Source organism: Pinus tabuliformis, chromosome 4_1 (assembly GCF_031772625.1).
Source record: "Pinus tabuliformis cultivar Carrire ecotype Pingquan chromosome 4_1, CPIR1, whole genome shotgun sequence".
Taxonomy (NCBI): Eukaryota; Viridiplantae; Streptophyta; class Pinopsida; order Pinales; family Pinaceae; genus Pinus; species Pinus tabuliformis.
This window is the reverse complement of record NC_142303.1, coordinates 808654681-808726769: the sequence shown is the minus strand read 5'-3', so window position 1 is coordinate 808726769 and position 72089 is coordinate 808654681. Positions and strand designations below refer to the sequence as shown.

The 72089-nt window shown below is 37.9% G+C and overlaps 1 pseudogene; it reads right to left on the bottom strand.

The window, feature by feature from the left end:
- Positions 1-24733: 24733 nt before the first annotated feature.
- Positions 24734-68512, bottom strand: LOC149178693 (non-structural maintenance of chromosomes element 4 homolog A pseudogene; annotated as a pseudogene).
- Between the last annotated feature and the right edge of the window lie 3577 nt (positions 68513-72089).

Sequence of the window (72089 nt, the reverse complement as noted above, 5' to 3'; positions counted from 1 at the left end):
TGTACAACTTATTTCCCAATGTAATAATAACAGCACGGGGCCTTGATTCATACACAGCATGTCGCTTCCACAAGTATGGTTGTCCTAGTAATACATCACAAACTTCAAGGGGAGCAATGTCACATAATACCTCATCCGTGAAGGGCTTGATGTTGTATGGAAGGCGACACTGCTGGCTCACGCGAAGATCTCGTCCTTGGTGAAGCCACCCAATGGTGTATGGTTGTGGATGTGCTGTGGTCGGTAAGCCCAACCGCTTCACGACCTCTGCCGAAATGAGGTTCTTTTGACTCCCGCTATCAACAATGAACTGTATCGGGGAGCCCTTTACCCACATCTGGGAGTGGAAGAGACGCTCCTCCTCCTCTGGATCTTCGGGTTCATTTTTCTGGATCTTTGCAGTAACGACAGTGGCGCTGGGATCCGCATCAATGATCTGCTTCCCTTTTTCATTCCCCTTATCGGGTTCTGACTCAGAGTCGGAACATGCATCTGATTCTGAAACCTTTAGCTCAGCCACCAGTGACAGCTTGGCCCGAAACTCACTTGTGTTGTGAGTGGAGCTCTTATGGAACTCGCACCATTTTCCAGTGTCCTTTCTCGGCTTCGCGGCGTTGTTCTTTGCTTGCAGCTTCGGCTGGTTGTCTTGGGCTGTCCCGCCTTGGCTTTGTACTTTGTTCTGTGGTTTAGGGGCACCTTTCCCCTGCTTTGGATTTGCAGATCCAAAGTCTCGCTTCTTTTATTTAAACTTCTGCTCGACCTTGACGGCATATCGGTATGCTGCGCCGAGCGAGGAGATGTTTAGGAATTGTATTTCTTCCTGGATGTACTTGTGCAGGCAGCGACGGTATTTGAGTATCAAATGTTGCTCCGAATCCTTGACACCCAACTTTGTGCGAAGGGTATGGAAAAGATTGGTGAACTCCGGCACGTCTTGGTCCCTTCCCTGCCGCAGCGTGGTCCACTTTATGTATTCATCCTCATAGCTTCCAACAGGGTAGTACTGCTCCTTGATGGCATCCCGGAACGAATCCCAGGTGGGTGCGGCTGAAAATAGTGAGCCAGTACTTTCATCCTTCTGCTCGCAGTAGGTTTCCCACCAGTCCTTGACGTGGGGGGCTGCTTTGAGAAGAGCAAAAACAATCTTTTCCCGACTCGAAAATTCATGAACAGAAAAATAACCCTCTAGCAGATTTAACCATTTATCTATGGCATCTGCGTCTATCTGACCCTCGAATATGGGGATTTCAAAATTAACTTGTACCTTAAAGGGCGTGGCGTTTCCAGAGTAGCTGCTGGAAGCCGATGCGTTGCTTCTGGGTAGCCGCTGAAGGATCTGGGCAAAGCTGTCCATCATCGCGTTCCGTTGTCGCTCGAGGGCTTCTTCGAGCAAGATTTTGATGGGATCTCCTACCCCCTCGTCTTTCTTCTCATCCGCCATGGGAGGCCATCGGGATTTGCGAGGCTGGTCTTGCAAAGGTTCAACCAGTTCAAGCCCTAACTCCTTATATCCTGACCTTGTTGGGGACATGCAAAGAAAAACAGAGAAAAAGCAGACCGCTCTGATACCACTGATCCAGATTTAAACAGGAACGCAACAAATTACAGAGATAACCATATACACAAAGATGCAGCGGAAATAATACTTCATTTCATTAATGGAAAATATTGAAATATGCTTACAACCAGAAATGGAAATAAACCAGCTAGGGCGATGGTAGCTTATCTCTGAGAAGAGATGTGATGGCTACATGCCTCTGAACTGTCTTACAATGAGGCTCGAAGGCCTATTTATTGTTGAGAAACAGTGGAAAAACCCTTAACATTCCAAAACCTAACCCTAGAAGATGAAACGCCAAAACTATGGGCCCCGTTTGGGGTAAGTTGGTACATCAACTTCCCGGGGTCGTAACTTTGGCATACGATCTCCGTTTGACGCATACAATAGCTCGTTAGAAAGATCTATCCGAGCACTATCATTGTTGGAACGGGCAACATCGGTCCATTCCATGGACCGATGTTGCCCCCGGATTCCCCAAAAAACGTCGTTTAGGGCCTCAAAACGGCTCCGGAAGTTCAGGACCCGAAAAAATGCTAAAAATAGTAAGTTGTGCTACAATTAAGGAAACTGAAAATGCTAAGAAGAACAATGGTGGGGGTCCAGGTGGACTTGGCAGGTGGCCACCAATATCCATAAGTTGTGCTACAATTAAGGAAACTGAAAATGCTGAGAAGAACAATGGTGGGGGTCCAGGTGGACTTGGTTGTAGCGATGTTGTTCCTTTCTTTTGTACCTCTTATGTTTGTGCTTTCTTCTAAAATCTTTTGATGGATATTGATGTTCTTTTGTAGTGCTTATGCTTGGAATTAAACTTTCATTTGGAAAATATTTTATGAGAAACAATATCAATATAAGCTAATCTACAATTGACAAGAATAAGAATTTGAAGAAGAATTAAGAAGATAATTTATGTATGACTATTATTTTCTTGAAAGTATATTTTAATTATTCAATAGTAAAATGTCTCATTTTTTCAACAAGTTGAATAATTTTACTCTGACATAAATAAAGAGGGATCAACACCACCAAAAATAAGTATTAAATTAATACATTAGCTAGTCCTTGCCTTATAGGTAGATATAATAGGTTGATAGCTGGTCGTTTCCTTACAAGTAGTTATGATAGATTGATGGCTAGCCCTTGACTTATAAGTAGATATAACATATTGAAGTAGGATGTTTCCTAAAAAACATTTTCTTCTTTATGTAGTACATTTTTATTAAGTATTAATAATTCGAAAATATAATGGAAACTTCTAAACAAAAAATTATAATATTAAATCCTTCTTAAAACCATAATAGAGAATTTTATATTAAGAAAAAAATGCATTTGGGGTGTAGCAAATATCCAAAATTACATTGAGAGTTACATGTTGGTTACGATCATTTGATAGGACAAAAGGTCAATCATTTGCACATTAAAAGGATGAAATTACTACAAGTACTAATATCCTACTGGTGAATATTCTATAATATACACCCAAAATATAATAAATATTTACATGCATGACTATAAAAGAGAAGTAGGGATGTTGTCTAGACCCAAAGGTGGAGAAAAATTTGATGGAGAATGTTCTTCATTTAAGTCAGGGAGAGTAAAAAGGGGAGAGAATATATAATTTTCAATAGAGGAATGAGCTTAAGTGCCATGTTAAAGAAATTTGGTTCTTTGATTTTGCTCCTAAGTGAGTTGATTTCATCTTCCATCCTATAGAGTTACTTTCCTTGACTTATAAATATATCCATTTTGGAGGACCATTGAGCTTCTAATTAAGAGTGTTAAAATTGAATATTATCCATATTGTCGTATAGATAGAAGATCTCATAAGAGGGGTGATACAAGGTTTTATTTTTTCTTCCTATACATGCATCACAATTCCCAGTTGCATTTCAATGTAACACCTCATGGACCAAGAAGACCCTGAGACTAATGTGGTAGTTCATGTGTCCACTTGTGATTGTTTGGAGGACCAAAATGAGTAGTAACTTGATCCAATCGAGAGAAGAGTGACTTGGCTCCCTCAAATTCACAAAGCATAACTGAAAGGGTGGAATCAATTTAACCTACATAGAATTCAACATAATGGAATACTCACTTATAGTGACTAGATTAATAGGGTACAATTTCCATATCCATAGAGTGAGGGAGGACTAAATATGGTAGATTCATGATTATTTTAGTGAGTGGGAGTGGTGTTCCTTCTATCCATACAAACCTTGGCACCGTCAAGTGACAAGAGCTTATGATGATTAAATGCACCATATTAAAAGGATCGGGATGTGAATCTCCCTCACATTGATTTGTATTATGTCTTCCTCATTCCATGTTGACAATTTTGCTAAAGCATATGCCCTTTTATTATTTTTTCTTAGGACATGAAGGGCTTGAAATTTCGACATGGAAATTAGAGCTAGAAAAATCCCTTTAGAAATCAAATTGAGTTTGGAAACTGAAGGAAATATGCCTACGTGCTGAAGATATATGATAAAAGGATTGAGTCTTCAACAATGATTAATTCATTGATAATTAAAGAGATTTCTTAGAGTCCTTGCAGCAATGCATATGCCTCAACTTGATTGTTTGTGGTTATTCCTGGGCTCTAGGAGAAGGATAATTCTTCATGTTCTCTAGGATGCACTAACACCCCCCACCCCATGCCACCCCTACCCTACCATGCTTCATAATATTGAACTTATGTAACTTGGTTCATAATAATATTGAAAAAATGAGATGAGAAACAAAAAAACACTTAAATTGAGGATAGGCACAAGACACAAAAGTCATTTTCACATTTGTAAAACCCACATTCTTTTGTCATCACTTAAACCATAATCATGAAATTCCTTTGGATCTCTTACATTTATGTATATCATGAATATCTTACATTTATATGTAAATCATGAAGCTATGAATTATATTAATATAATATGAATGTCTTAATAGTTATAGGAAGATTTTTTCTCTATTTATATAATGTATTTAATGAAATTTCAAAATTTATTATAATTTTATTATATATATAAATTATTAATATTGTATCTTATAAATTGAAGTATTCAAATATATTTCTAAAATATATTTAAAAATACATTTATATTAAGAATATTGAAATTCATAAAAAAATAGCACAAAATTGATAAGATAATTTCTATTACAATATTAGCAATTAAAGGAATAAAATGCCTAATAATATATGTAAATATTTCAAAATATATTCATAAACCCCCAATGGGGGTGCGGTCCGAGGAGAATGATGATCTAGAACAGAGTGCCCACCACCCCGTGGATTCAAGAGCATTAAATGGAGGGTTGGTGTGGCCACCCCCATTCATCCAAGAGCATGTGATAAAAATTTCCCTTGTTACAGATGATGCATGACATTTATAGGAGAAGAGGGGCACGTTAGGTCCACCTATTTAGCGTACCTGCAAAGAATCAATTTATTGCCTTTCTAAGAGAAAATTGTCCTAACCTTTTGGTGGGATTTGGGTTAGGGTGAGGTGATGACCTAAGATTAATTTGGATTTCTAAAAGCCTGGTAGATATAAGAGTGTTTCTAGTGGAACCAAAAAATAGAGGTAAATTCTTTGCTAGTCGTGCTAAGGAAATATGTGCTCTAGTTCTCCCAGGTTCTAAGCTAAGAGTGAGTGTTGGGAATTTAAGTTGGTGGCAAATAGGATAATCTAGTGGCCCAGTTGCTTTCAGATATTATGGCGCACATAGATCTGTATTGGCCTCCTGCTTACAACACTTGAAGGTCTCTTCTATTTGGGTAACTCTGCAAACCTTTAATATTTACAATTTAAATGCCAACTCTTTTTTTAGCTACATGATTATAAGTCTAAGCATGGGTTATGGTCTCAGCACTGTGGGGTGTGTTTATGAGTGGATGAAATTTTTGTCTAGTATAAATCACTATATTATTGGGTCCTTTAATCTACGCTGGTTTTGGGCCTCACCCTCTTTTTCCAGCTCTCACCTATCTCATTGTATCCCTACCCTGGGGGTTTGGCTTCTGCTTTGTTTGAGTAGTTTCAAGCCTCATATGGGCCTTATGATTCTACTTTAGTTATGGCATATCCATTTGTTTTTCTCTTGTCCCCAATTCTCCTCTCTTGGCCACAGTTTTGGTGTCCTTAGACAGAGTTGCATGTTTTTCCAATATATAAACAACGTATGAGAAGTAGAATGGAGGAGGGGGAGATTGAGGCCCCCTAGGGCCGTAATCAAGCCTAACAATAGGCCTTGGAGGTTGTTGAGACATTTTGATTTGGCTTCCCTCCAAGAAACCCACAGTGGAAGTCAACACCTGGAGACTATGATAGTTGAGATAGACAAGATTTCTCTGATTCAGAGCTCATGGAGGATGTAGGACAGTGGGTTCATGAGGAAAATGAATTTTCTAAATCTTCATCTCTATATTGGTAGATGAAAAAACTATTGGGCAGGGTCCTTAATGGGAGGTAGGTTGAAAGTTACAATGTCTTGCAAGTCTCAAGGATCTAAAGCATAAACAGAGAAACTGAGGTTTCCCATTGGGCAGATTCAGACCATCTACCATAAAGTATGTTGACAATGAATAAATGACTCATGTGCTGGAATATTTAATTATGTGAAATAATACAATCAAATATTACAAAAAAAAAAATATTTCAAAGGATATTTATAACATAAAAAATTCCCTCTCTCTCTCTCTCTATGTGTGTGTGTATATATATATATATATATATATATACCTTTAATTATATAATAAATTTCTCTCTCTCTCTCTCTCTCTATATATATATATATAATAAATTTATTTATTATAAATAATTTCACTTACATAAAATATATTTTGTATAGAAAGAGATATCGATAGATATAATATATATTTAAACTTATATAAGGCTTTTCATATTATTTATGTATATTATCTATTAGTTATCCATCAATTTGGTTCCTTTTTAGAATTAGGGAATCCTTAAATTTTGTTTTTGTTGTTGATTTTAGCCACTAATGTGAATCATCTTAAGCTCGGGATATATAGGTGTGGTGAAGTAAAATTATAAGTGCGGACACGAACGAATTCCTCTAGCCCAATAAAGGGTCTAGCCACAACAGATACATTCTATGGAAGATTTCCTTATGTTAGAATCAATCAAGAGGGCCTACCTCTTGGTCACTTATCTTTCTTGATGATGTCCTTGCTTGCTCACTCTAGCAATCTCTCACTTCCTTCTTTAGATTCCTGAAACAAGTAAACAACAACAAAAAACAAACATAATAATAGACAAATTGCAGTTCAACCTACTTAACAAGTCAAGAAGCATTAAGACACAAATATGTAATATTACAAAACATGTATGATATCAATCGATAGTTGCATATATTAATATCAAAGAGAGATTATAACCATTAGTCTTGCCATCACAATCTTCCTCTGACAATACCAGGTTCGTACACACTTCTGCTAGCAGTCCATGATGGCTTCAAACAACAATAGTTTAAAGGCTCTTCCCTTTAGACTTCACTCCAAACCAAACACACTTCTCCCTCACACAAGTAAATGGCTACAACTAGTAATAGCTTGCTTGTCTAATCAAAAGAGTATAATCACACTCAGCCAACACTCTAACTAGCTTGTGGTTGGGAAGAAGGGAGGTTTATATAGGAAATATGGATGGGAGATGGATCCTCTTCTCATGGGAGAAGGAATTATCTCTTGAGGTAGTTCCATCATTATAGGGGAAAGGAGCCCAAACTGTCATCCTCGACCCCATCCGGCCAAACAATTTACCAGACTTCCGTTACAGAGCTTATAGAGTTGGAAGCTTCAGCTCTAATTAAAAATTAAATCCATAACAAGACCGACGTAATTGGAACACAACTCAGTCGCACCAATTAGCGTGGGGAATAGTGCTAATCTCTGCACATTGGTGTAGGGGAGACAAAAGCCATTAGCGTCGGTCTTGTGAACTGGGAAAAACAGAAGTTTCATTGTAAATGGTGCAAAAGGGAAATGATTTTCTCATGAAGAGGGACACAATGGGAGTTTCTTCATGAAGGCAAAACATGCGGGATTCACTGTAGAGGTCCTCTAGGATCAAGGAACGGGGAGTATAAGGACGGTGACAAAATGATGTGTAACAGATGCCCCCTAAAGCGTGAAGGCCAAGCTGGAGTGAGGGATGAAATGATTTATAAATCAGTTTGGGGAACCAGTCTGTCATCGGAAAACCTGCAAGAAAGTATAGATACATATACATAAACTGAGATCTCTGTCAAACGATACATGAATCATGGCATGGATGCAGCCATATAGAGAATGATCATGTAAATGGATCTAGGTATGGGCATAGCCATTCGATAATGAGAAGGATCTCATATGATAACTCATGGTATGGTCACAGCCAGCCATATAAAAGAGACATGTATATCATCATAACCATATCACATCGCTTTGCAACCTGGACTTTTGTGGTCTGAGTCTAGGGTCTCGCGCTCCAACACAACCCGATCAAAGTATAGATCCTAGCATGCGAATAGATGTGTTGAAATCGAACATGGTATAAAGTCGCTTGATTACCAGTCAATGATGTAAACTGTTAACAAGAGCGAGAGAAACCACCAATAATGACAATGGCTCTCAAGGTACTATCAGCATAATTCACAGAATTTGAATACAGGAATTGGAGTTGAACACCAGTGAAATCACTCGATCGAAAGTAAATGATGTGAACTTGTTGTCGAGTGCGAAGAAATTGCCATTAGGGCATGCAAGCTCTAAGGTACTAGAAGGGAGTCTCTTGATCAACTTCCCGGATAATGAGTTGATGCCGACGGAAAGTGACCGTGTCGAAGGAGGGCCATAATGAATCCCACATCATCAACAAAAGACGAGAGGATGAAAAATGATTTTGGATGATACAGAGAATTAGAGGTAAGTGCAACTGCAGAAGGACAACTCTTGAACGTATCAATGACACGACTGGAAATTTGACAGCTTTGGATCCATGGGATCGGTGGTCATGATGACGTGGAAGAGATCAAATGGAAAGTAAAAATGAATGGCCCAAACCTAGGAAAGTCAATGATACAGAGGAGGATGTCCCAACCCAACACGAAGCAAAGAGTGTCATGTTCAAGAGTGAGCTATCGACACGACTAACAGATTTCCAAATTTTCCCCCACAATTTCTGGTGAGTACCCCAATTATTTTTTAATCGTAAGCTTGAAGGGGATAACATATGCTTGTACTGTAAGTTCATCCTTAGGACGAATCCAACCTAGCAAGTTTAACAAGCCCTAGGAAGGAGAAGCTCATGTTCGTCATGGTGACGAATCCGATGTCATTTAATAGTTTAACAAGTCTGACAAAGGTGTAACTCGGTATCTTTTTCATGTTTAGAGAGTTTGAAAAAGACACGTGATCCGTTTTCGTACGTTTGTGTCTCTCGAGCCCGGAAAGGTAGAAAAAAAATACTTGAGAGAACCGCTTGACCATTTCATCCAAGGAGTACCTTTTTCATAAATAGTGCTTCCTAGCCCGAAAAAGGGGTAAACTTATACTGGGCACACGATGTTTCGCATCCATTAACGAGTTTGAAACGACAAGGGCGCGACTATCTTTTCGCTTTTAAAGGGTCGGAAAAGAGATGAAAGCAGATCCCCCATTTTTATTCTCTTTAACGAGTAAAAAAGGGAAAACATACTCGGCAATATTTTCATGAGTTTAATGAGTCAAGAAAAGCGTTGAAATGTGACTCATTGTCATTGTCGAACATCCATCACCTGTTGCTGCACAAGTAAGGCAAAGTGTATTATCGAGTCCTTGAGGTAAAATAGGTCAAAAATATTCACAAAACCTGATATTTTCATGAAAAAATGAATTAAAAGGGGAAAACTAAATATATTTTTACCATTTACCATTTTACCTTTGCAGTGAAGACTTTTTACCCACTTTTGCCCTAGTTTTTCTGGAGAATATTGCGGGAGATCTGTTGGCTTATATGGGCCTGACCCAAGTTTGGAAAAATTATTTAGCCAAAAAAATCCCACAGTTACCAGCGCTTTCAGCAACAGCCCACGGAGTGCGGACTGAGGTCTCACCTGAGGTAGCAGGGGAGGGTGCTGGAACCATGTTTCCACACCCTTGGGATGTCTAGATGTGGTCTGGAGGGTTCGCGCGCCGTCCTGCAGCTTCGCGCAGATCTGACTCGAAATAATCCTTGTTACTTATTATTGCATTGTTTATGTATTCAATCTAATTATTGTGGTCTTTAAGCAAACATTTATCAGATTTAACCAGTTCGCGCACTTAGAATGGACTCAGATTCACATACATTCATAACATAAGCATATGCGCATAGATTAAATAGTTATTTTAACCATACAAAAAGCCAGATCCGTGATAATTCAGATTCAACACAAAATTACAGAAGCAACTTATCTTTATTTCCACTTTATCACCAATACATCCAGATCCGCCCTACGCACTCAGCTGCAGGGGTCTGCGCACATAGCTGCGGACTCTTCCAAGCCTCTGTGCACATAGTTGCAGAGCCTCTATCCCTTCCCCACTACCCTTGACTCAGACTTACAGACACTTTCAGACTTTTCTCCTCAAAAACCCATTACACATCAGATCCAAGATTACATACCAAAACCTAAGCTACCTCTACCCATAGAGCCTCTCTCTATTTATACATTTCCTTGGACAGCAATCCATGGGCAGGCCGGCTTATTTACATTTATTTACATTATTTTTGGGTAGACTACCCCTTTGACTCCACTTATTACAAATCACGCTCTACGCATCTCGCGAAGTATCTACCTTATCTTTACCCAAAATTTCAAGCTTTGTGCCCCATGACCGTTGTGCAGGTTTCTGCTACCCAACAGTCCCCCAACACAATCATCGTGACTGATCCCGAGTCACTTAGCTGGTGCGGCAATCTTTGCGCAAAGGTTGGTTAGCAGTCTCTGTGCTTCGCTTGTACTGGCAGCAAATTCTTCTGTCATTCGCTGTATCCATTCCACACATGACACCGACACATCAATCTCGGCTGACTCTGTGGTGGCATATTCTGTCTACATATGTGCTACCTTGCACTCTATGGTGGGCGAGACCACAAATGCCTCATCCAGCCATGGCTAGAGATGGGCCTTGATCACCACTTCCTTCTGTCTTGTGGCGTCGTCTTGAACTTTTAGGTCCTGGGCCTCCCTTATCTTAGCCAAGTGCTACGTAAAAGCCACGGTCTGCACGGTTCCTTTGATTGCATTGTAGGCTTGCTGGAGTCCCTTGGCTTCGGATTCCAGTCGTTGAAGTGTGGGATCCTCCTGGAGGGAGGTGAGTGTAACAATTGAATCTGTTAATAGGTTGGTACATTCTTGCAGTGACCATGTGAGCATCGCATGCCCCATAGTAATGATATTCTAACGCTGCTCGGTGATCTCTAGGGGTGTCAACGACAGAACCTACAGTTTTAAGTCCTCGATCTGCAAATTGAGCTCCAGCTGAACCTGCGCGGCGTCGTCCTTGGCTTGACGGAACCTGGTATCGAATTTGCATATTCGTCTCTCAATGGGTAGCTCAACCCCAATCTCTAGCTTGGGGGCACTTGCGCAGGCTTCCGCTACTAACTGCTCCACCTGTTGCTTCTGTGTGACCGCTTCATCTCGCTGGAGGCGCGGTTGTTCTATATTAATTTTCCGTTCCCGAAGCATTTGTTCAGCACGACCTTCTCTGGTGCGGAGCTCCATTGTGGCGCTGTCCTGGAGATGTTGCAAACATTCTCGTGGTAGGGTAGCCACATTTCTGTAAGGCGTCCTAGCACAACCCGCTCCTCCACATTTGCGGTGATCAATGATACTGTCGGAATCACAATGGAATGAGCCATTTGGGCCTTCAACAATGGTTCAGTGGATGTCATACCAGGAACCCCCATAGTAGCACTGGTGCCAATTGGCGCAATCCTTATCCCAAGTTCCTGTAGCTGCGTATGGAGTTCCCCCAACATAATCTGTTTCCCTGACATGGCCTCGTCGACTGCATCCCAAGTAGTGTCCCGAACAGTGTTTTCTATGTCATTTAGGTCACCCTCGATTAAGGTGGTCACTTCGCTGTCATTTTAGATGCCTTCACCTTCTTTTGTGTCTTTGGCCATTCTGGTGGCACTGACCGCTTCAAAGGCGCACCTGTGGTAGTTGATGGTGGTTCTTTCGCGACCATCTTAGCCGGTGCCTTCTGACTGTTTTTTTCCGCTGTTGATGCAACCCCTCCTGGTGGTGTCTTTCCTGCTGCTACCTGTGTCGCCTCTCGTGTTGCCTGAACCTCCGCGACAAGCTGTTCATTTCGCTTTTGTTGTGCGGCACGCTTAGCTTCCTCCTTTTGTTTCCGAATAGCGGCCTTGTTACACTCTACTGCCTCTGGTCCGCACCATGCCGGTGGCTAGGTATCCACAACCGTGTTGATCGCGTCATCAATGGAAATAAAGGGGAGTGAGGTCCATGCGCGGGCCGGGTCCTTGCGCACCCTGATGTAGACACAATGCATGTCCGCTTTAAACTCGGCAATATGCTTCATGCTTTCATAAATCTTGTTGGACAGGCAAGGTTGCATGTTAATCCATTGGCAAACATTCGCGTCCATCAGTATCCAAAATATTTTGATGTTCCAGATTTGTCCAGTGTCCCTTGTTGCCCAAAGGGAAGCATATCTGGTGATTTCAGGCCAATCCTAGTCCAAGATAGGAAACTAGCTGTCTTTGGGTAAGTCATTGGCGACCAACATGATGGACAGGAGCAACCACGCATAATGGAAGGTCTTGCCCTCCTCCTAGACCTTGGAAGTTGGTTAGAAATTCTTCGCAAAGGAACTGTGACCAATTGAACCATTCACCAATGGCGCATTCGTCAGCGAGTGCAATAACTAGTGCCGGAACCTCAGTGCCCTGCCATTTCTACATCACTTTCCCTACCAAAAACTAGGTGGCAACACAGACTGCATTATCTGAAATGATATCAATGATGTATCCTCGCTGCCCCTTCTCGAGCTTATACTTCTTCTTCAGGTTGTCTATCATCGTGACATCGCCACTTCTATCAAAAATTTCCCAGGGGTCTCTTCCTTCACAAGGAAGCTGCGAAACCCGATGAACAAGTTCAGCTGTGATGCGGACGGGTTTGCCAACCCATAATATTTCCTCATGGAGCAAACAGAGCAACTGTCTTATGACCAACATTGTAATAGGGGGCCGGAGAAAGTGAGGAATAGATAAGAGACAGAGCAACTTGACTTTTTCCACCTTTCGCAGCCACTCCTTTGGCTATAGTGTTGTCACCGTCCCTTCTGCACTCTGCTCCATCAGTGCGTCAGTCACCAAGTGGGGAAATTTTACTGTATCTGCCAGGTCCCAGTCTTCGAATTTCATTGTCACAATCCGGCCAACCACTGAGCTTTCCACTGGGACTGCTTTTGGAAGAGATGGGGTAATGAGTATAGTATCAACTTCATCTAGATTTGTAGGTACCTTCGCCTTCCCCTTGCTTGGAGACACATACTTGGGTCATCGTACCGGCTAGATGGGATCCTCTTTAGGGTTTACTTCTTCAACATATGTGGGAGAACCTTCTTCTTCCTCATCGCTTTCAATTGTGACAGTTTTACCCTTTTCCTCCATTGTGAACTTGCTAAAGGGCAAGTGTCGTGGTGACCTCCTTACTGGTTCTGGAATTTGAGGATCCTTCTTGGTTCACGGTGTCCGGGGTGATTTAGGGAGCTCAGCTGCTTGCGGCGTGGCTTTCGGCGAATTATCTGTGGTAGGGTTTGTCGCCTTGAGGATTGCGTCCCGATAATGTTTTGGTAATGCCTGAAACCATAGACTTTCTTCTAGTTTCTTGTCACTCATCTTGCGCTTGTCTTGGACCCAGGGCGTCTTTCTTGTGGAACGGTAAATCGTAGTGGTGTGACCCTTACTATGATTATATATGATTTCAAATTTCACATCGGCTATTCGCCTTTATTGCAGTTCATAAATGTGAATTTGGCGGTCACTCTTCTGCCTTAATTTCCCGCCGCTCGCTCCACTATGCCTTAAATGGGACATCATATCATGAAAAGTACCTACAATGGTCTCTTTCCATCCTTTCCCCGTGGTAGTGGATCCCCAGGTACGCAAGTGCATTTTTCGTATGTATGCTGCGGTCATGTCAAGCAGCTTCTCAGTAGTCTGTTTTATAGTCTTGTTCCCTCTTCCAATTGCATGGGGCGTTATGACTGGGCCTCCTACGGATAGTCAGGTGGGTGAACCCCTCGTGCAGGTCTTCCATTTCCCGACTAGCCCAGGCTGTGGGCACCCTTTGTGTTCCCTCGACTTGACTAATAGATTGCGGTTTGTGTGTCCTTGTACTCTCGGGTGTAATCGCAACTAGGCTAGTGGGGTCGCTGCTTGCAGCTATGTAGGAGAGCTAGCCATGTCTAGTTCCTTCATTAGTTCCTTTGCATAGTCCGTGTAGGTGACTTCTAATTTCAGCTTCTTAATTGCTTCATCTAGTTTCGCACTTTGTGCTTGGAGTCTGGCCCCTGTTTCTTCTAACTTACCAAGTTGCAGTTTGCCACGCAAAATGACTGCCCAGAGCTGCTGAATATTTTTGTGGCTGTTGTCACTGGTAGGGTGAGATGTATTTGTGCTGATTCGTCTAGGTGTAGAGAGACTTCCCTGCCTGTCTACGCGAGCCTTCGTTCCGCGCATATCCAGTTGGATTAATGGTCGCCCGAGGTGCATCCGTACCCTTTGTTGAACGATCACTCTATACCAACATGGTTGCTGCGCACGTCCTCCAATATGTACCTAGAACCACCTTCTACATCTTAGCTTCTGCACCCCCCAGGTGCGCGCGACGCATCTTCCAATGTGCCCGACTGTTCCTATGCTACGCATAAGGTGCCAAGCGTGACAAGCTGCCCCTCATTTGTTGCGCCGTTCTTTGCTAACCACTGTCTCTCCTCTATGGTTACGTGTCACAATGATCAACATCATATTACAGTTAAGTGTCGTAACTTCCTGTAATCGGTTTTGCCATCTCTCAGTCTCCTCATTGGAATCCCCAGTGCAGGTGCTATCGTGTTCCCATGAGATTCGTCTATCGGCTGTGGAATGCACCCGATCTTGGTCTTGCAGTGTTATCTGATAGATGCAATCTAGTTCGTCGTCACCTTCATCATCACGCATAGGTTTGGTGTAGCGCTTTCCTTCCGCTGGGTCTAACGAAACTACTACCCGCAGGGAATTCTTTTCGAACATCATTTTCCGCCTCTTTAAATTAATGATCCCTTTCATGTCCGTGGCCCAATCAATTCCTAGCAATGCAAGATAAGGATTACTGTCATCAACAATCTCTATGAATTCAAAGTTGGTTTGTGTACTTATGCCTTTGATGTCCATGGTCACTCCTTGTAGTCAGCCCATTGGTAAGATCTTTTTTTGGTTGGCCATTCTTAGTTGAATCGGGGACCATTGCAGCACAAGCTTGCCCATGTGCCCCCATGTTTGCTTAGGCAACACATTCACATTCGATCCTAAGTCCAGAATGACTTGATCCATCTCATAGTCGCCGATTTGGGCTGTCAGTCTCATCTCTCGTTCGGTGCGCAAAATTTGTCTTCCTATTTTCTGGACTACGTGTGGCTCGCACAATCCGGTGCACCTAGTGATCAGCTCCTGTAGTCCTTTAACGGCTTTACGTTTGTGCAACAGCTTCATGTAGGTTTCGAGAAAAGTAGTAATCATGGAGGGGTCCAATTCCGGCTCCGGTTGGTCCCTCCCATCTGGAGTAGAGGCTTCCACGAAGCTCGTATGAGTTCCCTCAGACGTCTTCATCCCTTGTTCCAGCTCAGAGTTAGGTCCCTTTGTAGGTACGTCACGCCTCCTTCCACCTTCTGCAAACTCTTTTTGCATATCACCTCCTGTGGTCACGCTACTCCTTAAAACCATATTTACACTGGGGTCCTCTTTGCGGGGTTCTGATAGCATCATTTGGACATTCGGGGTTGGGGTGGGTTGTAACACTCCCTTCTCACACATTTGGACATTCGGGGTTGGGGTGGGTTGTAACACTCCCTTCTCACACATTTGGGCAATTAACGTTGGATAGTCTACCATTTCATGATCAAACTGCTCACAATAGGGGCACGAGATCCTGGTCGGGTTAGTGCAGTTGTGAGCGTAGTGTCCTGGCCCTGCACAGTTATAATAGATTAGCTGTCCGGGCCCCACCCGGGTCCCATTCCTCTCCCTCGGCCGTGCTCTAGAAATCCTCCTTGCCCTTCAAACTATATTCGATAAGCTGGGGTTCTTTCCATCATTAAGTCATAACTTCGACACGTTCACTCATTGTGTCCTACTGTTCGGCAGAAGTTGCAATACAGCTGCTGCAGGGTCTGGGTATACTTTTGTAACAGGTAGCAGTTATCTGTTGCATGTTTTCCTCTCAGGTGTAGTACTTGGTCCTTTTTGTACCTCCAGTTTTAACAGCATCAGGCCTCCCCCCGCCAGATAGTTTGCGAAGACAAGACAATGGTCCTTATCGTGCCATTGGCTCTTGCATTCAATATAGCCTACCTCCACACATGGTCAGGGCACCCTCTCTTGCTTCAATATTTGCATTTCTAAACTCAGGTTTTGAAGTTGAACGTGGATTTGCTAAATTCCAAACCCTAGATCCGGTATTGGGGTTTCGTGCAACCTCATTGCTGTCTCCAGTGCCTCAGCTTGGGTTGAGATCTTTTGCTGTGACAGAGCCGTCCTCAAATGTGGTGTTAATGAAACCACAAACCATGTGCAGTGCTATGCATCTGTCAAGGTTATGTTAGTTTCGCGGATAGTGCTCTTTAACCTCTGGTCCAGATCCCACAGAGTTTCACCAGGCAACATTGCGATCTCCTTGAACCTAATAACTGACTGTGTTTCTAATTTTGGTCGGCCAAACTCTTTGTTTAGTGCATCCTAGATTGCTGCTATTCCCTCATTCGGATGATCGATCGAGTATTTTATGTACCATGTCAGTGCATGGTCTTGTAGTGCACTAACTAGGGTGGCCTTCTTGATGTTCTCATCTGTTATGCCTTGGGCATCCCATATAGACCTTATCACAAACCAGAATCGTCCTGGTTCCTCATCCCCTACACCCTTAAATATTGGCAGCTTGATTGCGCTCGCCATCCCGACCTTTGGTGGGGGTGGGGTTGGAGGTGGAGTTGGTGTTGGAGTCGACATATTTGATATAGGGGAAGTGGGTGGTGGTGTGGATAGAGGTGGTATCAGTTGGAAGCGCTCCTTGATCAACCGAACTACACTTCTTGGTGAGAACCTCGCGATCTCTTCCTCACTTTCCCGTGAAAAAGAAGCCAAAGGACTTTTTTCTACCCCTCCCATTCTGTGGTAACCTCTTTCGCTCCGCGTTACTCCAGACATCAATAAACGCGCATAATCTATTTTTCACACAACAACATCTTAATCCAAGTATTCAATGATTTGATATACTTACCCCGTAGTCCTTGAAGAAATCGCCTTTCTGCTTCACTATAGCTAACAGTTGTATCTATCGCGAACTCAGTGATAAATCCTCCTATCACTCGATCCAGCCAATGATCTACGGTGCGTGTGATTTTATCTTCGATGGCTTCTAACCTGCGCACCAGTTCCAGAGTCCACACAATAGGCTGATCTAATCTGCACCTTCCCACACTGTCAGCTAGCCTCGCGATCCACTCATACAGCTCTACCGGAAATGTCACGAAGAAGACTTCATGAATATCTGTGTATATATAGCAGTCCAACCAATCTTCCTCTGATATCCGTGGATTTCTGTTTTCCTAAACTGCGAACTTGTGGAGTTTTATATCCCACCACTCTTCAATCTCTTTCTTTGTAGGGTCCCAGTGTTGCAACATTAGACACCCCTTAGGTAGATCCCGGTCCTGGCAACGGAACCATTTGTTGGCTTATATGGGCCTGACCCAGGTTTGGAAAAATTATTTAGCCAAACAAATCCCGCAGCTACTGGCCCTTTCGGCAACAACTCGCGGAGTGCAGACTAAGGTCTCACCCGAGGTAGTAGGGGAGGGTGTTGGAATCAGGTTTTCACACCCTTGGGATGTCTAGATGTGGTCTAGAGTGTTTGCGCGTCATCCTACAACTTTGCGCTGCTTTGTTTCGCATAGATCCGACTCAGAATAATCCTTGATACTTATTATTGCGATGTTTATGTATTCAATCTAATTATTGTGGTCTTTAAGAAAACATTTATCAGATTTAACCAGTTTGCGCACTTAGAATGGACTCAGATTCACATACATTCGTGACATAAGCATATGCGCATAGATTAAACAGTTATTTTAACCATACAAAAAGCCAGATTCGCGATAATTCAGATTCAACACAAAATTACAGAAGCAACTTATATTTATTTCCACTTATCACCAATACATCCAGATCCGCATTGCGCGCTCAACTGTAGGGGTCCGCGCACACAGTTGTGGACTCTTCCGGGCCTTTGCGCACACAGCTGCAGAGCCTCTATCCCTTCCCCACTACCCTTGACTCAGACTTACAGGCCCTTTTAGACTTTTCTCCTCAAAAACCCATTACACATTAGATCCAAGACTACATACCAAAACCTAAGCTACCTATAACCATAGATCCTCGCTCTATTTATACATTTCCCTGGACGACGATCCATGGGTAGGCTAACTTATTTACATTTCTTTACATTATTTTTTGGCGGACTACCCCTTTGACTCCACTTATTACAAATTGCGCTCCGCGCATCTCGCGGAGTCTCTACCTTATCTTTACCCAAAATTTCGGGCTTTGTGCCCCATGACCGTTGCACGGGCTTCTGCCACCCAACAAGATCCGAGACGACAATCGACGAGCCATCAGTTCCAGGTAATAGCCGAAGCCCTGAGCTCCATTTTTGTGTTATTAATTTCTATTTTTAGCCATTTTTTAGGATTTTTAGGGAGGGTTTTGAGAAAAAATTTCGCCCTCGGTTGGCGCAATTTTTGGGCACGTGATCGTGCCGATTGAGGGTTATTTGCATAACCATCCATGCTGACCAGTGCGATTGTTTCTAAAACAGGCGCTTCGGCACCGTGGATAGGGAAAAACCTTTTTTTCTCAGGAAATCACTACAAGAAAAAAGGACAACGATGAGGGGCGAAAAATGTCACCATAAGCTCATTGGTGATGGTCAAAAGAGCCTTCGTCACCAAAAACTGAACACCGCCAAAAGTGGCGTTGCCAAAATTATAGGTGTTGTAGTGACAGTCAAAGTCCATCATTAATAATGATTTATAATGATGGATAGTGACCGTCACCATTTCATATGAGCAATGGTGATGGACCATAGCCTCCGTCACCAAAAGCTAAACATCACCAAAGATGGTGTCACCAAAAGTATATGTATTGTAGTGAAATTCAAAGTCTGTCACCAATAATTATTTATAATGACAGATAGCAACCGTCACCATTTCATATGAGCAATGGTGACGGACCATAGCCTCTGTCACAAAAAACTGAACGTCAGCAAAGGTGGTGTCACCAAAAGTATAGGTGTTATGGTAACATTAAAGGTCCATCACGAACATTGATTATAATTATGGATAGTGACCATCACCATTTCATATGAACAACAACGATTTATTTTGATTGATCTTTCATGGCCGTCACTATTGGTGTATATATATGGTGACGTTCGTTGACCCTCACCAAAAGCTACATTTCCATAAGTATAGGTGTTGTGGTGACATTCAAGGTTCGTCACGAATAATGACTATAATGATGGACATCAACTGTCACCATTTCATATCAACAACAACGATTTATGGTTACAGACCTTTGAGTTTCATCACTATTGACGCATGTATGTGGTGGCATTCGTTGCCTATCACCATTTCATATTCTGGTGACGGTTGAAAAATGTCACTAAAGCTCATTGGTGATGGTCAAAAGATCATTCCATATGGATCATGTCAGGACATGATGGAATCGAACCACCAACCTCTTGCTTGTAAAGCAGGTGCTCTTCCATTGAGCTAGCACCCTTTAAAGAATTAGACTTTTAAAATTAGACCTTGAAACTTCATAAATTGTAAATTCTACAACTTTCAATAAATTAAAGTCTTGACAATATTTTACTAACCAAGCAAAGAAACATCGAAGCTGCGGGTCCCTACCTAATGGTTATGGAAGTTATGAAAAGTGGGTGGAGGGAAAAATAATTATGTATAAGAGAATCAATATGTTCAGTTGAATACTCAATTAGAAGTGAAAGTCTGAAGACATTTATAATCTATAAATGACCTATAACTAGAAAATGCACCAAATATTGCAAGGGAAATGTCATAAGTTGATAACATATGGAAGAAGAACATTGATGAAGACAGATGCAATTTGTTATAGGTTGAGTGAAAGAAAAATCTCAATGTTGTTGTTTTTTGGTGTTTAGATATCTGAGTGATATCTAAACTTCTGTGCAAATGTAACATGAATCTCTGGAAACCATGAACGACATATGATCATATATATATATCCCCTTCACATAAACCAACAGGAAATTTGGAATTTCACAAGTCCGCACTCAAAACATGACAACAACCAACAAATAAAAGAAATTGACTTGGACAGAAAGGAATACCTTCACCTTCATTCTTGAGCTGCTTCTGTTTATTTGAATTTGAATCATGACATTCTTTATCTGATAAGGAATCGAAATCATCACTGGTATTAAATTCATCCAACACGGACTTTGGATATCCCACTAACATCTGCGTTTTTGTTGCCATGCGTGAAAACCATGGAGTTTTGTGTTGATAGTAGAATAAGATGTGTGCCTGCTGCTCAAGAACACATTCCTTATTAACCATTGTTACCTAACAAAAACCAAAGAGACAACACAATATCAGCGTACACAAAATCCCCTACCGAAATATAATCATAACTTAGCAAATAAGTCTAAAAGATGTTCTTAATTAATAAACTTTGTATTTGGAAATACTGTTTCTTTAGATTTAAAAAAGACTATGTTGTACAACACTTATGTCTGTTTATCCAGGCAATTATATCCTAGCATATGTCACATAGTAGCAATATACAGTACCTAAAGTAAAAAGACAAATTTGCTCAAGAAAATAGATTTAGAAAAGAGATTTGAAAACTATAAGTTTGTCATCAAAGCTTTACTTAATTTAACAACAAACTAGTTGTAGTTTGAAAATCAAAATCATTCATAGGAAATGAATAGGACAATGGCCAAAGTCATTATTCATACAAATAAAGCTAGAGTCACTATTTCCATTGTAGATAACTGAAATTTGGGCAGTGGTCTAACAATTAGAGCTTATTTTCTAGGAAGACTCATTAATACCATAATTTTTTTTCCACGTCTGTTGTGTCTCTACATCCAAATCAAAGAGCTTGCCATTCTCAAGTTATAACTTTCAAGTACTGATTTTTGGCTCACCCTTTAAAACACAGTTCTACCACTCCATTTTATTTTGTTTTGTCAAGAGAATTCGCAGGACCTTCCCATCCTCTGTTTTACTTAATCAATATCCATCCATCAATGATATAAAGAATAACAGATACACAACAAAGGCCAAAGATCTTGTTGTATACCTATGTTCTAGGATTCATCTAACCTTACTGGTGCAAAAAGCTCACCCTGAAAAAATAACATCCACGTGGAATTTAGATTTTTTTTTTAAATCAAGCTCCAAGTAAACTAATCAAAATATGAACATCCTTTTAATTAATAAAATCTCTGACTTAAAATAAAAGTGGCCTAGAATTGAACGTTATATCAACCATGTCAAGTAACTAACGTCATGTGAGAAATACAATCCATGCATATTGGATTAGTGAAATAATTGATCTGGTAAAGCTAAAAAACAGATGAATTAGAGCTAAGAAATGAAAATAAATGACTTATAACTAAGACATGAGGTTGCCCTTTCAACCCTGTCGTTAAATAACTCTTCTTTATGTCACTTACCATTAAATGTTTTTTGATACCATGTGGAAGTGGTATTGTAACATTAACCTCTGATAGTCTGTTTCCACGACTACTTCTCAAGATCCGCTCCATTACCAACATCTGGGGCTAGACAAGATACATGCAAAAACCATCAACATGAAAATCAAATCTACATCCTTGTAAAAAAATGGGAGGAAAAAAAATATCCACAAATTGAAACAGAATCTAGGATACCTCATTCCTGCAACATGATTATCTTGTCATGAATAATAAAAAAATAAATTAGGAGAAATGTGATTTTTGCCACATTTGGACAATGAAATCTTTTGCATATTCTATGAACAATTGATGAAAAAAGTCAGCTAAATCTTATCAGCATCAGGATTATAGTAAAACATAAAGGAACCACTCCAACACATATATAATCCTAAACATAAGTATATATACATATAAGTATTTATTGAGGACATTGTATTTTGTGAAAATATGGAAGTCAAATCTTTGAAATAGCACAATTTATGGTACCACTGCCTTATGAAGTCCATTCATTTGAGTATTTACAAAGTCCATTTAGGAATTTATTCAAAGTTCAAAGTTCAAACAATTAACATGTAGCCTAAAAAAACTCAGATTTGAAAAGGAGATAACCCAAATATGTAGAGTATATATCTCACATTTATATATCCTAATTTCTAGACATTGAAATGACATTTTTTAGCATACTATTGTGAATTCAGCGCAAAACGCTAGAAAAAAAGATTGATGGTTATTTTGCTAATATAGAAGTTTTATACATGCATTTATTTAAACAGTTAGCTTGCAATTTCAAACATATTTAAGGATGCACACAATATGTTGCATCTTTAGCGCTGGTGTGTGAACTTGAGACAATGAAGTCTAACATTAACAATTTGCCTACAATATGCACTAGCAGAATAGGTGAACAATAGTGTTGTAGGTATGGGTTATGAATATATGTATTGCAGGCCAATAAGAGTATGGTTGGAACATTCATGTCCAAACCTTCCAATTTTGCCTATAATTTTCACTGGTCTAATAGGTGAACAATAGAACTGTAGGTGTGCATTCTATATCACTTACCTAAATCCAACACCTTAAGCATAGAAATTTCAAAGAATAAGTCCAGAACTGGTAGGTAATTTGCAAAATGAAAACGCTGGCTTGATTGCTTTTGGAGAAGACTAGATTCTTACATTGTTAAATGTAAATTCATGACACTTTTCCAAGCTTAGATGGAACAAAAAGGAACCAAGCTAGAAGGTTATTTAAATAATCCTTACTTAGCTAGGGTAAAATGTTAGACCTTTTTTGTCAAAAAGCATAAATGTAAAAACTTTAAGAAATTCAGTGAAGAGATTGTAGAAATGTTCTTTTCAAACCACTAATGTAAATAAAGCTAAGAAATATTGCTTTGTAGAAGAGATATTCATGGTCAAATTAACAAGAAAGTTACCTTTTCGCATAGTTAATGCACTAGTGCTCATGTCGTAGTGTCCCAGGGCTTGCTAGGGACTACAGGTAGTGCTCATGTACATCTAGAGAAGAGGTGGGGAGACATCGAGTTGTATCCAAGAGGACTACAACAGATGAGGGGTAGATACTTGAGGTACCCAACCTCTTGGATTATACCTTGCTATGGGAGCCCCAAAGAGAGAGTAGCAGGACTGACGGATGTGGGTAGAGACAGATGCAGATGAAGCAGCAGAGAGTGCTATAGTGAAGGAGTCCCCAGGCAGCGCGAGGCTAGCAGGTTGCAATAGTGTGAGCCCTAGTTTCGGTCACAAAGGAGCTCTAACTATAGTCATGAAGGGATACCTAGACACAGTCTTGAAGGAGCTCTAGCCACAGTAAAAAAGGAAGCCCTAGATGTAGTAAAAGGCATCCCTAACCACAGTGAAAAGGACGCTTAGCCACAACAAGAGAGAGGACTAAGATGCAGTCTAGAGAGATGCCTAAGATGCATTCAAGAGAGGCATAAAGACGTAGTCAAGAGAGGCTAGATACGTAGCAAAAGAAAGGCTCTTATCCACAGCAAAGGAGGCCTTAATTCGTAGCAAGAGGGAGGCCCTTATCAGCCATCAAGAAGAAGCATATAGCCGTAGTCAAGGAAGGTCTAAATCAGCACTCAGAGAGGCTTGAGACATAGTCAAAGGGAGGCCCTAGCCACTACAAGAAGGATCTATAAGACAACAAGAAAGAAGCCCTAGAAGCAACGTGGAAGTCTTATGTTTTGCTGTAGGTACAACATGTGAAAGAGAGGTTGTTTTGAGTGTTGTTCTTGGGTGCTCTTGTAGGGAGAAGGGCCGAAGTTTGAAGTTTAAGATCACAGTAAGAAGAGGCATTCAACTCTTATTATTGGGACTTATCCTAGTGTCCTGATAGGTGGGATATAGAGGAAAAATATGATCTCCCTTTCTCCATTGCATTCCTCCCACCTTGAAAATCAAAAGGGGACATAATGAATTTCATATACACATATTTAATAGATATATATTTCCAATCTCTTGCCATCTACTAGTTATGCCTTCTTGAGCTAGGCTCAAGCAATTAGTCAATCCAGACCATGCATATCCCTGCTTATTCTCCACATGCCTCTGGGTGGATCTCTCTATCCCTGTAGTGCCAGTAAAAGGGTTTGGGTACGGTAAGGGTTGCTAGCTATTTTTTTGAACCTTTGTATTTACATCTATTTTCGCTTGGCCTTACCCTACTCTCATCTCTATGTATTCTCAAATTAAACCAACTACATAATCGGAAACTTTGTTCTTGTGTGGTATCTCAAAATAGTTTTCAAACATAAAATTACAACATACTGTCACAAGGAGACTAATCATGGTTTAACAGATCAAACTTGACATCTTACATTAACAATTTCCTTTTACGTGATGCCAGTATTCTGCCCAGGACTTGGAACCATGCCTAAAGGGGTGTACTACATGATTGGGGATTTGAACAGCCAGTAAACTTAATTATAACTAATTATGAGAACAATATAGCATTGTTTATATACCAGATTGCTTAAATTAAATATTAACTTCCTGTATGAATTATAGTGCATTGATAGAAATAGAGGTAGTTTCCAACAAAAATCACCCAAAAAAGCAGCAAAAGTCATAGGAGACACTTATTTCACTTCTTCGGTGCTGGTCTTTGAAGACCTCCACCACCATCATCACTTCCACATTCATCCTCCTGCACCTCAAGAGTTGCAGGTACCACTCTGCCCCTGTTTCTTGAAATCTCTCTGATAGGAGTCTCTGCAGCCTTCTCAGAACAAGGAATCATAAGTGGATTGGTTCTGTGAGGCATCAACTCCTCACCACTTTCAACAACTTCCATCATCAACTTCCAGTCTTTAAAATCAAACTGAAAAACAAATTGGCTGTAAGAAGCTTCTCCAGATGCCATTTCTGTAGCTCTGGGAGCATTTTTGGGGACAACAAAATGTTTTCCATTTTCATCGACATTTATTTCAACTCTACCATCCTTTACTAGAAATGATAACGCAAAAATGTTTTCTACTATCTGGGAAGATGATATTCTATTTAGAACCAAATTCTCTAATTTAGCTTGCTTCTGTTTTCGCAAAATGTTAAATATGCTTGCCATATTCTTGTCTGTTTTTGATTTTTCATCGTCTGGGGACTCTTTCACTACTTCAGGTTGAGTACTTTCTATCGGCTTAGTCTATTTTCTCTGTACTATAGCTTTTCTTTGCTTGGGTTCATTAGCCATTGGTCCAAGCATAGTGCAAATTCCTACCACATGCTGGAAAATAGAAGCAGCTAAAAGCCCAATATTTCTCCATGATATTTGGGTTTGATCATCATTTCCTTCCAAATACCTACTTCCATATGGCTGGTCACTATAGTTTCTTAGAATATCACTACTAATAAAATCAACTGGAGTATCACCATCATTGTTTTGAGATCTGTTAACAATAGTGAGGAGTGTGGATGTGAGATCAAAGAGTGTATCAACATTTGTAGCTTTCTCATGAGGTCTCTAAACAAAATTGTGCAAGCTTTCCACTTTGCTAATTATAGCCTCAAATTTTCCAAATTCTGCTTTTAAAATATTTTCTCTCTCCTCAGCAATCAAAGTCTTGAGGGGATGATAATGGTACCTTAATATACAGTGTTGCACCATACTCTGATTGTTACCACTGCATGCAGTAGCATCTTCTTTCTCTCTCAGGGGATTACTGTGGCCTTGTTGTGATCTGTTTACCCCACGAGAGGAATCTTCCAGTGTTTGACTCAATGTTTATTCCTCTTTAACACTAGCTTGGGTACCAAGCCTTCTACCCATCATTTCTATCACCTGCTTTTGGAGTTGATAGAAATGAAAATATTCAACCAAAGCTAGAAGGAAGGGCTTGAAATTGAGATTTCTGATTGAAGAACTGCTATGAAATGGAAAGAGAGAAAGAAAAGATTTTCGTGTTGCATTGAAATGAGGGAGGGCAGGGAGTTGTGATTTCCCCTACCCTGAGAAGTTTGCTTTGTAATAAAAGAGGGATGAAGGCCCACTACAGTGGATATAAAGTCTCAAGACATACACATTTTCGAATGAAATGCGTAGGTGTAGTGTGCCAATTAAGTGTGAGGATTGGGAGAAGTGAAACATGTGGGAGAGTGGCCATATTATTGAAGAATTGTTTACATTGAGGAAGGACACCATTTGAATATGGTAATAATGTCAATTCTAACGTGGAGAGTTTCCAACACCACTTTCTCATCTACATGAGGGAGCTTACAATTTTTATATCTTTGTCTCAGTCCCATGGTGAATATATTAGTGTGAGGATCCACTGTTTCATGATCCATATGTTGGATGCTTTGCTGAACTTGAGCTTTATAAGGAAATCTCTTTAGATATCTAGAACGTCTCAGAAATTTATTTGAACAATTATTATCTTGCAACAGTGTTTATTGATGATAAATTGCTTGGTAATGTACACATGCATAGAAAAGTGTGACTGATGGCATGGACACTCGGCCTTTCGGGTCGAAATGGCCACATCTAAAGATAATATTTGGAATATCCTTTGAGCCTTTCTTTGAGATGGCATCCAAGAAGTTGGAGTGAAGACATCAAGGAACTGTATATTTTGACATATTCCCGCTGAATCACCAAACATGCAAGAGAAACTAAAACCAAGGGTTATATAAGTAATAGCCCCAACGCATGGGAAATCCAAGATTTTAGAGGAATATTTCCACATTTAATAATTGGATGAGGATGAATATTTCTGTTACACTATGTGTTGTTATTGATATGTTTGGACGTTTTGGGTGAACACTTGGCCCATCTTCAAGAACATCCAATAACATTCAAGTCAAAGACAAATTTAAAAGATCATTTATCAAATTAGTTGTCCAACTATGAGAGACAATCAAGTTTTGGAAGAGATACATCGTAGTACTATCAAAGCAGATCGTGGACCATGTTAGAAAATGGATCAAAAAGGTTTTTAGAATGTTTGCTAAAATTTGACATTTAGCATTGTCTTAACATTTTCTTATCAAATTTCATGGAGGCAAAAATTGACAGGAGAAACTTGCAATATAATGGCGGCCACTAGAATGAGAAACACAATGAATTAAAAAAATGGAATCTATTGCTATGATGACACATGGGAAGATACTTATTACTCTCAATGTGGTTGTACAGGAAAAATAGTTTTTCCTTTGAGTATAGTTGATGTATCATAATGTAGCGGTTGTTTCCTTGCTGCAATAAAACAAAAATATATCCATCTCAAGGTGAAAGAATAACACCAGTATATCTTCGAATGATATGGGCTATGTGTTGTGCTCAACAGCTAGGAAAGTCTCTATCAGTCATAGTGCGATGAAGTGATGGGTTCGGGTTACCGTGTCCGTGTTGTCAAAGTATATCAATACAAGTGATGAAAAAACATATGTTCAATTCCCTGGAACATATATTATTTTCATTACTCGTCGAGGATAAACCCACGATGATAGTTGAGAAACCTAAACAAAAGAAAATAAATATGTAGTTTATTTAAACAAATGTGGCATGAGCGGAAAACATATGCACCAAATTACAAAATGTGAAAGTCAAAGTTCTGTATAAAAGTTTTAAATTAAAAAAAATCAAACAGTTGCTAGGAATTTTAACGAATTCAAATTCCCAGCACTCATCCAATGGTCGTTCGAGGAGGGCCAAAGCCATACATCAATATGAAGAGATATATAAAAGCAAACATGGAATTTGAAGAAGGGATCCCTGATTTTTCATACCCAAATGTTGCCCGATTATTGAGCAAGGGCCTAACGAGTTAGTGAGGGTTTCCCTTTTCTTTTTGTTTCAATCTATTTTCATGCCTAGATTTTTGCTAATATGATGTCATTGGTGGACCTCAATATATGGCGACCACTGCATGCGGTAGCATCTTCATTCGCTCTAGGGGGCTCACTATGGCCTTGTTGTGATCCTTTTACCCCATGAGAGGAATCTTGCAGTGTCTGACTTGATGTTTCTTCCTATTTAACTCTATCTCGGGTACCAAGATTTCTACCCATCCCTTCTATCACCTGCTTTTGGAGTTAAGAGCAATGCAAAAATTCAACTAAAGCTAGAAGGAAGGGCTTGAAATCTATGTTACTAGAAACTAGAAAGGGGAAACGAAACGAGAAATGACAACGAGACGAGAAATGGAGTTTGGAGATTTCACATTCAAGAAATGAGGAGAGATAAAAACAAGACAAATATGAAACATACAACCAAGAATTTGTTTCACATTCAAGAAACGAGGAGAGAGAAAAAACAAGAAAAATATGAAACATAAAACCAAGCATTCATCATTAACATTCTCGAATACTATGGTTCATAGGTAGTTGCTCATAGGCTTTAGCTGCTCACATTGGCCATTCCTTAATACTTATAGTGATCAACAAAGCTTCCATTTCTCACATAAGCCATTCTTGAATACCCATGTTTGATCCTCTAGGCTGGAAAATACAGTAGTGAAGAAACAGTTGGCACCGAATTGAAGTTTGATTTAGCCTTTGCATTTTCCGGATGAGTACATGATCCCACATACATTGTATTTGAACTAGATATTAAATTGCTAGTTTGTGAGAAAAAAAATTAACTAAATTATTTAACTACTAATTTATAAATATATATATAAAATATCTATACACATTACTAATTTATAAAAGAGATTTGATCCCTTTAGGGTGTTGGTATATCCGAAATTAAGATGGATCTAGGCTAGTATATATTATTTACCATAATTATTGTTAAAGTGTATAATGGCTATCTCATATTTGTATTTGCATTGATTAGATTATTATTATATGTAGTCATGTTTTATATTAATTATTTTAATGCATCATATATATGGTTTTGTATAGTAAATTTATTTTTATGTTAAATTTTAATAGTTAAGTTTAGATATTCTTTCTTGATATTAGTTATTTTTTATTAATTTTCATTTTATTAGTTAAATATTATATATAAATATCACTTGTGGTTATAACATATCAAACCATTCATTTTTAGTTGTTAAATATGATTATGTTAAAATAACTTAAAAAAAAATCTTATCACCCATGGTTAGAACTTACCAAGCCATTCTTTTTTAGTCCCTAGATTTGTTTATGTTAACATAACTTTTGAAAAAATGTTATGGCCAATAGTTTTGTTATATTCCATGTTTTGTAATTTATATTCATTTAATTTGCTAGTTTTTGCACATGGTTTTGTTAGATTCCATGGTTCTATATTTAATATTTATTTAATTTATTAGTTTTTTCTCATCAACTTTCTTTCATAAATTAAAACAAGCGAGAGAGACCTTGAAGTCTTGAAAAGAAATGTCATAATCTAGTTCTAGGCCCCTCTTAATATATTTTTTGTTGTTAGAATTTTGTGCCAAGAGACCCTTTCCACCTGGGGAATATGTTATAATATTTGACAATTTAACTCAATCAAAATAAAACAAAATAAAATCAAATAAAAAAAATAAAAAACATAAAATTCTCCAGTGCATAGTTTTTTCTTGCCCATGGTTTTTTGCCATGGTTTTTGTCCATGGTATTTTTCTGCAATGTAGCCTATTCAAAGTCTAGATCCCATTTAACTATGGATCAAGCATTGAGAGGATCAAATCTCTTCACTTAAAGAGGTTTGGGAGAGAGAGAGAGAGAGAGAGAGAGAGAGAGAGAGAGAGATTTGAACTCTCTTGATGCTCGAGAGAGATATCTATGCTGGTTATTTATAAATGAAGAGGAGTATTTCTTGTAGTAGTACTGTTTTGTATTTAAAATTTATTAAATAATGGATTTCTATTTTGTATTTTGATTTTTGAGACTTGTTTATTTTTATAAATTTACAATTATTTCTATCACTATTTTTATGTAATTATGAAACTTTCCATATTTATCATAGTTGAAATTATGTTTGTATTATAGACATATTAATCAATAACTTGGTGCTCTTAAGCTTTATTATTGCAAATTACCTAACATAATCTCTCTTATCACCAATGAAAAAAGTATTTATGGGATAAAACTATTAATGGGATGGATAATAGATAATTCTTATTTTTATATATTAAATTAATGTCTTTGGTTGATGATATTTAATATTATAGATAGTCTAATAGTTGATAAAAGTTTATATAGGATGGTTTTATCAAAATCATTTTCCAATCATTTGAGAGGTTATAAACCAGACCAATGGCAAAAAAAAATATTGTGTCCCAATGTTTATATAAAATAATTAATTAACTAGAAAAAATAACTAAATTATTTAACTACTAATTTATAAAATATATATATATATATATATATATATATATATATATATATATATATATATATATATATATAATATATATATATATATATATATATATACATTTAAATTTATAATTTTATAAAAAATACACATTTTAAATATTAGATACAATCACTAAATCCACTTTTAAATAAAAGCAACACAAAAATAACAAAAAAAAAATTGTAAAAACTTAACCATACACTCCTACACATCAATCACTACAATTAAAAAAATAACATAACTTTAACTAATAAAATCCCTAAATAGTCAACGTTATTAAAGATATATTAAGAACTATTCCAAGGTGTTGTCACTACGGAGAACACCCAACCTATTTGCAACAAACCTGTTCCATTAGCACTTAAGCTATATATGGTTGACTTCTAACCATAGACTATGAAAATGCCTTCAAAAACTATCCAGAAAACCAATGCTTTTTATGATTTATGTCCATATCCAATCGGGAAGAGATCCATATTGCAAATGGACTAGATTAACGTTTTACATAAAATAGTTTCAAGAAACGAATGGTTTTTGGAAAATCCAGTTTACGAAAACTATGTTTTCCGCACTGTTCCATTTTTTATATGGTTTTTTCAGAAATGAAGACTTTCGTTTTGTTGATTTCTGATTAAGAACTGTCGTGAAATGGAAAGAGAGCAAGAAAATCTTTTTGTGTTGCATTGAAATGAGGAAGCGCAGGGAGTTACCTTAAGAAGTCTACATTGTTGTTTTTTCCGCTGTTTTCCTGGTGTTGTATACTACCAAACTACTATTTTTGTAATTTATGGTGTGGTATACTACCAAACTACTATAAGACTTCATCATATATTTAATATAAAGTTCATTGCCAGTATAGGAATTGTGGGGCTAGTTCATTTGAAGCTAAATTCTTAAAAAACAAAACCCAAATAACGTAATTTCAGGTGAAAAAGTTGGTAGATTGTTTGAAGCAATTGAAATTGAGGAAGGAATTAAAGGAGAGAAAGGGTACTTGTGCAAGTATTTGCTTGGGCTCTTGAAAGAAACCAAGGCTTCTGCTCCTTCCATCGTGGTCCACATTTTCCCAGCGAAAATAGATCCATGTTTTGTGAGAAAGCCATTGAAGAGATCCTCCTCAATCTGATTTCTCAACCCATCCAAATTCAACCATGAAACAATAACTTTTACAGCAACATTAATCAATTCTAAGAATGGTCATCCATATAGAAACCCTAAAAATTGATCCAATGACCTGTACCAGTTTCCATATAGCCACATATCATATTGAACTGTGCCCATGGTCTTTCCTTTTTTTTTCAACTACTCAACATACATTTCATGTGAAAATATAAAACAAATTTGCAAATCAATTCTAAGAATGGCCATCGATCTAGAAACCCTAAATATTGATCCAGTGACTTGTACTTGTTTCCATATAGCCACAGATCAGATTGTACTATGCCCACGGTCTTTCCTTTTTTCTTCAACTACTCAGCATTCATTTGAATACACTAAGGCGGGGAAGAAAACTTGTTCTGGTCTTTCCTTTTCTTTTCAACTACTCAATACTCATTCGAATACACTAAGGCGGGGAAGAAAATGCGACATAATGGTCTTTACTCTTTTTTCAACTACTCAACATTCATTCTAATACACTAAGGCGGGGAAGAAAACGCGGCAAACTGGTCTTTCTGTTTTTTTCAACTACTCAACATTCATTCAAATACAGTAAGGCGGGAAAGAAAAGGCCGCAGAAATTAAATTTTTAATTTGGATGATCATTAAATTTTTTAATTATAATTATTTATTTTTTTATAAATTTTAAAAACATTATATTTTATGAATATATCAAAATGTATGGAATGTATATTTTCTTAACTTATTGTATACTCATTTAAAAAAAAAATTATATTTTTTATTTTTCAAAATTACAAAATAATTAACCATGTTGTAAGTTGTAATTTTAAACAAATTCAGATTTGGATTTTATATAATTAAACAAAAAAACTATAAATATTTCAATTAATGTTTAATTATCTAATACTAATATTATAGGTTTCCATGTTATTTAAACAAATGAGATTTAGTTTTATAATTATTATATCAAACTTTAAAGCTAAAAATTAACTTTTAACAATGCAATCTTTTATAACCAATTTGGATGTAGTTATTGTTATGACAATAAAAAATGAATCTCATGAGTCAATTTGGTTGTAGCTCATTGTAATGGTAGTAAAAAATGAATCTCATGAGCATGGTCCCACCCACACATTGGTATAGTTCCACCTAAGGAACCATTGATCTTTCTCCATGAATCGGTAATATTGTACCAAGAAGCACCATAATGTATGGCATTTCTATTTCCCACAATTGAAAAAGCACCATAAATCCTTCTACATGAGCATTTTGCTTCCGTATTGTTGAACTAAACATGGCAAGACTTTCCTGTGGCAACAAGAATTTCCGAAACCCTCATCCCCCCTATCACAATATATCTTAGAATCCGTCATGTTGGAGTGTAGTATCCCTAGTAAGCATATAGGAGTGTAGGGGAACACAACCTCAAAGTCAATGGGAAGCCAAGGGGAAAGGTTTGTGCATCTAAGAGGGATACATCGATTACATAGATGTGGTCTTCTAAGCTTTTGCATTAATTCAATGTATATTTGAGGGGGAATTCAGCCATAAAAAATGCTTGACTGAATTTTCATACACAAGGGTTGATTCTACTTCGAATTTTTATACTTTGTGTTTACTCACTTTAATGTCATTACATATAACTAATAATTTGCAAGTCCTTGTCTCATTTGATCTCATTTTATTTCAATTATGAAGTGACTAAGCTGTGAACCCTAAATCCTCATAGCTAAGATTTACAAAGTATGCATTGCCTCATTTCCTCTCATTTTACTTCAGTTAAATGGAACAACTATGCCTTAGCCCCAAACCCACACAACTAAGCTTTGCACACTACAAAATCCTCTTTGTCCCTAGTATTGCACTTGGTTTAGATATACTTTCCTTAGAAGAGAAGCAATGTCTCACTAAATACCTTACATGTTAACTTATCATCTGATCCCATTACATTTTCCAAGCATTGAGGACATTAATAAAATTTCAAAATTCAATTTCACACTCATTTGATGTAATCACCGTGTTCCATCAGTTTCAGGTAAAGTCTACAAATAAATGCAAGTAATTATTTTGATTTTTTTCATTGATTCTAAATTAGCAAGTGAGAAAATTGCAGATGCATCTCTATTTTTAATGTACAATCATCCAAAAAAACTCATCAAATACTAAAGATAGGTTAAAACCTTGTTGGTATCCTCCAGAATAACACTACTTTCAAAAGTTGGGTTCAGATTTTACCACAAATGCAAGAACCAAAGTGAGAATCTTATTTTAATGTTTTTATAACATGATATATTATAAAAAATTGAAGAAGCACACAACACAAAAAAGTTTTGTATCTAGTATCATTCTAGATAGAGAAAAGTACTCATTAGGCTATTGATGACATGAGTGAGAATTTCTACCCACCTACTTTCAAAATCATCATGGACATTTAAATATTAAAAAATGAATTGATTAGGCTACCTATGACTAAATAAGAGTTATTCCCCACCTTTCCAAACTATCATGTACATTTAAGCTATCATATTTTATCAACATCATTTCTATGATGCAACACGTTACAACTTTCCATTATATTTATGCATTATATGAGTTGATTTACTTGTAAGGTGCATAAATTCCAAAATAATTGTCTAAATACCCATGTTTCCACTAAATTAATTGCTTAAGTAAGAGACACATTCTATTGTAGGAAGCATGCATCAATCAAACACTGCTCTACTCATAGTTTACAAACCCAACCAATTTTTCATACACAAACACATTCAAGACTAATCCACAATAACAAACAATGCTCAAAACAATATTCTTCATCAAACATCTACCAATGCATAAACAATGAGGAGACAAGAGACACATAGAATATGTGATCAACCAGGGCCAAAACCTCTCCAACATGAGAGGAAAACCCAAATGAGATCTTCTTCTTATATAGACTTCAATTGATGAATACCAAGACCATGGCCTAGACCCTTGACTCAATGACCTCTCCAAGACCAAGTCACAAGCCTCCTTGATTCAACTTCCTTATTTTTCCTTGAGTCAACGATGATTAGGCTTCTTCCTTCAATAACTCGACTATCCTTCAAATTCCAGTTCCATGGATCAGATATGTAGTTCTTGGCCCTCTTGTATAAACCCTAGAACGTGTTGTTGGCCAACCTTTTGAACCTTGATCTTCTTCACTTGGATGGTATGAACTCTTATTATAATTCGTGTGTAACCTTACTTATCTTCATCCTTGATTTGACTTCTTGGACAACAACAAGATCTTTGAACTTTTCTGTAGTAGATAGTTCTTCCTTCCTTCACACATGTGGATCTATTAGCCCTAAAATAGACCCATAAACAACACCAAAATCTTCTCTCTTTGTTTCCTTCTCTTGGTTGGTTATCTTCACACTTCTTATTACAGACTTACTTAACCAAATTTGCTTGTCCACAAATGGAGGAGGATCTGCCCTATATATAGTGTTTTTCCATCAAAAACACATGCTAGGAAGTGTTAAGGAGTGCTAGGGGAACACAAGGGAGCAATAGGTGAAAATAATGCATGCAAATGAATGATTAAGAAATTGTGACAAGAAGTTTTAGTGAGTTCCAAGTGTGCTAAGGAGGGAGTGATAAAGTATGCTAGGTAGTGTTAAGGCATATTAGAAGGTAGGGAAACATGCTAAGATGTGTCAGGTGCTAGGGTGTGCCAATGCATGCCACGGAGTGTTATGGAGTGCTAGGGAAACATAAGGGAGCACTAGGTTCAAATGCATGGAAATGAATGACTAAGAGTGTGCAACAAGGAGTGTCAGCGAGTTTTAGGCGTGCTAAGGAGGGGATGACAAGGTATGTTAGGTGGTGCCAAGAAATGCTAGAGTGTTAGGGAGATATGCCAGGGTATGCCAATGCGCGTCAGGGTGTGCCAATGCATGTCAAGGAGTGTTAGGGAGTGTGACATAAACACAAAGGAAAACTAGTTCAAAATGCATGGAAATGAACAAATAAGAGTGTATGATAGGGAGTGTAAGTGAATTCCAAGTGTGCTTAGGAGGGAGTGACAAAGTTATATGCTAGGTAGGTCCAAGGCATGCAAGAGTGCCATGACATGTCAAGGAGTGGTACAGTATGATAGGGAGTGCTAAAGCATGCCATGGCATGCAAGGAATGCCAACATGTGTCACATAGTGCCAAGGGATTGTTAGACATGCTAGGTGCTATGCCATGTCAAGATGTAAACTATGTTGCTTAGTTGTTTTATGGCCATGGTTAGACATCAGCCTTGATTTCATAACTTCTTAAGTGAGATGAGCTAAGATTGGGCATGAGTCGCCTATGATGAGTTATAGTCCATTCTTAGGTGAACAAGGGATAGTATAGTTGTCGTAACTATAACTTGGTCAAGATGTTGTAGTTGAGGTAGGACTTGGTTGGTTCCCAAGTCTTAAAACCAATAAGGGTAGTTATGAGGACATGATAGCTAAGGAGTGCTAGGGCATGCCAAGGAATGAAAAGGCATGATAACACATGCCAGACAATGTCAATGGATGTTGAGGAGTGTTGGGGAGTGTGAGGGCATCACAAGGGAGAACTAGGTCAGAGTGCATGGAAACAAACGAATAAGAGTGTCTTCAAAGTGTCCCAAGGATGAAGTGTATTAGGATAATTTCATAATAGGACTTGCAATAGGTAAGCCTACGATTATGATAAGGGGATGGAAAAAGCAATTTTAGAAAAAGGAATACTTTTGTCTAGGGACAACACTATTGTTTCAATGACTTGGTTGGGTTCCAAAGTCACAAAAATGCTAAGGCTATCTATGAGGGCATGACAACTAGGGAGTGCCAAGGTGTGAAAGGAATGTCAGGAAGTGATAAAACATGCTAGAAAGTTCCAATGCATGTTAGTCATTCCATGACATGCCAAGTGCTAAGGCATGCCAAGAGGTGTTAGGTGCTAGGGTGTGGCGCCAACACATCCTAGGGAGTGCCAGGGAAAGAAAAGGGAGGACTAGTTTTAGTTACATGTAAATGAATGAATAAGAGTGTGTGATAGGGAGTGTTAGCAAGTTCTGGGTGTGCTAAGGAGGCATTGACTAGGTATGTTAGATAGTGTCAAGGAAACACAAGGAAGGACTAGTTTCAATTGCATGGAAATGAATGAATAATAGTGTATGATAGGGAGTATTAGAAAGTTATAGGTGTGCTAAGGAGGCATCTCTAGACAAATTTTGGGAGGGTTTGGAGAAAATTTTGTGTTTTGTTGCAGACTTGCAATTTTTTGTCTAGCAGTACAGCGAGCTCACGCTTTGCTTCTTCCTAGGAGCTCCAAATGATGTAAAATTAACATTTTTGGAAATCTTATGACCCCTTATCAAACCCAATTTGCCCACTTTCCTGGTTTGTGGCTCAAGTTTTGAGAAATTCGCAAAAAATATGCCAAAAATCACCTTTATGCCCCTCTCTTTCCATTTCGTTGCGCACATGGAGACACCTTGGGAGAATGGCCATATCACAACAAAAAATTGGTCATTTTGAGTGAAACAATACTCTAAAGACATGTACACTCTCCTAGATTTCCAGAAAAGGCTTCCAATTTGGATTTGGACTTCAGAAAGGCACTCAAAAATGGCCTCCAACAGCTCGCTGTACACTTGGAAATTTCTAATATTTTTTTTAAATTTTCACTGTGTAATTTTTTGTAATTCCTAGTTTGACTCTGGTAAAAGTCAAAAGCGTGAAATAGATGAATGTGAGGGGTAAAAGTAAATGTAAATAATGGGTGTTTAGTATTTATAATTTGTTTTGATGTAAATTTGACCTCATTTATGAGAGAGGTTGGAGTCAAAGTTAATTGTAGAAGTTGTTTCTAACTTCCCTAGACATTAGGGTTTGGTTAGAACACCTCATGGAATAGTTCCTAGAGTCATTGATTCAAACCCTAATAGTGGGGACATGTTGTTTTGGTCTTTATGTATCAGTTTCTCAGTGATAGAATGGGTTGGATTTCAGAGGGGAGAACTATTGTAGCTTGTACTTGGACATTTTATGGAAATCAAAGGACACAATTCGCAACTATTATCTAGGAATTCATGTGCAGTAAGTTTGTGATGTTATTTTTTCTCTGTTGTAGCTTTATATGGAAGATATTAATCTTCTGTTTCCATTCATCAATAATCAATGGTTTTCCTTACATTTTATAAACAAAATTCTTTGCATAAAGCTCTGTTTTGATGGAAAAATCATTATGTGTTACTTTATTTCTTGCTTAATGAATTCATGTTTCATGCTCATTAATACCTTTCTCTTCTTCTAAAAACTACACTACGCCGAAAAACCCTAAGATCCATCACAAAAGTAATGCTACCTTTCTCCTTTTTGTATTTTTTGTTGTAACCCTTTGATCCTTTGACTTAGCTACATGGTTTTTCTCCCTTATCCAGCAACAAACCCTAAATTTTCCAAAACCACTTGAACCTAGCTATCTAGCCTAAAATCCTTTACATTCCAGTCATCTCTTTGTTGTGATTTCATAGAGAGAGCCCTCTCTGGTTTGGTAGGACTAGCTACCAAACTAAAATCTTGGTCTATGATTACCTCCGTCGATCTCCTCATCGGCCTGGGACATTGTGGAGGATAATAGAGGGCATGAAAACTAGTGAGTTCCAAGGTGTTCTAGTGAATGTAATGTTCCTAAGTCATGGAAAAATGTAATTCTAGTTGTAAGGTCATGACTGCCAAGGCGTGTTAGGGAATTATAGGGCATGCTAACATGTGCCAGATAGTACGAAGACATCTTAAACAAGATAAGATGTTCCAAGTGCGAAGGCATGCCAAGATGTACAAGGGTGTGACAATGCATGCCAGGGACTGTGAAGGGAACAAAAGGGAGGAAAAAGTTAAACTACAAATAAATGAGCACATAATAGGGTTAATAAGTCATCAATTTACTTTTTCCATGAGGTTCATGCTAGGAAAACCAACACTAGGTGGAAATAGGTGCCAAGTGTCAATGCATTCTAAGTGCTAAATCTTCCTCCGTTTCTTCTCATCTAGTTTCCAATAATTGATCTCAAATAACTTTAATATTAAACCATTCCAAATCATACCAAGTCATCTCAATGCGTGCCAAACATGCTAATACTTGCCAAGTGCCAACACATGCCAAGTGCCAATGTGCATCAAGGAGTGTGATGCATGCTATGAAGTGGAAGAGCATATCGAAGAGTGATAAGGTGTGCTAAAGAGTATGAATGCATGCTGAGGAGTGTTAGGGAGTACTAGAACAACACAAGGGAGCACTAGGTCAAAATGCATGGAAGTGAACGAATATAAGGGTGCGTCGGGGAGTGTTAATGAGCTAGCTATCATTCCAAGGAGGGAGTGACAAGGTATGTTAATCATGGGTAAGGCAGGCCAGGTAATTTCAGGGAATGTCAAGAAGTGCTAGAGTGTGCTAGGTATTTTCAGGGTGTGTTAGCATGTGCTAAATAGTGCCAAGGCATTCCAGGTGCTAAGTGTTAGAAAATTATATATTACGGAGCAATGGAACACATAAAATATTGCAGAAATATAAACACAGAGAACGCATAAAACAAGAGAGACACAGATATACGTGGTTCACCCAGTTTGGGCTACGTCCACCTCGAACAACCAGTCCTTCCTTTCTATTATCCAGCAAAATGAAGCAGCGGTGGAGTTGCTACAATCATTCTCCAAGTGGGAGATTGTTGTGTGTGGAGCATGATTGTTTAGAGGTCTTTGTTTCAGCTGGATGTATACCCCAGGAAGTTTGTACACCCCTCCACGCGGGGGGGTGCGGGGGGGACTTGTCCCCCCGCGGGGGTTGGGGGGCCGATCACCCCCGGCTGTGGGGTCCGGGGGCCAGCGGTCCCCCAGCGGGGGCTCAGGGGTAGCGCCCCTGAAACTAAAAACAGATGTAAAATTGCCTTGTAAAAGTATAGTAATTTCTAGTCAATCTAGGCCGTTCATTAGGCGGATGATCTGACGGTAGAACTTATGTTTAGTTTAGGGTTTTTTGCCCTAGAAGGCAACCCCTCTTTTTTGTATGAGGGCATTGTATTTGAGGCTGAGATAATAGATGTGTATTCTGTGAGCGAGAAATAGAGAGGTGAGACTGTGAGAGAAAACAGAGGATGTTACAGTGGATCTGCTGTAGGTTGTGTCTCTTCATTTTGCTGGATAATAGAAAGGAAGGACTGGCTGTTCGGGGTGGACGTAGCCCAAACTGGGTGAACCATGTATATCTGTGTCTCTCTTGTTTTATGCGTTTTCTGTGTTTATATTTCTGCAATATTTTATGTGTTCCATTGCTTCGTAATATATAATTTTCTAACAACTGGTATCGGAGCTGAAGGTCTATTTGGCTGATAAACTCGTAGGAAAGAAGGGTTCCTCGTTCGAGTGGGAGAAATGGCGGAAGATGGTAAGTTTAGGGTCGAGAAATTTAACGGCCAAAACTTCTCGCTATGGAAGATGCAGATGGAAGATTATCTGTATCAGAAAGATATGTACCTACCATTGAGCGGAAAAACAAAGAAGTCGACGGCTATGACAGATGAAGAATGGAACCTTCTTGATAGAAAGGCACTCGGAACAATATGGTTGTGCCTCGCTGCGCTAGTCGCCTTCAACATTTTGAAGGAAACAACGACGGAGGGTTTGATTCAGGCATTGTCGAAACTATATGAAAAACACTTGGCCTCAAACAAGGTATTTCTTATGAAACGGTTATTTAATATGAAGATGTCAGAAGGTGGATCTGTTGCAGATCATTTAAATGATTTTAATACAATTACAAGTCAGTTAAGTTCTGTAGGGGTAAACTTTGAAGATGAAGTTAGAGCTCTATTATTCTTGTGCTCATTGCCAGAAAGTTGGAATGGTTTAGTAATGGCCATTAGTAACTCTGTCTCTAGATCTAGTACTTTAAAGTTTGATGATGTTGTCGGTGCTATCCTTAGCGAGGAAATGCGACGAAAAAGCTCTGGTGAGACATCGGGTAATGCTTTGAGTGCAGAGTCTAGGGGAAGAAAAATGGAAAGAGGAAAGAGCTCAGGATATCACAGTAAATCAAGGAAAGGTAGATCCAAGTCCAGATCGGGGATAGTATGCTGGAAATGCGGAAAGAAAGGACACCTAAAGAAAGACTATAGATCTCAGAAGGGAAAAGAAGGAGATGCACAGCAAGAAAACAATCATGAAGCAAATGTAATAGGTGAGGTGTTACAAGATGCTTTGATTCTTTCTTTTGAAAATATTACTGATTCCTGGGTGGTAGATTCAGGGGCCTCATTCCATGCCACACCTGATAAGAAATACTTTCATGACTATGTTCAAGGAGATTTTGGACAAGTTCGTTTGCGTGATGATAAACCCTGTAAAATTGTTGGAATGGGTAAGGTTCTTGTAAAATAGCAGAATGGAAACCAATGGCTACTAAAGGAGGTAAGGCATGTTCCAGATCTAAAGAAAAATCTGATTTCAACAGGGCAGTTAGGCGGTGAAGGTTGTGTGACAACTTTCATAGATAAAGCTTGGAAGGTCACCAAAGGAGCCTTGGCAATAGCAAAAGGCGAAAATGTTGGTACATTGTATTTATGTAATGGTATTTCTAACTCTGTTAATGCTTTAACTTCCAAAGGAGCAGATGCAGCATTATGGCATCATAGGCTCGGACACGAGTGAAAAGAGGATGAAGATTCTTCACTCAAGGAATTTGTTGCCGGGTTTAAAGAATGTTGATTTGGACTTCTGTGAAAATTGCATTTATGGAAAACATAAGAGAGTCAGATTTCTCAGAGTTGGGAAAGAAAATAAGAGCGAAAAATTAGAGCTTGTGCATACAGATGTATGGGGACCTGCTCAGGTATTATCTCTCGGTGGCTCTCGTTATTATGTTACCTTTATTGATGATGCAACTAGAAAAACTTGGATTTATTGTATTAAGAATAAATCTGATGTATTTGATACTTTCAAGAAATGGAAAGCTTTGGTTGAGATTGAGACAGGAAAGAAATTGAAGTGTCTTAGATCAGACAATGGAGGTGAATATTGCAGCAAAGAGTTTAATAGGTACTGTTTAGAGCATGGAATTCGCAAGAGAAGACAGTTCCAAGAACATGGTGTGTCAGAAAGGATGAACAGAACAATCATGGAGCGTGCAAGGTGCATGAGATTGCATGCAGGATTGCCTTTATAGTTTTGGGTAGATGTTGTAGATACTGCTATTTATCTAATAAACATAGGGCCTTCAAGTTCCTTGGATGGTGGTGTTCCAGAGGAAGCATGGACAGGTAAAAAGGTAAACTACTCCTTTTTAAAGCCTTTTGGTTGTGAGGTATTTGTCCATATTGATAAAGAAAATAGAACAAAGCTTGAGGAAAAGTCAAAGAAATGTACCTTTATTGGATATGGTGTTAATGATTTTGGTTATCGCTTAGATGATTATGAAAATCACAAAATCATTAGGAGCAGAGATGTAATATTCAATGAAAAGGTCTTGTATAAGAATCAGTTGCAGGAAAAGAAGCAAGAAAAACAAAACAAGGAATATGCAGTTCTTGACGAAATCACTGAAAAAGTAAAGGTGCTTGAAAATAATAATAATCAACAACCACAACAACAACAACCACCACAACAGCAACAGGCACCCCAAACACCTGAAAGTGGTGTTAAAAGATCTACCAGGATAAGTAGACCCCCTGAACGATACTCTCCTTCATTATATTATTTATTGTTGACTGATTTTGGTGAACCCGAATGTTATGAAGAAGCAATGTAGGTTGAAAGCAAGAAGAAGTGGGAGCTAGCCATGGAAGAAGAGATGGACTCCTTAATGCATAACTAGACTTGGGACTTAGTCAGGTTGCCTGCAGGAAAAACTACTTTGAAGAATAAATGGGTTTACAGGTTGAAGGAATAAGATGGAGGAAAACAGAGGTACAAAGCTAGACTTGTGGTGAAGGGATTTGCACAGAAGAAAGGTATTGATTTTGATAAAATATTTTCTCCTGTTGTTAAAATGACTTCAATCAAAACTATTTTAAGTCTAGTAGCAGCTGAAGATTTGCACCTTCATTAGTTAGATGTAAAGACAACCTTTCTCCATGGGGATTTGGAGGAAGAGATATATATGCAACAGCCACAAGGATATGAGGTGAAAGGGAAGGAGAAACTAGTGTGCAGGTTGAAGAAGAGCTTGTATGGCTTAAAACAGGCTCCAAGGCAGTGGTATCTAAATTTTGACAAGTTTATGTCTGAACAAGGTTATACTAGACGCCACTCTGATCATTGTGTTTATCTGAAAAAGCAAAATGATGGCAGCTATATTATATTGTTATTGTATGTAGATGACATGCTTGTTGAAGGGTCTAACATGTAGGAAATAAATGTGCTCAAAATAAAATTGGCAAATTCATTTGCAATGAAGGATTTGGGAGCTGCAAAACAAATCCTTGGTATGAGAATCACTAGAGACAGGAAAAATCGCAAATTAACATTGTCTCAGAATGAGTACATACAAAAAGTGTTGAAAAGATTTAATATGCACAATGCAAAACCAGTTAGTACACCTTTTGCTAGCTATTTCAAACTTAGTAAGGAAATGTGCCCAAAGACCCAAGAAGACATGGATTATATGTCTAAAGTTCCATATGCATCAGCAGTTAGAAGCTTAATGTATGCAATGGTCTGCACAAGACCTGACATTGCACATGCAGTGGGAGTTGTAAGCAGGTACATGAACAATCTAGGAAAGGAACATTGGATGGCAGTGAAATGGATTATCAGATATTTGAAAGGTACCACAAATCAAGCATTATGCTTTGGTGGTTCAAACATTTCTCTATAGGGATATGTTGATGCAGATATGGCAGGTGACAGAGATAACAGGAGGAGCACTACAGGATATGTATTTACTGTTGGTGGAATAGCTGTCAGTTGGGTTTCAAAAATCCAAAGTGTTGTTGCGCTTTCAACAACAGAAGCAGAATATGTTGCTGCTACAGAGGCTAGTAAAGAAATAATTTGGTTACAAAGGTTTATGGGTGAATTGGGTAAGGAGCATGATATGGGCACGTTATACAGTGATAGCCAAAGTTCCATTCATCTTGCAAAGAACTCAGCATTTCATTCTAGGACTAAACACATACAACTCAAGTACCATTTCATACGATCAGTGTTGGAAGATGGAGAGTTGAAGTTGGAAAAGATACACACTAGCCAGAATCTTGCAGATATGCTAACAAAAGTTGTAATCAGGGAGAAACTGAGAATATGCTAAGTTTCAATTGGTCTTCAAGGATGACGATGAAGATGAGAAACAGCCAGGTCCAAAGAGGAGTCATTGTCCAACAAATGAAGCAGCGGTGGAGTTGCTACAATCATTCTCCAAGTGGGAGATTATTGTGTGTGGAGCATGATTGTTCAGAGGTATTTGTTTCAGTCGGATGTATACCCCAAGAAGTTTGTACACCCCTCCATGCGGGGGGGTGCGGGAGGGACTTGTCCCCTCCGCGGGGGTCCGGGGGGGGCGATCCCCCTCGGCTGGGGGGTCTGCGGGCCAGCGGTCCCCCGGTGGGGGCTCAGGGGCTACGCCCCCGAAGCTAAAAACAGATGTAAAATTGCCTTGTAAAAGTATAGTAATTTCTAGTCAATCTGGGCCGTTCATTAGGCAGATGATCTGATGGTAGAACTTATGTTTAGTTTAGGGTTTTTTTCCCTAGAGGGCAACCCCTCTTTTTTGTATGAGGGCATTGTATTTGAGGCTGAGATAATAGATGTGTATTTTGTGAGCGAGAAACAGAGAGGTGAGACTGTGAGAGAAAACAAAGGATATTACAGCGGATCTACTGTAGGTTGTGTCTCTTCATTTTGCTGGATAATAGAAGGGAAGGACTGGCTGTTCGGGGTGGACATAGCCCAAACTGGGTGAACCACGTATATCTGTGTCTCTCTTGTTTTATGCATTTTCTGTGTTTATATTTCTGCAATATTTTATGTGTTCCATTGCTCTGTAATATATAATTTTCTAACACTAAGACATGCTAGGATGTGCATGGTGCCATAGTATGCCAATATGTGTCAAGGAGTTTCAAGGCAACAAAAGGAATAAACAACCTAAAATGCAAGGAAATGAAGACAGAAGAGGATTAATAAGTCGGGACTTTATCTTTTTCAAAAGGGGCATGCTAGGCACACTTATAATATGTTCCAATACATGCCAAGTGCCAATGTGTGCCAAGTTCTAATGTTTTTCAATGCAATATTTTGCCAAGGTGTTCCAGGGCATGCCAACACATGATAGGGGAGTGCTATGCTATTCTAGTGCATGCCAACATGTGCTTGGGCATCCTACTCATGGCAAGCTGTTCTAGGTACAAATACGTTCCAAGACATGCGAGGTGCCAAGGAATGTTAGTGTACTATTCCAAAGCATGTTACGGTGTGCCATGAGTGTTGAGGAGTGCTAGGTCTCTCTCATTAATAGAATTGATAAAGCTTGATTATGTATTAAATAATATAGTTCCTACACACACTAGTGGAACTTTATTTAAAGGAAATTTGCTAGATAATAAGCCTAATAGAGATGAATCATGTGTTGACTCATAGGAAAACAATATTCTTATGACATGAGGGAAATGATACACACTAATTAATTCTTAACAAATTGAATGACTATTATAACCACTATGACCTTGGAGACATAATAAAAAAGACTCCACAACAATGGTCTTAAATCCTTATCTTTTGACAAAAAATATAGTAACAAGTACATAGCTTCATCAAAAACTCATTGGAATGATCAATGATGATGAACATTTTTTGACTGTCACCAAATGTAACCAAAAAGAGCATTGGTGAGGTTCAATAAAATATCGTCACTAGAAGTGTCACCAAAAAGAGAATTAGTGATGGGCCTTTAACGACCCTAACCAAAAGTGTCATTGAAAAAGGATTTGGTGACAAACCTTAAAGGACCATCACTTTATACACTTACAACAATGATTTTTTAAAGATCGTCACCATATCCGACATTGGTGATGGACCTTAAAGGTCCATCATAGGCAAGAAGCGTCATAAAAAACTTATTGGAATGATCAATGATGACGAACATTTATTGACCATCACCAAAAGTAACCAAAAATATCATTGGTGATGGTCATTAAAATATCGTCACTAGAATTGTCACCAAAGATAGAATTAGTGATGGGAATTTAACGACCCTCACCAAAAGTGTCACCAAATAGAGAATTAGTGACGAGCCTTTAACGACCCTCACCAAAACTGTCATTGAAAATGGTGTTGGTGACAAACCTTAAACTACCATCACTATATACAATTACAACAACGTTTTTTTAAAGACCGTCACCATATGTCACATTGGTGACGGACCTTTAAGGTCCGTCATAGGCATGACCATCGCCAATGACCTTTTTCCTTGTAGTGAATGACCGTTATAACTTGAATTTTATGTGTCAAAATTGATCATTGACTCAAATAAATGGCTTTTGCAGGAGAGAAATTGCCGAAAATGGTGGATTGGAAGGAAAGAGAACATGAAGAGGTTGACACCCAGGCATTGAATGATCCAAATTTCCTTGAGGCTTTCAGGGCTCCTCAAATTTTTCCTTACATCAGGGATGCAGGCCCAGCCTGAGCTGCTTCGATACTTGATAAGCCTTTGGGACATCAATCACGAGATTTTTCTCATTAGGGACCAGGAGCTGTAGTTGACAACTTCAGATATCTACTTCATCATTGGATTGTCTCGCAGAGGTGAGCCAGTGAACTTGTATGGGTCACGTCTGATCGGGGTAAGCATATCTTCCCTGCTTGCCGAACACTGTCCTGAGGCCCTAAAATCTAAGAGTGGGAAGATAGAGATTTCCAGTGTACGGGATCTGACATTGAGGGTGCTTCTGTTGACTATCAACAGAGTGGCGGAGTCCCAGGCAGAACATGAGACTAACAAGTCGAAGTTCCTTTATGCTATTGACTGCACAACTCCTATGATCTTCAACTGCGCAGAGGCCATGAAGATGAACATCAAGCGCTAGTTTTCCAAGGCCAAGGTGGGGAATCTAAAGCAATTTGGCTTTGGATCAGTACCTGTGACCTTTTTTCTGGAATGAGTTCCACTTTTCTAGTATCAGTTGACTGAGTTCAATCCTCCTGCACCACACGATCCGCAAGTGGCCTGCTGAGGTTGTCTGATGCCTAGGATCACTAGGGGTCAACATATGTCATACCGACCAGCATTCTTCTCATGGTTACGATGACAAAAGATCATCATGGAGGACTGGCCATATAGCAGCACTAATTTCAATGGAGAACTAGATATGCCCTTACCAGATGGAGAGGACTTCGATGACAAAGGTAAAAAATCAAATTTTTGATTTTGATGTTTTTGAATTGTTTTTGGCATATCCATGCTTATAACATTTCTCTTATCTATGCAAATGTTCGACTAGAGTGGCCAACTGAGATGTCCCGGATAGCCAAGCGCATCCCTCATCCTATTGATGTTGTCACCCCTTATCTGGAAGGGAGTGATAACGAGGAGGAGATCATGAGGAACCTCGAGGTGTTGACTCATGGTATCCCAGATTATACTCGAACAAGAGACATGCCTCAACAATACAAGAGGCACACAGTGGGAGTCTCAGATCGAATCTGTTGACTGCTGTCACACTAGTTGTCTCGTGCTATCATGACCACCATGTTGAGCTGTTCCTAGGTCCATCACTTACATATTTTTTGAGGCCTGTGTGCCACGAATGTACGAGGCCTGTGAGCCGCTGATGTTATTATAGACACACATTATTTTTTGGGTTCTAATGTATCAAAAATTCTCACATATATGTATGTGTGTGTGTGTGTGTGTGTGTGTTGTATTGTCCTGTCTATTATGGTACAAATGGTTTGTCTTATCTTTTCCATGTTTCGTAAATGTCTATCCAACACGTAATTAGCTAATGCATCTATCAATGTATTCATGCGTCAAGGAATATGATGATATGTAATATAATCAAAATGTCTTTCCAATAGATGGATACAAAGATACATTCATAATATTTGAGGGTTCTTGATGGAATATTTCCCGTTGAGTTGAAGGATGACAAGATGTGAATCCAGGTTGGCAATCGATTCCCTGATACCTAGGGTGATGGCTTCTGACAATAATTCGATAACCACATTGTATTCAGCAATGTCGTTGGTTGTACGACCTAGGTAGATACCTTGAAGGTTAATCAACTCACCGTTAGGGTTATAGATAGCCCATGCCGTGGATGATAGGTTCTGGGTACTTCGGAAAGCACCATCGGTGAAACCAACGTGAGGAGTTGCGGACATCTACAAAGCAAGTAAAGCATAGTAAACATGAAAGCTGTTTGAAAACTATCACACAAAACCACGTTGTACAAAAATGAATCACACACTGATGTAAATAAATAACCATGCAAGATGACCTAAGCATAGTACTTTTTGAGGTAAAGCCCGTTTCGGAGCTTATTAATAGGATTTCCTTCATAATCAATAAGATCATAGGCTCCTTTCTACAAAACATGTTTTACAATATAGGGCCCATGCAACACAGGTTCAAACTTGCCTACCCCTAGCTTATCATTAGCTTGGTCGTATAGCAGGATCAAATCACCCTCAGAGAAATCGCGAGGGGAGACCGACTGGTCGAAATGGGATTTGACCTATTCTTTTGTGCTTCGATGACTAAGGCAGCGAGACGGCGAGTCTTGTCCAGTCGTTCTAAATATAAGAGGCATTCCTCTTGAGGTGATGTTTCGGGGAGGAGTTCAACATCTAACTTGAGTGAAGGAATCTCACACTCAATCGGCAATGTTGATTCCAGACCATAGACCAGTTGGAATGGTGTGAAACCGGTTGCGTCTTTGGTTGAAGTTTGGTAGGCCCACAGAGCTGAAACAAGCATGAGATGCCAATTTGACTTGTGCATCCCAATAGTACGCTGAAGCATGGTGACCAAAACCTTGTTCACAGCTTTAACTTGGATGTTGGCCTGAGGTTAATATGGGGTTGAGCCATCATGGTGCAAGCTCAATGTAGATGTTAGTTCTTCCATCATGTAATCTCTGAAATGGGAGCCATGGTCTGTGGCAATGGCTTGGGGTACGCCGAACGTAGAAATAACATAGTTAAAAAGGAATTGAGCCACCGTCTTACCATCTACAGAATATGTAGGCATCGCTTCGGCTCATTTGGTAAAATAATCCACAATAATCATAATATAGCCATGCCCCCGGTTGAACAAGGTTACATGTCATATAATCGATGCCCCATTTGGCAAAGGGGCCAACGGTAATAATGGGGTGTAGGTGAGTGGGTGGGGCGCACATATTGTGTTGGTAAATTTGGCATTCGTGACACTTGCGGACAACAAGAATGTAGTCTTTGAAGATAGACAACCAAAAATAACTAGCGCGAAGGATTTTCTGAGTTGTAGCTTAACCATACATATGAATGCCACATGCCCCAGAGTGGCAATCATTGGGAGCTCTCTCAACTTCCTTGATCGCGAGGCATTGGCGAAGAATAGAATTGACACTGACATGGTATAAAGTATCGCCAATAATACGGTAGGGTAGGGAATCATGCCGAATCCTCTGACGATCATCCTTGGTCAACACGGACCAGAATGTGCAGGTTTGGAGATACATGATGATATCACCATACCATGGATTCAGGGTGCTAATCAGGAAAAGGGTGGCATCTGGAAGCTATTCATATGCACCAATAGAGAGAGCTTTGGAGGGAAGGGAACAAATCAATTAAGCGAAAACAAGTGACTTCTTACATTTGGTCGTAGTGAAGACAAAATCAAATTCTTCCAGGATAATGATCCATTTAGAATACTTTCCCCCCAGCAACTGACGAGTCAGGATATAGGTCATAGGGTTGCATTCAGAAATCACTGTAGTTGTACATAAAAGAATATAGTGCCGCAAATGTTGAACAGCCTGAATGGTAGCCAAAGCCAACTTCTCTACATGTGCATAACGCGTTTTAGTGTAGAGGAGATTCTAACTAAGGTAGTAGATCACATGTTCACCACCTTCATCGTCGTCTTGAACCAACACCATAGCAAGAGTGCTAGGGGTTGCGGCTAGGTAAAGGAAGTAATATCGATAATAGTCCGGTGGATGCAATAGAGGATCATTTATGACGACGGCCTTAAGATCATCAAAATATTTATGGGCCACCTCATCCCATGCAAAGGGCATTCCTTGTTTGAGAAACCGGGTAAATCCTATAGCTAGCTCGAGATAGTTGGGTATAAAACAGCGGAGAAAGTTAGCCTTTCCTTGTAGGCTCTGGAGTTGGTGAAGAAAAGATGGAGGGGGTAGATTTACAATGGCTTCGACTTTTAGCAGATCCATGCTAATGCCGTCCTTGGAAACGATGAAGCCAAGGAGTCATCCTGATTCCACGCAGAAAACATGTTTGTGTGGATTTAACCTAATGTTATACTGTCTACAGCATAGAAAAATCTATCGAAGATGGTCTGGGTGATCTTGGATCTTACGAGAATGGGCAGGAAGGTCATCCAAGTAAGGCTGGAAAATGTTGCGAATATCATGAAACACATAGGACATTTCCCATTGAAATGTGGCTCTAGTATTTTTTAGGCCAAAAGGGAGCTTCTTGTACACGAATGTACCCCATGGGTAGATAAAGGTTGTCTTTTCTTGGTCAGCCGGTGCTATGTTAATCTGGTTATAACCAGAAAAACTGTCCATAAAGGAAAATATCTCTCTCCCTGCACATTCATCAATGATTTGATCAATGAAGGGAGTAGGATAGTTATCTTTAGGATAGGAACAATTAAGATCTCGATAATCCATGAAAACGCGGATCGTACCTTGTCTTTTAGTCACCCGAACAATATTGGATACCTAGTTTGTAAGGGGGATGGAGTAAATAAACCCAGCTTTGAGAAGCTTTTCGACTTCACCCTTAATAGCAGCGGCATTCCTAGGGTGCACCAGGCGAAGCCATTGGCGAACGGGCTTCATGTGTGGATACGTTGGTATTTCATCGCTAGAAGAAAATATGTCATTAGTGAGGGTCATGCCTGTGACGGACCTTAAAGGTCCATCACCAATGTGACATATGGTGATGGTATTTAAAAAAACGTTGTTTTAAGTGTATATAGTGATGGATGTTTAAGGTTTGTCAGCAAAGCCATTTTCAATGACACTTTTGGTGAGGGTTGTTAAAGGCTCGTCACTAATTCTCTCTTTGGTGACAGTTTTGGTGAGGGTCATTAAATTCCCATCACTAATTCTCTCTTTGGTGACACTTCTAGTGACGATATTTTATTGACCATCACCAATGATATTTTTGGTTACTTTTGGTGATGGTCAATAAATGTTTGTCATCATTGATCATTCCAGTGAGTTTTTTATGACACTTCATGCCTGTGACGGACCTTTAAGATCCGTCACCAATGTCAGATATGGTGATGGTCTTTAAAAAATCATTGTTGTAAGTGTATACAATGATGGTCCTTTAAGGTTTGTCACCAAAACCATTTTCAATGACACTTTTGGTGAGGGTTGTTAAAGGTCCGTCACTAACTTTCTCTTTGGTGACACTTTTGGTGAGGGTCGTTAAAGGCCCGTCACTAACTTTCTCTTTGGTGACACTTTTGGTGAGGGTCGTTAAAGGCCCATCACTAATTCTGTTTTTGGTGACACTTCTAGTGACGATATTTTATTGAACCTCACCAATGCTCTTTTTGGTTACACTTGGTGACGGTCAAAGAATGTTCATCATCATTGATCATTCCAATGAGTTTTTGATGAAGCTATGTACTTGTTACTATATTTTTTGTCAAAAGATAAGGATTTAAGACCATTGTTGTGGAGTCTTTTTTATTATGTCTCCAAGGTCATAGTGGTTATAATAGTCAGTCAATTTATTAAGAATTAATTAGTGTGTATCATTTCCCTCAAGTCATAAGAATATAGTTTTCTTATGAGTCAACACATGATTCATCTCTATTAGGTTTATTATCTAGCAAATTTCATTTAAATAAAGTTCCACTAATTTGTGTAGGAACTATATTATTTAATACATAACCAAGCTCTATCAATTCTATTAATGAGAGAGACCTAGCACTCCTCAACACTCATGGCACACCTTAACATGCTTTGGAACAGTACACTAACATTCCTTGGCACGTCGCATGTCTTGGAACATCTTTGTAACTAGAACATATTGCCATGAGTAGGATGCCCAAGCACATGTTGGCATGCCCTAGCATAGCATAGCACTCCCCTATCATGTGTTGGCATACCCTAGAACGCCTTGGAAAAATATTGCATTGAAAAACATTAGAACTTGGCACACATTGGCACTTGGCATGTATTGGAACATATTATAAGTGTGCCTAGCATGCCCCTTTTGAAAAAGATAAAGTCCTGACTTATTAACCCTCTTATGTGTTCATTTCCTTGCATTTTAGCTTGTTTATTTCTTTTGTTTCCTTGAAACTCGTTGACGCATATTGGCATACTATGGCACCATGCACATCTTAGCATGTCTTAGCACCTGGAATGCCTTGGCACTATTTGGCACATGCTAACACATCCTGAAAATACCTAGCACACTCTAGCACTTCTCAACATTCCCTGATATTACCTGGCGTTCCTTACCTGTGCTTAGCATACCTTGTCACTCCCTCCTTGGCATGACATCTAGCACTCATTAACACTCCCCGACGCACCCTTATATTCATTCACTTCCATGCATTTTGACCTAGCGCTCCCTTGTGTTGTCCTAGTACTCCATAACACTCCTCAGCATGCATTGGTACTCTCTAGCACACCTTAGTACTCTTCAATATGCTCTTCCACTTGAAAGCATGCATCACACTCCCTTACTCACATTGGAACTTGGAAAGTATTAGCATGTTTGGCATGCATTGAGATGACTTGGTATGATTTGGCATGGTTTAATATTAAAGTTATTTGAGATCAATTATTGGAAATTAAATGAGAAGAAATGGAGGAAGATTTGGCACTTAGAATGCATTGACACTTGGCACCTAGTGTTGGTTTTCCTAGCATGACCCTCATGGAAAAGGTAAATTGATGACTTATTAACCCTATTCTGTGCTCATTTACTTGTAGTTTAACTTGTTCCTCCCTTTTGTTCCCTTGATAGTCCCTGGCATGCATTGTCACACCCTTGTACATCTTGGCACGCCTTTACACTTGGCACGTCTTATCTTGTTTGAGATATCTTCATACTATCTGGCACATGTTAGCATGCCCTAGCATTCCGTAACACACCTTGGTAGTCATGACCTTACAACTAGAATTACATTTTTCCATGACTTAGGAACATTACATTCACTAGAACACCTTGGCACTCCCTAGTTTTCATGTCCTCTTTTATCCTCCACAATGTCCCAGGAAGATGAGGAGATCGATGGAGGTAATCACAGACCAAGCTTTTAGTTTGGTAGCTAGTCCTACTAAACTAGAGAGGTCTCTCTCTATGAAATCACAACAAAGAGATGACTGGAATGTAAAGTATTTTAGGCTAGATAGCTAGGTTCAAGTGGGTTTGGAAAATTTAGGGTTTGTTGCTGGCTAAGGGAGAAAAACCATGTAGCTAGGTCAGAGGATCAAAGGGTTACAACAAAAAATACAAAAAGGAGAAAGGTAGCATTACTTTTGTGATGGATCTTAGGGTTTTTTGGTGTAGTGTAGTTTTTAGAAGAAGCAAAAGGTATTAATGAGCATGAAACATGAATTCATTAAGCAAGAAGTAAAGTAACACATAATTATTTTTCCATCAAAACAGAGCTTTATGCAAAGAATTTTGTTTATAAAATGTAAGGAAAACCATTGAATAATTGATGAATGGAAAGAGAATATTAATATCTTCCATATAAAGCTATAACAGAGAAAAAATAACATCACAAACTTACTGCACATGAATTCCTAGATAATAGTTGAAAATTGTGTCCTTTGATTTCGAGAAGATGTCCAAGTACAAGCTACAATAGTTCTCTCCTCTGAAATCCAACCCGTTCTATCACTGAGAAACTGATACATAAAGACCAAAACAACATCTCCCCACTCTTAGGGGTTGAATCAATGACTCTAGGAACTGTTCCATGAGGTGTTCAAACCAAACCCTAATGTCTAGGGAAGTTAAAAGCGACTTCTACAATTAAATTTGACTCCAACCTCTCTCATAAATGAGGTCAAATTTACATCAAAACAACTTATAAATAATAACTACCCATTATTTACATTTACTTTTACCCCTCACATTCATCTACTTCACCCTTTTGACTTTTACTAGAGTCAAACTAGGAATTACAAAAAATTACACAGTGAAAATTTTACAAAAATATTAGAAATTTCCAGGTGTACAACGAGCTGTTGGAGGCCATTTTTGAGTGCCTTTTTGCATTCCAAATCTATATCGGAAGTCTTTTCTGGAAATCTGAAAGAGTCTACATGTCTTTAGAGTATTGTTTCACTCAAAATGACCAATTTTTGGCTGCGATATGGCCATTCTCCCAAGGTGTCTCCATGTGTACAACGAAATGGAAAGAGGGGCTGAAAGGTGATTTTTGGAATCTTTTTTGCAAATTTCTAAAAAATTGAGCCCCATACCAATAAAGTGGGAAAATGGGGTTTGATATGGGGTCATAAGCTTTCCAAAAATGCTGATTTTACATCATTTGGAGCTCTGAGGAAGAAGCAAAGCGTGAGCTCACTGTGCTGCTAGACAAAAAATTGCAAGTCTGCACCAAAACACAAAATTTTCTCCAAACCCTCCCAAAATTTGTCTAGAGATGCCTCCTTATCACACCTAGAACTTGCTAACACTCCCTATCATACACTATTATTCATTCATTTCCATGCAATTGAAACTAGTCCTTCCTTGTGTTTCCCTGACACTACCTAACATACCTAGTCAATGCCTCCTTAGCACACCCAGAACTTGCTAACACTCCCTATCACACACTCTTATTCATTCATTTACATGCAATTGAAACTAGTCCTCCCTTGTGTTTCCCTGGCACTCCCTAGCATGTGTTGGTGCCACACCCTAGCACCTGACACCTCTTGGCATGCCTTAGCACTTGGCATGTCCTAGAATGACTAACATGCATTGGAACTTTCTAGCATGTGTTATCAATTCTGGCATTCCTTGCACACCTTGGCACTCCCTGGTTGTCATGCCCTCATAGATAGCCTTACCTTTTTTGTGACTTTGGAACCTAGCCAAGTCATTGAAAAAATAGTGTTGTCCCTAGACAAAAGTCTTCCTTTGTCTAAAATTGCTTTTTCCATCCCTTTATAGTGATCGTAGGCTTACCTATTGCAAGTCCTATTATGAAATTATCCTAATACACTTCGTCCTTGGGACACCTGGAAGACACTCTTATTTGTTTGTTTCCATGCACTTTGGCCTAGTTCTCCCTTGTGATGCCCTCACACTCCCCAACACTCCTCGACATGCATTGACATTGTCTGTCATGTGTTATCACGCCTTTTTATTCCTTGGCATGCCATGGCTCTCCTTAGCTATCATGCCCTCATAACTACCCTTATTCGTTTTAAGACTTGGGAACCAACCAAGTCCTACCTTGACTACAACATCTTGACCAAGTTACAGTTACTACAACTATACTATCCCTTGTTCACCTAAGAATGGACTATAACTCATCTTAGGATACTCATGCCCAATCTTAGCTCATCTCACTTAAGAAGTTACCAAGTCAAGGCTAACGTCTAACCATGGCCATGAAACAACTAAGCAACATAGTTTACATCTTGACATGGCATAGCACCTAGCATGTCTAACAATCCCTTGGCACTATGTGGCACATGTTGGCATTCCCTGCATTCCATGGCATGGTTTAGCACTCCCTATCATACCATACCACTCCATGACATGTCATGGAACTCTTGCATGCCTTGGACCTACCTGGCATATAACTTTGTCACTCCCTCATGAGCACACTTGGAATTCACTGACACTCCCTATCATACACTCTTATTCGTTCATTTCCATACATTTTGAACTAGTTTTCGTTTGTGTTTATGTTGCACTCCCTAACACTTCCTCACACGCATTGGCACACCATGACGTGCATTGGCATACCCTAGCATGTCGCTCTAACACTCTAGCATTTCTTGGCACCACCTAACGTACCTTGTCATCCCCTCCTTAGCACACCTAAAACTTGCTGACACTCCTTGTCGCACACTCTTAGTCATTCATTTCCATGCATTTGAAGCTAGTGCTCCCTTATGTTTCCCTAGCACTCCATAACACTTCGTGGCATGCATTGGCACACCCTAGCACCTGACACATCTTGGCATGTTTCGCTAGCTTCTAATATGCCTTAACACTGCCTAGCATACCTTATCTCTCCCTCCTTAGCACACTTGGAACTCACTAACACTTCCTGTCACAATTTCTTAATCATTCATTTGCATGCATTATATTCACCTATTGCTCCCTTGTGTTCCCCTAGCACTCCTTAACACTTCCTAGCATGTGTTTTTGATGGAAAAAACACTATATATAGGGCAGATCATCCTCCATTTGTGGACAAGCAAATTTGGTTAAGTAAATCTGTAATAAGAAGTGCGAAGTTAACAAACCAAGAGAAGGAAACAAAGAGAGAAGATTTTGGTGTTTTTTATGGGTTTGTTTTAGGGCTAATAGATCCACATGTGCGAAGGAAGGAAGAACTATCTACTACAGAAAATGTTGAAGATCTTGTTGTTGTCCAAGAAGTCGAATCAAGGAAGAAGATAAGCAAGGTTACACGCCGAATTATAATAAGAGTTCATACCATCCAATTGAAGAAGATCAAGGTTCAAAAGGTTGGTCAACCACACGTTCTAGGGTTTATGCAAGAGGGCCAAGAACTACAGCTCTAATCCATGGAACTGGAATTTGAAGGATAATTGAGTTATTGAAGGAAGAAGCCTGATCATCATTGACTCAAGGAAAAATAAGGAAGTTGAATCAAGGAGGCTTGTGACTTGGTCTTGGAGAGGTCATTGAGTCAAGGGTCTAGGCCATGGTCTTGGTATTCATCAATTGAAGTCTATATAAGAAGAAGATCTTGTTTGGGTTTTCCTCTCATGTTGGAGAGGTTTTGGCCCTGGTTGATCACATATTCTATGTGTCTCTTGTCTCCTCATTGTTTATGCATTGGTAGATGTTTGATGAAGAATATTGTTTTGAGCATTGTTTGTTATTGTGGATTAGTCTTGAATGTGTTTGTGTATGAAGAATTGACTGGGTTTGTAAACTATGAGTAGGGTAGTGTTTGATTGATGCATGCTTCCTACAATAGAATGTGTCTCTTACTTAAACAATTAATTTAGTGGTAACATGGGTATTTGGACAATTATTTTGGAATTTATGCACCTTACAAGTAAATCAACTCATATAATGCATAAATATAACGGAAAGTTGTAACGTGTTGCATCATAGAAAGGATGTTGATAAAACATGATATCTTAAATGTACATGATAGTTTGGAAAGGTAGGGAATAACTCTTATTTAGTCATAGGTAGCCTAATCAATTTCTTTTTTAATATTCAAATGTCCATGATGATTTTGAAAGTAGGTGGGTAGCAATTCTTACTCATGTCATAGATAGCCTAACAAGTACTTTTCTCTATCTAGAATGATACTATATAATTTTTTTTTTGTATTGTGTGTTTTTTCAATTTTTTTATAATATATCATGTCATAAAAACTTTAAAATAAGCTTCTCACTTTGGTTCTTGAATTTGTGGTAAAATCTGAACCCAGCTTCTGAAAGTAGTGTTATTATGGAGGATACCAACAATATTTTTCACTCCATAAAGGTTTTAACCTATGTTTAGTCTTTGATGAGTTTTTTTGGATGATTGTACTTTAAAAATAAAGATGCATTTGCAGTTTTCTCACTTGCTAATTTAGAATCAATGAAAAAAATCAAAATAATTACTTACATTTATTTGTAGAGTTTACCTGAAATTGATGGAACATGGTGATTACATCAAATGAGTGTGAAATTGAATTTTGAAATTTTTTTAATGTCCTCAATGCTTGGAAAATGTAATGGGATCAGATGATAAGTTCACACGTAAGGTATTTAGTGAGACATTTCTTCTCTTCTAAGAAAAGTATATATAAACCAAGTGCAAACTACAATACCAGGGGCAAAAAGGATTTTGTAGTGTGCAAAGCTTAGTTGTGTGGGTTTGGGGCTAAGGCATAGTTGCTCCATTAACTGAAGTAAAATGAGAGGAAATGAGGCAATGCATACTTTGTAAATCTTAGCTATGAGGATTTGGGGTCATGGCTTAGTCACTTCACAATTGAAATAAAATGAGATCAAATGAGACAAGGACTTGCAAATTATTAGTTATATGTAATGACATTAAAGTGAGTAAACATAAAGTATCAAAATTCGAAATAGAATCAACCCTTGTGTATGAAAATTCAGTCAAGCATTTTTTATGGCTGAATTCCCCCTCAAATATACATTTGATTAATGCAAAAGCTTAGAAAACCACATCCATGTAATCGTTTATCCCTCTTAGATGCACAAACCTTTCCCCTTGGCTTCCCATTGACTTTGAGGTTGTGTTCCCCTACACTCATATATGCTTACTAGGGATACTACACTCCAACATGATGGATTCTAAGATATATTGTGATAGGGGGGATGAGGGTTTCAGAAATTCTTGTTGCCATAGGAAAGTATTTCCATGTTTAGTTCAACAATATGGAAGCAAAATGCTCATGTAGAAGGATTTATGGTGTTTTTTCAATTGTGGGAAATAGAAATGCCATACATTTTGGTGCTTCTTGGTACAATTTTTTTTTTTTTAACCACATGGTGAATTGGTAACGAGTAAGATCAATGGTTCCTTGGGTGGAACTATACCAATGTGTGGGTGGGACCATGCTCATGAGATTCATTTTTTACTACCATCACAATGAACTACAACCAAATTGACTCATGAGATTCATTTTGTTTAATTATATAAAATCCAAATCTAAATTTGTTTAAAATTACAACTTACAACATGGTTAATTATTTTGTAATTTTGAAAAATAAAAAATATTTTTTTTGAAATGAGTATACAATAAGATAAGAAAATATACATTCCATACATTTTGATATATTCATAAAATATAATGTTTTTAAAATTTATAAAAAAAATAATTATAATTAAAAAATTTAACAATCATCCAAATGAAAAATTTAATTTCTGCTGCCTTTTCTTTCCTGCCTTACTGTATTTGAATGAATGTTGAGTAGTTGAAAAAAATGGAAAGACCATTTTGCCGCGTTTTTTTCCCGCCTTAGTGTATTGGAATGAATTTTGAGTAGTTGAAAAAAGAGTAAAGACCATTATGTCACGTTTTCTTCTTTGCTTTAGTGTATTCAAATGAATATTGAGTAGTTGAAAAGAAAAGGAAAGACCAAAACAAGTTTTCTTCCCCGCCTTAGCATATTCAAATGAATGCTGAGTAGTTGAAGAAAAAAGGAAAGACCATGCGCACAGTACAATCTGATCTTTGGCTATATGGAAACAGGTACAGGTCGCTGGATCAATCTTTAGGGTTTCTAGATCGACGGCCATTCTTAGAATTGATTTTCAAATTTGTTTTATATTTTCACATGAAATGTATGTTGAGTAGTTGAAAAAAAGGAAAGACCATGGACACAGTACAATCTGATCTGTGGCTAAATGGAAACAGGTACATGTAGTTGGATCAATATTTAGGGTTTCTAGATTGATGGCCATTCTTAGAATTGATTAATGTTGCAGTAAAAGTTATTGTTTCATGGTTGAATTTGGATGCGTTGAGAAATAAGATTGAGGAGGATCTCTTCAATGGCTTTCTCACAAAACATGGATCTATTTTCGTTGGGAAAATGTGGACCACGATGGAAGGATCAAAAGCCTTGGTCTTCTTTCAAGAGCCCAAGAAAATACTTGCACAGGGACCCTTTCTCTCCTTTAATTCCTTGCTCAATTTCAATTGCTTCAAACAATCTACCAACTTTTTCACCTGAAATTAGGTTATTTGGGTTTTGTTTTTTTAAGAATTTAGCTTCAAATGAACTAGCCCCACAATTACTATATTGGCATTGAACTTTATATTAAATATACGGTGAACTCTTATAGTAGTTTGGTAGTATACCACACCAGAAATTACAAAAATAGTAGTTGGTAGTATACCACACTAGAAAACAGTGGAAAAAACAACGTAGACTTCTTAGGGTAACTCCCTACCCTCCCTCATTTCAATGCAACACAAAAAGATTTTCTTGCTCTCTTTCCATTTCACCACAGTTCTTAATCAAAAATCTCAATTTCAAGCTTTGTTACCAGAAACGGAACGGAAGTATTCGTTTCTGAAAAAAACCGTATAAAAAATGGAACGGTACGAAAAACATAGTTTTTGTTTTTTAATGCAAGAAACTGGGTTTTCCAAAAATGGTTCATTTCTTGAAACTGTTTTATGGAAAACGTTAATCTGGTTTATTTGCAATATGGATCTCTTCCCCGTTGGACGTTGACATGAATCATAAAAAGCATTGGGTTTCTCATAAGAAGCATTGGGTTTCTCGATAGTTTTCGAAGGCATTTTCATAGCCTATGGTTAGAAGTCAACCATATATAGCTTAGGTGCTAACGGAATAGGTTTATTGCAAATAGGATGGGTGTTCTCCGTAGTGACAACACCTTGCAATATTGCTTAATATTTCTTTAACAACATTGACTATTTAGGGATTTTATTAGTTAAAGTTATGTTATTTTTTTAATTGTAGCCATTGATGTGTAGCAGTGTATGGTTAAGTTTTTACAAAAAAAAATTTGTTATTTTTGTGTTGCTTTTATTTAAAAGTGGATTGGGTATCTAATATTTAAAATGTGTATTTTTATATAAAATTATAAATTTAAATGTATAAGGTTTTTTTATATATATTTTTATAAATTAGTAATGTATATAGATATTTTATATATATTTTTATAAATTAGTAGTTAAATAATTTAGTTATTTTTTCTAGTTAATTAGTTATTTTATATAAATATTGGGACACAATATTTTTTTTTCCATTGGTCTGGTTTATAACCTCTCAAATGATTGGAAAATGATTTTGATAAAACCATCCTATAAAAACTTTTATCAACTATTAGACTATCTATAATATTAAATATCATCAACCAAAGACATTAATTTAATATATAAAAAATAATAATTATCTATTATCCATTCCATTAATAGTTTTATCCCATAAATACTTTTTTCATCGGTGATAAGAGAGATTATGTTAGGTAATTTGCAATAATAAAGCTTAAGAGCAACAAGTTATTGATTAATATGTCTATAATAAAAACATAATTTCAACTATGATAAATATGGAAAGTTTCATAATTACATAAAAAATAGTGATAGAAATAATTGTAAATTTATAAAAATAAACATGTCTCAAAAATCAAAATACAAAATAGAAATCCATTATTTAATAAATTTTAAATACAAAATACTCCTCTTCATTTATAAATAACCAGCATAGATCTATCTCTCTCGAGCATCAAGAGTGATCAAATCTCTCTCTCTCTCTCCAAACCTCTTTAAGTGAAGAGATTTGATCCTCTCAACGCTTGATCCACAGTTAAATGGGATCTAGGCTGCTTTAGTTATTAGCCTTTGAATAGTCTACATTGCAGAAAAATACCATGGACAAAAACCATGGGAAAAAACCATGGGCAAGAAAAACTATGCACTGGAGAATTTTATGTTTTTTAATTTTTTTATTTGATTTGGTTTTGTTTTATTTTGACTGAGTTAAAATGCCAAATATTATAACATATTGCCCAGGTGGATAGGGTCTCTTGGCACAAAAATCTAACAACCAAAAATATATTTAGAGGGGCCTAGAATAAAATACCTAGATTATGACATTTCTTTTCAAGACTTCAAGGTCTCTCTCGCTTGTTTTAATTTATGAAAGAAAATTGATGAGAAAAAACTAATAAATTAAATAAATATTAAATACAGAACCATGGAATCTAACAAAACCATGTGCAAAAACTAGCAAATTAAATGAATATAAATTACAAAACCATGGAATATAACAAAACTATTGGCCATAACATTTTCTCAAAAGTTACGTTAACATAAACAAATCTAGGGACTAAAATAGAATGGTTTGGTAAGTTCTAACCATGGGTGATAACATTTTTTTAAAGTTATTTTACTATAATAATATTTAACAACTAAAAATGAATGGTTTGGTATGTTATAACGGCAAGTGATATTTATATATAATATTTAACTAAGTAGAAATTAAAAAAAATCAAAATTTAATAATTTATTTCACTATATTGATCAACCACACTTGTTAATTGGAAACATTGACTTAGATAACAAATTTTATAAAATGAAAATTAATAAAAAATGACTAATATCAAAATTTAACTATTAAAATTTAACATAAAAATAAATTTACTATACAAAACCATATATATGATGCATTAAAATAATTAATATAAAACATGACTACATATAATAATCATCTAATCAGGGACGATCGATGATGCCCGAGCACAAGGTTCTTTTGGCTCTTCTGTCTGGTCTTCTGGTCTGTTTTGGCTTAGTTCTAGCATCAATTCTCTGTGTTTATGTTTCTGAAACTTTGTTAATGGGATGGGTACGATCAGTCTCCCCTGCGTGGGCTTGTTCTTTTGGATGCTCTCGTTTATATGTTTGGCGCCCCTGCGTGGGTTAGTTTTCTGGTTGGCCTCAAATGCTCTCGGGTGACATACCCAGAGCCTGGTTCTTTCTGTTTTATCATGTTGTAATTTTTGCCTCCTGTACATAATATAATAGTATAGTTTTTTACCGAGAAAAAAAAAATAATCATCTAATCAGTGCAAATACAAATATGAGATAGCCATTATACACTTTAACAATAATTATGGTAAATAATATATACTAGCTTAGATCCATCTTAATTTCGTATATACCAACACCCTAAAGGGATCAAATCTCTTTTATAAATTAGTAATGTGTCTATATATATATATATATATATATATATATATATATATATATATATATATATAAATTAGTAGTTAAATAATTTAGTTATTTTTTTTTCTCACAAACTAGCAATTTAATATCTAGTTCAACCATACTTTTAAAATATATCATTTTTATTATTATAAAGATTAGTTTTCTATTATAATGGATTAAAGATAAATTTTTGAAAGTTTTCTCTTTAGATTTTGTCTTCAAACAAGTGTTGTACTATTTATGGTTCTGCAAGTGGCAATAGTTTGAGACAACCCTCTATTTTTGGCTCTATATCCAATGGAGATCAACTCAATATCCACCATCTTGTTACCCAACCATGAAAACAATAACCCAATAACTGTGTGGAAAATGATACAATAGATCCCAAATTTGAGGTCCACTCATGTCACATCCAAGAATATATACAATGTATGTGGGATCATGTACTCATCCGGAAAATGCAAAGGCGAAATCAAACTTGAATTCGATGCCAATTGTTTCTTCACTACTATATTTTCTAGCCTAGAGGATCAAACATGGGTATTCAAGAATGGCTTATGTGAGAAATGAAAGCTTTGTTGATCACCATAAGTATTAAGGAATGACCAATGTGAGCAGCTAAAGCCTATGAGCAACTACCTATGAACCTTAGTATTCGAGAATGTTAATGATGAATGCTCGGTTTTATGTTTCATATTTTTCTTTTTTTTTTTCTCTCTCCTCGTTTCTTGAATGTGAAACAAATTCTTGGTTGTATGTTTCATATTTGTATTGTTTTTATCTCTCCTCATTTCTTGAATGTGAAATCTCCAAACTCCATTTCTCATCTCGTTGTCATTTCTAGTTTCGTTTCCCCTTTCTGGTTTCTAGAAACATAGATTTCAAGCCCTTCCTTCTAGCTTTGGTTGAATTTCTACATTTCTCTCAACTCCAAAAGCAAGTGATAGAAGGGATGGGTAGAAAGCTTGGTATTCGAGATAGAGTTAAAGAGGAAGAAACATCGAGTCAGAGACTGCAAGATTCCTCTCGTGGGGTAAAAGGATCACAACAAGGCCACAATAAGCCCCAGAGAGAGAATGAAGATGCTATCGCATGCAGTGGTAACAATCAGAGTATGGTGTAGCGCCATATATTAAGGTCCACCAATGACATCATATTAACAAAAATTTAAGCATGAAAATAGACTGAAACAAAAAGAAAAGGGAAACCCTCACTAACTCGTCAGGCCCTGGCTCAATAAGTGGGCAACATTTAGGTATGAAAAATCGGGGATCCCTTCTTCAAAGTACCTGTTTGCTTTTATAGATCTCTTCATATTGATGGATGGCTTCAGCCCTCCTCGAATGGCCATTGGATGACTGTTGGGAAGTTGCATTCGTTAAACTTCCTGGTAATTGTTTGAATTTTTTTTCAATTTAAAACTTTTATATAGAACTTTGACTTTCACATTTTTTAATTTGGTGCATATGTTTTCTGCTCATGCCACATTTGTTTAAATAAACTACATATTTATTTTCTTTTGATTACATTTCTCAACTATCGTCGTGGATTTATCCTAGACGAGTAATGAAAATAATATATGTTCCAGGGAATTGAACATATGTTTTTTCATCACTTGTCGATATACTTTGACAACACGGGCATGGAAACCCGAACCCATCGCTTCATCACACTATCACCGATAGAGACTTTCCTAGCTGTTGAGCACAACACATAGCCCATATCATTCGAAGATATATTGGTGTTATTCTTTCACCTTGAGATGGATATATTTTTGTTTTATTGCAATAAGGAAACAACTGTTACATTACGATACATCAATTATACTCAAAGGAATAGCTATTTTTCCTGTACAACCACGTTGAGAGTAATAAGTATCTTCCCATGTGTCATCATAGCAACAGATTCCATTTTTCTAATTCATTGTGTTTCTCATTCTAGTGGCCACCATTATTGTGCAAGTTTCTCCTGTCACTTTTCGCCTCCATGAAAGTTGATAAGAAAATGCTAAGACAATTCTAAATGTAAAATTTTAGTAGACATTATGAAAACCTTTTTGATCCATTTTCTAACATGGTCCACAATCTACTTTGATAGTACTACAATGTATCTCTTCCAAAACTTGATTGTCTTTCATAGTTGGACAACTAATTTGATAAATGATCTCTTTAAATCTGTCTTGGACTTGAACGTTATTAGATGTTCTTCAAGATGGGCCAAGTGTTCACCCAAAACGTCCAAACATATCAATAATAACACATAGTGTAATAGAAATATTCATCCTCATCCAATTATTAAATGCGGAAATATTCCTCTAAAATCTTGGATTTCCCATACAGTGGGGCTATTACTTATATAACCCTTGGTTTTAGTTTCTCTTGAATGTTTGGCGATTTAGCGGGAATATGTCAAAATATAGAGTTCCTTGATGTCTTCACTCCAACTTCTTGGATGCCATCTCAAAGAAAGGCTTAAAGCATATTCCAAATATTATCTTTAGAGGTGGCCATTTCGACTCGAAATGTCGAGTATCCATGCCATTAGTCACACTCTTCTATGCATGTATACATTACCAAGAAATTTATCATCAATAAACATTGTTGCAAGACAAGAATTGTTCAAATAAATTTCTGAGACGTTCTGGATATCTAAAGGGATTTCCTTATAAAGCTCAAGTTCAACAAAGCATCCAACATATGGATCATGAAATAGTGGATCCTCACACTAATATATTCACCATGGGACTGAGACAAAGATATAAAAATTGTTAACTCCCTCATGTAGATGAGAAAATGGTGTTCGAAACTCTCCACGTTAGAATTGACATTCTTACCATATTCAAATGGTGTCCTTCCTCAATGTAAACAATTCTTCAATAATATGGCCACTCTCCCACATGTGTCACTTCTCCCAATCCTCACGCTTAATTGGCACACTGCACCTACGCATTTCATTTGACAATGCGTATGTCTTAGGAATTTATATCCACTATAATGGGTCTTCATCCCTCTTCTATTACAAAGCAGACTTCTCAAGGTAGGGGAAATCACAACTCCCTGCCCTCCGTCATTTCAATGCAACACAAAAATCTTTTCTTGCTCTCTTTCCATTTCACAGCAGTTCTTCGATCAGAAATCTCAATTTCAAGCCCTTCCTTCCTTCTTTGGTTGAATATTTTCAATTCTATTAACTCCAAAAGTAGGTAATAGAAATGATGGGTAGAAGGCTTAGTACCCAAGTTGGAGTTAAATAGGAATAAACATTGAGTCAGACACTGGAAGATTCCTCTCGTGGGGTAAATACTAAAAGGATCACAACAAGTCCACAGTAAGCCCCCGAGAGAGAAAGAAGATGCTACTGCATGCAGTGGTAACAATGAGAGTATGGTGCAACTCTGTATATTAAGGTACCATTATCATCCCCTCAAGACTTTGATTGTTGAGGAGAGAGAAAATATTTTAAAAGCAAAATCTGGCAAATTTGAGACTATAATTAGCAAAGTGGAAAGCTTGCATAATTTTGTTTAGAGACCTCATGAGCAAGTTATAGATGTTGATACACTCTTTGATCTCACATCCACACTCCTCACCACTGTTAACAAATCACAAAACAATGATGGTGATACTCCAATTGATTTTATTAGTAGTGATATTCTAAGAAACTATAGTGACTAGGCATATGGAAGCAAGTCTTTGGAAGGAAATGACGATCAAACCCAAATATCATTGAGAAATATTGGGCTTTTAGCTGCTTCTATTTTCCAGCATGTGGTAGGAATTTGCACTATGCTTGGAACAATGGATAATGAACCCAAGCAAAGGAAATCTATAGTATAGAGAAAATAGACTAAGCTGACAGAAAGCACTCGACCTGAAGCACTGAAAGAGTCCCTGGAAGATGAAAAATCAGAAACAGACAAGAATATGGCAAGCATATTTAACATTTTGCGAAAATAGAAGCAAGCCAAATTAGAGAATTTGGTTCTAAATAGAATATCATTTTCCCAGATAGTAGAAAACATTTTTGCGTTATCGTTTCTAGTAAAGGATGGTAGAGTTGAAATAAATGTCGATGAAAATGGAAAACATTTTATTGTCCCCAAAAATGCTCCCAGAGCTACAGAAATGGCATCTGGAGAAGCTTCTTATAGCCAATTTGTTTTTCGGTTTGATTTTAAAGGCTGGAAGTTGTTGAAATTGGTGAGGAGTTGATGCCTCACAGAACCAGTCCACTTATGATTCCTTGTTCTGAGAAGGCTGCAGAGATTCCTATCAGAGAGATTTCAAGAAATAGGGGCAGAGTGGTACCTATAACTCTTGAGGTGCAGGAGGATGAATGTGGAAGTGATGATGGTGGTGGAGGTTTCCAAAGACTAGCAGCGAAGAAGCGAAATAAGTGTCTCCTATGACTTTTGCTTCTTTTTTGGGTGATTATTGTTGGAAACTACCTCTGTTTCTATCAGTGCACTGTAATTCACACAGGAAGCTAATCTTTAATTTAAGTAATCTGTTATATAAACAATGCTATCTTGTTCTCATAATTAGTTATAATTAAGTTTACTGGCAGTGCAAAACCCCTGTCATGTAGTACACCCCTTTAGGCATGGTTCCAAGGCCTGGGCAGAAGACTGGCATCACGTAAAAGGAAATTGTTAATGTAAGATGTCAAGTTTGATTTGTTAAACCATGATTAGTCTCCTTGTGACAGTATGTTGTAATTTTATGTTTGAAAATTATTTTGAGATACCACACAAGAGAAAAGTTTCTGATTGTGTAGTTGGTTTAATTTGAGAATACATAGAGATGAGAGTAGGGTAAGGCCAGGCAAAAATAGATATAAATACAAAGGTTTAAAAAACTAGCTAGCAGCCCTTACCATACCCAAACCCTTTTACTGGCACTACAGGGATAGAGAGATCCACCCAGAGGCATGTGGAGAATAAGTCGGGACATGCATGGTCTGGATTGACTAATTGCTTGAGCCTAACTCAAGCAGGCACAACTAGTAGATGGCAAGAGATTGGGAATATATATATCTATTAAGTATGCGTATATGAAATTCATTATGTCCCCTTCTGATTTTCAATATGGGAGGAATGCAATGGAGAAAGGAAGATCGTATTTGTCCTCTATATCCCACCTATCAGGACACTAGGATAAGTCCTAATAATAAGAGTTGAATGCCTCTTCTTACTGTGACCTTAAACTTTAAACTTTAGCCCTTCTCCCTACAAGAGCACCCAAGAACAACACTCAAAACAACCTCTCTTTCACACTTTGTACCTACAGCAAAACATAAGACTTCCACATTGCTTCTAGGGCTTCTTTCTTGTTGTCTTATGGATCCTTCATGTAGTGGCTAGGGCCTCCCTTTGACTGCGTCTAGGGCCTCTCTAAGTGCTGCTTTAGACCTTCCTTGACTACAACTATATGATTCTTCTTGATGGCTAATAAGGGCCTACCTCTTGCTACAGATTAAGGCCTCCTTTGTTGTGTATAAGAGCCTTCCTTTTGCTACGTATCTGGCCTCTCTTGACTGTGTCTTTATGCCTCTCTTGAATGCATCTTAGGCCTCTCTCTAGAATGCGTCTTAGGCCTCTCTCTTGTTGTGGCTAAGGCTCCTTTTGACTGTGGTTAGGGATGTCTTTTACTGTAGCTAGGGCTTCCTTTTTTACTGTGGCTAGAGCTCCTTCAAGACTGCGTCTTGGTCTCCCTTCATGACTGTAGTTAGAGCTCCTTTGTGGCTGCAACTAGGGCTCACACTATTGCATCCTGCTAACCTCGCACTGCCTGGGGACTCCTTCACTATAGCACTCTCTGCTGCTTCATCTGCATCCATCTCTACCCACATCTGCCAGTCCTACTACTCTCTCTTTGGGGCTCTCATAGCAAGGTATAATCCAAGAGGTTGGGTACCTCAAGTATCTGCCCCTCATCAGTTGTAGTCCTCCTGTCTATAACTCGATGTCTCCCCAACTCTTCTTTAGATGTACATGAGCACTACCTGTAATCCCTAGCATGCCCTGGGACACTACGACATGAGCACTAGTGCATTAACTATGCTAAAAGGTAACTTTCTTGTTAATTTGACCACGAATATCTCTTATACAAAGCAATATTTCTTAACGTTGTTTACGTTAGTGGTTTGATAAGAACATTTCTACAGTCTCTTCACTGAATTTCTTAAAGTTTTTACATTTATGTTTTTTGAAAAAAAAGGGCTAACATTTTACCCTAGCTAAGTAAGGATTATTTAAATAACCTTCTAGCTTGGTTCCTTTTTGTTCCATCTAAGCTTGGAAAAGTGTCATGAATTTACATTGAACAATGTAAGAATCTAGTCTTCTCTAAAAACAATCAAGCCAGCTCTTTCATTTTGCAAATTACCTACCAGTTCTGGACATATTCTTTGAAATTTCTATGTTGAAGGTGTTGGATTTAGGTAAGTGATACAGAATGCACACCTACAATTCTATTGGTCACCTATTAGACCAGTGAAAATTATAGGCAAAATTGGAAGGGTTGGACATGAATGTTCCAACCACACTCTTATTGCCCTGCAATACATATATTCATAACACATACCTACAATACTATTATTCACCTATTCTGCTAGTGCATATTGTAGGAAAACTGTTAATGTTGGACTTCATTGTCTCAAGTTCACACACCAGCACTATAGATGCAACATATTGTGTGCATCCTTAGATATGTTTGAAATTGCAAGCTATCTGTTTAAATAAATGCATGTATAAAACTTCTATTAGCAAAATAGCCATCAATATTTTTTTCTAGCATTTTGGGCTGAATTCACAATAGTATGCTGAAAACTGTCATTTCAATGTCTGGAACTTAGGATGTATAAATGTGAGATGTATACTCTACATCTTTGGGTTATCTCCTTTTCAAACCTGAGTTTTTTTAGGCTACATGTTAATTGTTTGAACTTTTAACTTTGAAAGGGCAACCTCATGTCTTAGTTCTAAGTCATTTATTTGCGTTTATTAGCTCTAAGTCATCTGTTTCTAAGCTTTACCAGATGAATTATTTCACTAATCCAATATGCATGGATTGTATTTCTCACCCGATGTTAGTTACTTGACATGGTTGATATAACATTCAATTCTAGGCCACTTTTATTTTAAGTCGGAGATTTTATTGATTAAAAGGATGTTCATATTTTGATTGGTGTACTTGGAGCTTGATTTAGAAAAAAATTTCTAAATTCCACGTGGATATTATTTTTTTAGGGTGAGCTCTTTGCACCAGTAAGGTCAGATGAGTCCTAGAACATAGGTATACAACAAGAACATCTTTCGCCTTTGTTGTGTATCTGTTATTATTTATATCTTTGATGGATGGTTATTGATTAAGTAAAACAGAGGATGGGAAGGTCCTGCCAACTCTCTTGACAAAACAAAATGAAATGGAGCGGTAGAATTGTGTTTTAAAGGGTGAGCCAAAAATCAGTACTTGAAAGTTAGAACTTGAGAATGGAAAGCTATCTGATTTGGATGTAGAGACACAAAAGATCATGGAAGAAAAATGATGGTATTGACGAGTCTTCCCAGAAAATAAGCTCTAACTGTTAGAACACTGCCCAAATTTCAGTTATCTGCAATGGAAATAGTGACTCTAGCTTTATTTGTATGAATAATGACTTTGGCCATTGTCCTATTCATTTCCTATGAATGATTTTGATTTTCAAACTCCAACTAGTTTGTTGTTAAATTAAGTAAACCTTTGATGACAAACTTATAATTTTCAAATCTCTCTTCTCAATCTATTTTCTTGAGAAAATTTGTCTTTTTACTTTAGGTACTGTAGATTGCTACTGTGTGACATATTCAAGGATATAATTGCCTGGATAAATAGACAAAAGCGTTGTACAACATAGTATTTTTTAAATCTAAATAAACATTATTTCCAAATACAAAGTTTATTAATTAAGAACATCTTTTAGACTTCTTTGCTAAGTTATGATTATATTTCGGTAGGGGATTTTGTGTACGGTGATATTGTGTTGTCTCTTTGGTTTTTGTTAGGTAACAATGGTTAATAAGGAATGTGTTCTTGAGCAGCAAGCACACATCTTGTTCTACTATCAACATGAAACTCCATGGTTTTCAGGCATGGCAACAAAAATGCAGATGTTAGTGGGATATTCAAAGTCCGTGTTGGATGAATTTAATACTAGTGATGATTTTGATTCCTCGTCAAATAAAGAATGTCATGAGTCAAATTCAAATAAACAGAAGCAGCTCAAGAATGAAGGTGAAGCTATTGATTTCTGTCCAAGTCAATTTCTTTTATTTGTTGGTTGTTGTCATGTTTTGAGTGTGGACTTGTGAAATTCCAAATTGCATGTTGGTTTATGTAAAGGGAATATATATATATATATATATATATATATATATATATATATATATATATGTATGTATGTATGTATGTATGTATGTATGTATGTATGTATGTATGTATGTATGTATGTATGTATGTATGTATGTATGTATGTATGTATGTATGTATGTATGTATGTCGTTCATGGTTTTTGTAGATCCATGTTACATTTGCACAGAAGTTTAGATATCATTCAGATATCTAAACACCAAACAACAACATTGAGATTTTTCTTTCACTCAACCTATAAAATATTGCATCTGTCTTCATCAATGTTCTTCTTCCATACGTTATCAACTTATGACATTTCCTTTACAATATTCAGTGCATTTTCTAGTTATAGGTCATTTCTAGATTATAAATGTCTTCAGACTTTCACTGCTAATTGAGTATTCAATTGAACATATTGATTCTCTTATACATAATTAATTTTCCCTCCACCCACTTTTCATAACTTCCATAACCATTAGGTAGGGACCTGCAGCTTCGATGTTTCTTTGCTTGCTTAGTACAATATTGTCGAGACTTTAATTTATTGAAAGTTGTATAATTTACAATTTATGAAGTTTCAAGGTCTAATTTTAAAAGTCTAATTCTTTAAAGGGTGCTAGCTCAATGGAAGAGCACCTGCTTTACAAGCAGGAGGTTGGTGGTTCGATTCCATCGTGCCCTGACATGATCCATATGGAATGATCTTTTGACCATCGCCAATGAGCTTTGGTTGCATTTTTCAACCGTCAACAAAATATGAAATGGTGACAGGCAACGAACGCCACCATATATATGCATCAATAGTGACGAACCTCAAAGGTCTGTAACCATAAATCGTTGTTGTTGATATGAAATGGTGATGGTCGATGTCCATCATTATAGTAATTATTCGTGACGGACCTTGAATGTCACCACAACACCTATACTTATGGAAATACAGCTTTTGGTGAGGGTCAACGAACGTCACCATATATATACACCAATAGTGACAACCATGAAAGATCCATCACAATAAATCATTGTTG